This window comes from Oryctolagus cuniculus, chromosome 18 (assembly GCF_051225735.1).
Source record: "Oryctolagus cuniculus isolate XC-2025 breed Fujian yellow rabbit chromosome 18, ASM5122573v1, whole genome shotgun sequence".
Classification (NCBI taxonomy): domain Eukaryota; kingdom Metazoa; phylum Chordata; class Mammalia; order Lagomorpha; family Leporidae; genus Oryctolagus; species Oryctolagus cuniculus.
In genome coordinates this window covers 77,354,377-77,414,499 of record NC_142884.1, presented here as the reverse complement: position 1 = coordinate 77,414,499, position 60,123 = coordinate 77,354,377, and the positions used below count along the sequence as shown (strand labels likewise).

Sequence of the window (60,123 nt, the reverse complement as noted above, 5' to 3'; positions counted from 1 at the left end):
GGTTTGGAGCAGCGCCGTGCACTCCCCCGGGGCGGGCGGGAACCGCGTTTCCCACCCTCGCTCTCACCTGCTAGGATGCTTTGGGCCGGGGGTTGCTCGTTCCCGCCTGACTGCCCCTCCTCGGCCCCCACTCCCCAGCCCTTGTCGTCGGGAGCCCCGGGGGTCCCCGGTACCACCAGCGAGCCAGCCCAGGTGCTCCCCGCGCGCTCGCTCCGCGGGCAGTCACACCTGGAGGCGGCGCGCCACCTGCAGGTCGGTGCGGGAACCGCTGGCCGGCCGGAGCGCGCCCGGCAGCCGGGGAGGTGCTGCCATCTCGCGGCCGCGCCTCGGCATCGCACCGCAGGGACTCCGCCTCCAAACCCCAGGTGTGAGACAGCAACCCGGGTGCCCCGGGTCGCCTCCGGAAACACGGCGCTCTCCAGAGCTCTGCGGTGACCTCGGGGGCGCAGAAAGGTCTTCGAAGCTGCGGGGGGGACAAGTGCCGCCCACCCCGGGAAACTCGCCCCGGCCGTCAGCCGCTCAGGTGCGCCCGCTGCACCTGCCTTTCCGCGGGCGTGGGGGGCAGGGGTCCAGGACCTGTCCAGAGAGCGGCTGGGCAGCACCTGTGCCTGCGGGGCGGCTGGAACGAGACAGAGACTTCAACTCGCCTCTGCTCTCGCTGTCCGAGCTCCCTCGCCCCCCGCGTCCCCCTGCAGGACTCGCGGCTGCCCCTCGGGGTCGGGGAGCCCCTGCGCGCGCGGTCCGAGCACCGGCCTGGCCGCCGCCCCCACGCTGGGCGGAGGGGTCCTCAGCCTGGAGACGCTCACAGCCGGCTGAGCGCCGAGCGCTGGGCCAGGGAAGCCGCGAACACTGCAGGTCACGGTGGAGACGCCGGGCCACGCGGTCAGCCGCTCCACTCTGTCCAAAGCGTTCTAGCACAGGGGCGGGGCGCAGCCCAGGGTCCAGGGCGGGAAGAAAAAAGCCATCTCCATCACTCTGAACATCGAAAACGGGCCGGGGACACACCAGCCCCGGGAAGTGTCCGAGCCCCGGGAGGGTCCCACCTCCGCTGCCAGCCCGCACCTGGGAGGCAGCAGGTGGCTGGCCCAGCCGCCCACGTGGGACACTTGGGGAGTGCACCCGTCCATACCGCGGTTTCAGCGGGCCACCGCCTCTCCGCCGCTGCTTTGCTCCGCAGCGACTCCACGCTGCGTGGCTGGCTCGCGCGCGTCCTGGCTTTAGGCTGAGGCCTGCTGCGGCAACAGCGGCCTGCGCTGGTCCCCCGTCCCCAGCACTCCCGGGAGACTCGGTCTCCGCCGGGCCCAGGCAGAGGGGCAGGCGGGGGCCCACGTGTGCTGCCCGAGAGGAAGGGTGGGGGCCCCTGAAGTCGAGAACACAGCTGGAATATTCTGATTTATCAGAGAGGGAGGGAGGGAGCAGTGGGGACCTCCCACCAGGTGGTCCACCGCCCCAGCGCGGGCCAGGAGCCCGGAGCTGACCGTGCGTCTCCGCGTGGGGCGCAGAGACCCCCGCCCCGAGCGCGCACTAGCACGGAACTGGATGGAAGCGGCGCAGCCGGGGCTGGACCCACGCACTCCCGCGGAGCCGGGCATCCCGAGCGGCGCCGAACGTGCGCCCCCAGACTTGCGACTGCGCCCCGACTGACGCGTCACCAGGGCCGGTCGGCACCAGCGGGCTGCGACTCCATCTCCCCCCGGAGCTGGCGGCTCGTGCGGGGCCCCGGGGGATAACCCAGCGCCGTGCCCGCCGGGGCGCGGCTGCGTCCTCCCCGCAGCCCGGCGGCAGCGGTCGGTGCGGGGGGACCCGCAAGGCAGCGCCAAGGGAGAGCGACGGGCGCGGGGCGCGGGCTCCCCCTCCGCCGGGTCCGCCGCCTCCCGGGCACCCGCAGGCTCTGGTCCCGGAGGGGCGGCCTCCAAGGCCTGGGAGGGGGACGGGCGCGTCTGCACCGGCAGGAGCCCCGAGACGCCAAGACGCCGCTCGGCGGGGTGAAGCCCGGGGCGCGCTCGGCGCACAAGGGCAGGCGAGCGGCGCGCCGCGGCCCAGCGTCAGCGCATGCGCGCGCGGGCCTCTCCCGGAAGTCTCCACGGCGACGCCGCTGCTTTCCCGCCCCCCCCCGAATCCGGCCACCGCGCAGGCGCGGGAACAGCGCGTGCCGATGACGCGAGACGACGTCGCGTGCCGATGACGACCGGGCGACGTCGCGCAGAGATCGCGTAGCAATGGAGCCGAGGGCGGGTGAGGGGCGCGGCGGGCCGGCCTGCGGCGGGGTCTGCGCCGCGATCGGGCTGGGTCCGCGGCGGCCCCGGACGCGCGGGAGGCTGGGGACGGCGCGGGGTGTGTGCCGGCCGTTGCGACCACCCCGCGTGGTCGGGGGACGCCGAGGCGCGCGGCGGTGACGCGGGCGGGGTCGGCGGAGACCCTGCCCCACGCCGCTCCCGTGGCGCGCCCATGCCACGCGGGAGCGCGGCGGGGAGGAGCGGCGTCCACGGCCCGGCCGGGGGTCGTCAGCTGCCTCGGAACAGGGCCCAGGCGTCGCCTGGTCGCGCCCCGGGCTCTCGTGACTTTCCCGGGGCAGCGACCTGCCCTTGGCCCTCGGCCCCGCGCCCCGGGAGCGGGGGTCGCCCGCCTGCTCGCGCGGAGTCGGCCGTGCCGCAGGGCCGTCGCGGTTGCTGGTGAAGGCGACGCACGGACCAGGGAGGGCCCCCAGGTCTGCCCAGCAGCCGAGCGCTCAGGGAGTGCGCCCGGGGGAGATGCCACGGCCCCGGTGGAGAGGGGGCGCAGGCGCGCCGGCACTGGACCTGAGGGCGCTGCCAAGCGCAGCGGGGGCGCGGTCCCCGGCCAGGGGGAGCCTGACCCCTGCTGAGCCCAGGCCCGGGGAGGAGACTGCGCCAGGCACACAGTGGGAGCCGCCGCAGCGCCCCGCAGCCGAACCTGCGGTGGTCTCCTGCCCCCAGGGGTTCCGACGCCCGGCCGGGCCGCAGCCGCGCTGTGCCTGCAGCGGACGCTGACCTGGCCGTGCGCCGGTGAGCGGCGAGACTTTGCCTTCGGTTACAGACGGCACCGCTCAGGGGAAGGGAAGGTCTGTGTGCAGCCCGAGATGCGGGGAGGAGACCGGGCACCTGGCAGGCCTGGGCAGGAAGCCGTTACAGACTTCGCCAGGCTGCAGGTGCTGACTTAGTCCTCGGAGGCCGCTGGCTCGGGCTCCGCCGGGCTCTGGGCCACTCCCTCCCGCCATGGGCTGAGGGTGGGCGCGCAGCCGCGTGCCGGGCAGTTCTGTAGTCCTGGCCCCGATCTCCCATACCGGAGGTCGACTCGGCCCCAGCTGCAAAGCCTCCCACGTCCCCTGCGGGCCGTGTGTCCCCGTGGAGACCCCGCGATGGCCCTGGCGAAGCCGAGCCCCGCCCGGCCGACGTTGCCTTTGGGCATGAAGTCTGCCTTGAGATGGGTGCCGGGAGCCGCTGGCCGGGTGACAGGTCACTGGCGCGCCCCTGGCCGAGAGAAACATCCAGCAAGTACTTTAAAACGGGCTCGTCCGAACGCTGGCTTTGGCTTGACTTCACTGGAAAGTGACTCTTAGGTTTCCGCGAGAGGAACCCCCGGGCAGTGCGGACTTTATCAGCCCTGCCCGGTCGTGTGTGAGGCGCACCGTGGCCCGCGGGCGGGATTCCCGGGCCTCCCACAGCGACCTGGGCCGGCCAGCAGGGGACCCAGAGCCACGGCTGACACACAGCCGTCCCCGTGTGGGGATGACCGCACAGTCCATCCCCGCAGTGGCCCAGGGGAGCCCGGGCTCGGCGAGGGGGTCCTGGCGTGCGTTTCGTACACTGCGTCTGGGCCCTTAGCCACTTGGGCCTGAAGGGGAGAGGTCTCCTGGGCCTGGTTTCTCAGGGCGGAGCTCAGCGGGCACAGCGTGGCGCCGAGTGCACGGGTGGTGTGCTAGTGAATCGCGCCCGTTGTCGCCGTAGGGGTCTCCAAGCAGGACATCCGTGAGCGCATCTGGGACCACATGGAGTCACAGAACCTGGCTGACTTCCCGCGGCCTGTGCACCACAGGATCCCCAACTTCAAGGTACAGAAGCCGCGGGGGGCGTTCCAGGGCCAGGTGCGTCACAGGGTCCCCGCCTACCCACGCTGCCCCAAGGTGGCCCAGGCTTTGCTGGCCAAGGAGCCGTGTGAAACGGGAGCCGCTTGGCGGGCGCTGTGCCGTGAGGCACGGCCCTCAGCTGCCGCCCCTGGGGGCCACCAAGCGCGTGTTTATCCTGGCTAGAGGACGCCTGTCACCAAGTTTGCCTCCCTGAGGGCCTAAGCAGTGACGGTGCGGTGAGAGGCCCAGCCTCCGGCACCCCTGTGCGGGAATGAGCGCCTGGCCCGTCCCTGCGACACGGGGCCGCAGTGTCCAGGGTGTCCGGGTGGTGGAGAGAGGTGGCCTGCAGGTGCAGGTCCCAGGAGAGCCCACGTGACAGCAGCGGGTGGATCCCGGCCAGGCAGGCCTGAGGGCCGGACGAGACCCCCCCATGGGACCGTCTGTCCCCCAGCACCCAGGCCAGCTGAGCCGCTCCCAGAACGCCCTGTCCCATGCTTGTCTCTCCAGGGAGAGAAGCAGGAGGGGTACAGGGGAGCCGACGGAGGCAGACCCCTGGCGGGGGTGGGAGCCCTCCGCTCTGGTGGGGTGCACGGCTGTGGCCATTCTGTGGAAGCTAACGGGCGCTCGGGCCTGGTACTCTGCCTGCCTCGTCTGACACGAGCCAGGGCCCCCGGCGGGCCGCGGAGCCTCCGGCGCTCACTGACAGCCAGTGACCTTCACTACAGGGCGCGCCCCACGCGGCTGAGCTCCTCCCACGCCTGCAGGCGTTCCGGACGGCCAGGACCGTCAAAGTCAACCCCGATGCACCCCAGCGAAGTGCCCGCTTCCTGGTCCTCGACGTAAGTGCGCTCTGTCTGGTTGCCCAACTAGGGGTCTTACGTGGCTTGCCAAAACCTGCAAGACATGGACGTTTTCGCCAGAGCGCAGGAAGTGAAAGTGGACCCCGATAAACCGCTGGAAGGTGCCCGGCTGCTGGCACTGCAGGTAACCCCACCCCGCGACGGGCCTGCCCAGAGAGATGGCGCCCCTCCCGGCAGCAGGGTGCCCTGCGCGCTGTCGGCTGGCAGCGGCCCCGAGGCTTTCGGGCCCCGTGCGCTTCCTCGGGTGTTCGTTTCCTGCTGCTGCAGCTGACTGATCCTGGCGAGAGCCGAGGCAGGACCGACAGGACGCCCGGCTGCGTCCCCGGAGGCCTGCAGGGCGGCTCCTTCTCGGGGAAGGGCCCAGGTCAGGTTAAGCTGATTGAGCGTAATGTAACGTGCATGGACATAAAACCCGGTGTCAGTTTTAATGCTCATATCTGTTAGGCACCCGTTTGAAAACAAAATAAACTGCACTTGTATCGGTTCTTGTTTAACCTGCACAGACTGACACAGGTGCAACGGGTAAACCCTCTTCTGCAACCCAGAACGCATCGACCACCATGAGTTTTGATACAAACAAGCAGGAATAGGGTAAAAAAATTTTTTAAATCAAAATAAGCTCCTAAATCAAATACAGGCAAAGACGTAGAGGCCCAGACGCTGCCGGCGCGGATGCAGTGGCCGCTGACCGGAAAGGGGCGCCAGGGCCACAGCACGAGGCCCTGGGAGCTCTCCAGTGGGGACCCGGTGCCCCCACAGCTGCCGTCACACTGCGGGGAGGGGGATACCGGGGAGCACAGGAAGAAAGCGGCGGCACGCGGGGTCTGAGCGCATTCCCCCGCAGCTGGCTGCTCCCCTGTGCCACCTGAAGAGACCGGACGTGGGCTGAGTGGCAAGCCACACACCACTCGGGGGAGGGAGGCGCGGGGCAGGCAGGACCCTGGCTGCACACGGCGCTGCATGCTGCCCACCAGCTTCCGGGCCGGCCCTGCAGTGAGCGCCGCGCCAGGCTGGTGTGGCCGGGGCTGAGACGGCTGACCTGGGGAGGTGGGGCTTGCAGAAGAGGGCGCGCTGAACCCCAGCCTCTGCTCATCCCACCTCTCCCATGGAAGCACCCCTTCCTCACGGTCAAACCATGGCTCAAGCCGGCCAACTGTGGCTCAGTGGGGCTGCCTTTGGCCCGGGGTTGCCTTCTGCCCCGACATGAGGGCAGCCGCTCCATCCTTAGCTGCAAGATTTTCTAAACATGCTGCGTGGCTGCCCTGCATACAGAGAGAGGTGTCCCTGCCCTGGGTCCCTGCATAAGAGAGAGGTGTCCCTGCCCTGGGCCCCTGCATAAGAGAGAGGTGTCCCTGCCCTGGGTCCCTGCATAAGAGAGAGGTATCCCTGCCCTGGGTCCCTGCATAACAGAGAGGTGTCCCTGCCCTGGGTCCCTGCATAAGAGAGAGGTGGCCCTGCCCTGGGCCCCTGCATACAGAGAGAGGTGGCCCTGCCCTGGGTCCCTGCATACAGAGAGAGGTGTCTGTGCCCTGGGCCCCTGCATACAGAGAGAGGTGTCCGTGCCCTGGGCCCCTGCATACAGAGAGAGGTGTCTGTGTCCTGGGTCCCTGCATACAGAGAGGTGGCCCTGCCCTGGGCCCTTGCATACAGAGAGAGGTGTCTGTGTCCTGGGCCCCTGCATACAGAGAGAGGTGGCCCTGCCCTGGGCCCCTGCATACAGAGAGAGGTGTCTGTGCCCTGGGCCCCTGCATACAGAGAGAGGTGTCCGTGCCCTGGGCCCCTGCATACAGAGAGAGGTGTCTGTGTCCTGGGTCCCTGCATACAGAGAGGTGGCCCTGCCCTGGGCCCTTGCATACAGAGAGAGGTGTCTGTGTCCTGGGCCCCTGCATACAGAGAGAGGTGGCCCTGCCCTGGGCCCCTGCACAAGAGAGAGGTGTCCGTGCCCTGGGCCCCTGCATACAGAGAGAGGTGGCCCTGCCCTGGGTCCCTGCATAAGAGAGAGAGGTGTCTGTGTCCTGGGTCCCTGCATACAGAGAGGTGGCCCTGCCCTGGGCCCTTGCATACAGAGAGAGGTGTCTGTGTCCTGGGTCCCTGCACAAGAGAGAGAGGTGGCCCTTCCCTGGGCCCCTGCATAAGAGAGAGGTGTCTGTGTCCTGGGTCCCTGCACAAGAGAGAGAGGTGGCCCTGCCCTGGGCCCCTGCATACAGAGAGAGGTGGCCCTGCCCTGGGTCCCTGCACAAGAGAGAGGTGTCTGTCCTGGGTCCCTGCATAAGAGAGAGGTTGCGCTGGGTCCCTGCATACAGAGCCTCCCTGAGCTGCCCCGCCCTCAGACGAGTGACTGGCTCATGACAGGCCCTGGGACTGGCCCGGGGCACCTGACAGCCGAACAGAGCCTGTGACATCGGCGGTGAGGTACCGAGCAGGGTGCCAGCTCTCGGACCGTGGCTCAGGGGACAGCAGACTCCATGCGAAGCTTGGGTGAAGTGGTGTTTTCAGTGTCGCTACGCTGTCCTGTCTCCACCTGTTCTGGCGGTGGAGCGCTGAGTTCCGAGAGGCGGAGGCGCAGCGCACTGAGGGCCTGATGGGGTTTCACGGGAGCCGCCCTCGGGCGGGATTTCTGTGCTGTCTTGCCCCGGCACCGGAGAGGGAGGTTGGTGACCGCCGCGCCTCGTCGCGGGAAGGCCACACTGGGAACAGAGTCCGGCTGCGCCCCACACGCGGAGTCTGCCAAGGAGTAACCTCCTTGGCGGACACCAGCCGATGCCGACTGGCGGTTTGCCCTCCCTCCTGAAGCGAGAATGCCCTTTGTGCAACAGAACCCACACTGACTGTCTGCCCTACAGAGCAAGAAAACGCTGCTGGTCCCGACGCCGCGGCTGAGGACGGGCCTGTTCAACAAGATCACGCCTCCCCCCGGAGCCTCGAAGGCCGACCTCAGGCGGTGCGCCACCTCCCAGGTAAGCGCCGGGAGCGGTGCCACCCGCCAGGGAGACACCTGCGCCCTGCCAGCCTTCCGCCCAAAGCAGCGCCATGAGGCAGACGGTGCCATAGCAGAGCCGAACGCGCCGAGACGTTAGTGTGCGGCACTGTCTCCCATGGAGGAGCCGCGTGCGAGGACTCCGGGGCCGCTGGGCTTCCGTGCCGAGCTCCCGTTTTGCACCAGGCTGGCAAGTTACCGGTTCCTGGTGGAAAGCCAAGGCGCCGCAGGTCCGGGGGCGCTGGCGCCCTCTAGTGTTGGCATGGCTGCACAGAGCCGCGGGCGTTGGGGTGGGATTTCCAAAACGGGCCTAACTGGAGGCTGTGGCAGGACAGTTGGGTGCTAGAGGTCTCCAGAGCGTTCGTGGGAACTGTGTTACTGATCAGCGAGGCGTGGCCTCAGAAGGGTTAGCACTGTGGCGGGCTTCGTGGTGCAGTGGGCTCAGCCACGCGTGGGGCGCCCGCACGCCGTGTCAGAGCTGGTTCCAGTCCCGGTACTCCAGGCTCCTGATGCGGCTGCTGACAAGCTGTGAGGCAGCAGGGGACGGCCGCGCCCAGTACCCGAGCGCCCGCCACCTGCACGGAGGCCAGGATGCAGCTCCCGCCCCCGCTCCCGCCTGTCCCTTAGCCCAGCCTGGCTGCGGCAGGCATGTGGGGAGTGGCCCGGTGGTGGAAGCTCTGTTTCTCTGCCCTCTCTGTGTGTTGCTCTGCCTTTCAGATAAGTAGATAAGTCTTTAAAGAAAATGGCTACAGCGGGGAGCTTACTTTTGATCCCAGGCTCCTGCAGACTTGCTGAACTGCCTAGAGCAGGATTCTGTGGGCTGCGTGCCGCCTGGCGGAAGCCGCGTTCAGGGTCACCCCCGGTGTCTGGAGCGGAGCTCGTCTTGCGAGTCACGGTTAGGAAACAGCTCCCGGTGGCCTTTCAAACAGTCCTAACGCAAACCCTGTGTTGTTGGCTTCCTAACCCAGGAGAACAAGAAATAGTGAATCCGACATATCCCCGCTAAGGGCCTGCCATGTAAGTCCGCTGTGAAAATTGAGTGCTTTGCTCTGTTTATTGATAGCCCATCTTATTCCCAAAATGGAGTCTGTTAGGGCCCCACAAAACTATGTATGACGTAGGGAAGCCACCCCGCGAGCGCGCCCAGCCGCTGCAGTCGCCTCCGCGGCCGCTGGGGAGCGCACGCACACGCTCCCGCGGCGGGACTCCTCTCCCAGCTGGCGGGGGGGCGGCGCAGGGCAGGGGCTGTGCTGGGCGGCCCCCAGGCTTCGCTGAGGGCCAGGCAGACCGGCAGCCGCTTGTCCCTCACCTGCGGCGGCTCCGTGCAGGCGCAGGCACTCTGGCTGGGTAGCAGTGTTGTTTTGTTTTGTTTCAAAGATTGTATTTATTTATTTGAGAGGTAGAGTTACAGTGAGAAGGAGAGACAGAGAGACAGGTCTTCCTTCCGATGGTTCACTTCCTAAACGCGGCAACAGCCGGAGCTGCGCCAACCCAAAGCCAGGAGCTTCCTCCAGGTCTCCCACGTGGGTGCAGGGGCCCAAGGACTTGGGCCATCTTCCACTGCTTTCCCAGGCCACAGCAGAGAGCTGGATCAGAAGTGGAGCAGCCGGGACTCGAACCAGCGCCCATATGGGATGCCGGCACTGCAGGCCAGGACTTCTACCCGCTGCACCACAGCGCCGGCCCCTGCGAGAGTTTTAGGAGAGTGCTCGTGCAAGGCTTGTGCGTGCCGGCCGTGCCTCGGGCGCTCAGTGTGGGGCCCAGCCGCGGTGCCTCTGTGCTCGGTCCTGGGGACTCCCCACCCAGCCGGAGTGCTAACCACTGGGCTCTGTGCCTCATGGGAGAACACGCGCTAGACTTTAAGAAATGACCTGGCGCCAGCAGCTCTTTCTGCCTCCTTCCTGGGAGGGATGTGGGGGTGCACCTTTGCTGGGTGCTGACTCTCCACAGCCGGATGCCGGCGTGCGCTTGGGCAGAGCCTGCGCTGGCTGGTCCCGGGGGCTGGCTGGAATCCGCTGCTCTCCGACCACGGGCCTGAGGCCGGGCTGCCTGGCGCACATCTCCACCTGCAGGGCGTCAGGAGCCACAGCGTGCCCGTGGGCCTGGACTCCAAGGTCCTCGTGGATTTGGTTGTGGTGGGATCCGTCGCTGTTTCTGAGAAAGGTGAGGTTTGCCCACAGGACGTCTCGGGGTGACAGGTTCCTGGGTGGCCGCTGTGCAAGTTCCCTCCGGCCGTTAGGAGCCGCTCAGCGCTGCCGCTTCCCGCCGTGACTGGCGCCGCAGGATTGGCTGCCCCCCCACCCCACACCTGTAGGGCGCTCACTGCTTTCTGCCCCGAGGCCGAGCGCCCGGAGCAGCGCGTGCTCGCCGGGACTCCGGCCTGTCCCCAGGCCTCTGGCGGCGCCCGCAGCGCGCGTCCGCCCTCCCGAGCCCTGGCCGGCAGTGGCCCTCGTCCCAGCTCGGTCGTGGCTGTTCTGTGCTTGGGAAGCATGGCCCCTCCCGCCCCCGTGGGCGAGGCAGGAACGGTGTGCTGGGTGCTGGCAACGAGTCTGGCCCCCTGGGCTGGGGTCCTGCGGAGACGGGGGGGGCACAGCATCAGCGCGGGCCCCTGGGGGCCAGGTGAGGGGGGCAGGGCCCGGCAGGAGGAATCTGTCCCTGCTCTTGGTGGGAACTCCTTTATGACTTGGAAGGCGCGGGCTCTGTCTCCCTTGGTGACGGGGACCTGGTCCCTGCCTGGTGTCCCAGCCGCCGTCCATTTCCGGTGGCGCTGGGCGTCCATTTTTGGTGGGCTCCATGCGGTTGCCTCCGGGTGACCTGGGGGAGGTGCACCCCCCGGCGGCACCCTGGACCCAGGGAGGTGCTGTTCCCTCTGCCCGCAGGCTGGAGGATCGGGAAGGGAGAAGGTTACGCAGACCTGGAGTACGCCATGATGGTGTCGATGGGCGCCGTGCACGAGGGGACGCCGGTGGTCACCATCGTCCACGACTGCCAGGTGCTTCCTGCGACGGCGCCCGCTGGGGGAGGGGCTGCTCTGGCCTGGCACCGGAGCCGGGGTGGACTGCCGGGCGCAGCCGCCTCCCCTACGGAGGACTCAGGTGCTGTGTGACTCACGTCCGCTGGGCGTCTCCCCGGCGGCCCTTTACCTGCCTCTGCCTGACCAGGTCGTGGACATCCCGGAAGCCCTCCTGGAGGACCACGACATCATGGTCGACTACATCCTCACTCCCACCCGGCTCATCGCCACCGGCCGGGAGCGCCCGCAGCCAGCCGGCATCGCGTGGTCCAAGGTGGGTGGTGGCCGGGCCAGGCGTCGCCTGGCGTGCAGCTGTCTGCGGCGCTGGCCTGGTGCTTGAGGGTCGCCGTGGGGTCTCTTGGGTCGCGTTTCCAGGCTCCAGGGCTGCTTACAAACCTCTGGGCCCTGATGTGCGGCTGGGGCCGAGTTCTGCCAGTCCACTCCTAGGAGGCAGCGGTTTGCAGCCCTGTGCGTTCGTTCCCTCTCTAAGTGCTAAGATTTGTTTATCTGAGAGGCAGAGGCAGAGAGAGAAAGAGATTGGTCTCCTGTCCTCTGGTTCACCCCCCAGATGGCCACAAGGGCCGGAGCTGGGCTGATCCGAAGCCAGGAGCTTCTTCCAGGTCTCCCACACGGGTGCAGGGGCCCAAGGACTTGGGCCATCCTCCACTGCTTTCCCAGGCCATAGCAGGGAGCTGGATCAGAAGTGGAGCAGCCGGGACTGGAACTGGCACCCATATGGGATGCCGGCACTGCAGGTGGTGGCTTTACCCGCTACGCCACAGCGCTGGCCCTGTGAATCCAGATTTGTCCACTGCAGGTGTGGACCTCCAAGCAGAATGGGAGAGGCTTGGAGGCCAGGCCGGGCCCTTTGGAGGGTGCCACTTTGTGACCCTAACCTGCGGATCTTAGCTGTCACCTGGGATTCAGGTGGTGGTCATGCCGGCAGAGACCGGAATGAGGGAGAAATCATAGGGGGATGAAAACGGGCAGATGAGGGACCGTCCGGGTGCAGCAGATGCGGCCTGGCTGTGCCGGAGCCTCCTGACCCGCGCTCTGCTGGCCGTAAGCCGCGACCTCGGCCGCTGGCCAGGCCGTTCCTCCTCTGTGGCCCTGAGGTCGCCCCCGCGTGGGGCTCTGAAGGACGCAGCGGCTGCCCCTCCTGCCCCGCTCTCCTGCAGCAGGGCGAGCTCTCGTGGACATTTGTTGGGGCGGGGGTGGGACCCCACGCTGCCGCAGGGACTGGGGTGGAGGAGGGGCACGGACACTGTGGCCAATGCCTGAGCCCCTTCCCGGACGACCTGTGGAAGTGGGGCCCGAGATGCCCCTCTTCCTGAGTGTCTCCCGTCTGTGCCGCAGGCCGGCTGGGGGCGGGCACAGAAGGCGCGCTGAGCCGCTTCCACCGCCGGCCTCCTGCCCCTCTGTCCGCGCCCTCGCTGGGTCCGGGCTCCATGCTGGGAACACTGGGAATGCCGGGAACACTCCCGCCCATCCCGGTGCCGGCTCAGGTCCCTGCTGCTCCGCTTCCGTTTCCTGTGACTGCCTGGGGGACGCGCTGCCGCCGGGCCCTGCACTAGCTGCTGTGCCGGCTGGGGAGTCAGCCAGCAGGTGGACGCCCTCTCTTCTGGGTCTTTCCCTCTCGTCATTCTGCCTTACAAAAAAATAAACTAAGAATTTTTTTTTTTTTTTTTCAAAAAGAAAAAAAGTGATTCCCTCCCGAGCTACAGACCAGCCCAATACAGAGCGAGATTATCTGATTGTAGTCACTTTAATTTTTACTTTTTCCCCGTTTATCTGAAAGGCAGCGCACCAGAGACGGGGTGGGGGTCTTCTCCTCTCCCCTCCCCGCCCGGCCCCGGGGGCTGCTCTGTCCTCCCGGCTCTGGGCCTCCCCGTGAGGTCAGCAGGTTCTTGGGGGCGCTGCCGCCCCCTGGGTCTCGCCTGCGGTGTCTGGAGGTGCCGGCTCACCGACAGCCAGAGACAGCCAGACACGTCCGTGCTGGGAGGCCCCCGGTGACCCAGTCCCTTCTGTGCACCCTCAGAGCAGCGGAACCGCTTGGCTTTTTCAGATCAGCCCTGAGATGATGGAGAAAATCCCCATACTGCGGAGCCTCCGGCGCCGGGAGGAGCAGGCTGGGAAAGACGTCGCCCTCCGGGACGTGGCGGACAGCCAGCGGGCAGCTCCCCCAGGGAGCGTCAGGAGGCCCCAGGACCCTCAGGGAGTGGCCCGCGGTTCCCCGCTGCTGGCTGCCACCGTTTCCGTGGGGAACCTCCCCCACGATGCCCGCGTGAGCGATCTCAAGAGAGCCCTCCGGGAGCTCGGGCTGATGCCCCCGCGGCTCACCTGGCAGGGGCCACGGCGCCCCGCCCTGCTCCACTACCAAGACCCAGCCTCGGCCCAGCAGGCGGTCTCCTGCTTGCAGGGCCTGAGCCTCGGCGCCAGCACCGTGAGGGTGGCACTGGCCGAACAGCAGAGGGACAGATGACCCACGGGCGGCCACGGCGGCAGAGGCGAGCGTGACGGCCTGCTGCTGGCCTGAGTCTCGGAGGGGGCGCCCTGTGCCCCTGCTCCTGGCCGGGCTGGGCTAGGGGAGCCGCAGGCAGATGACAACGGCGCGGCAGTGCAGTGCCTCAGCGAAAACCGCTCCTGGGCTCACCCTGGTTGGACGCAGGGGAGCCCACGCCCAGAACTGCACTGGGGGCCGCCTCCCGCTCCACCAGCCAGCCTTGCCTGGCCCGGGCAGGCGGCCTGGACTCATGGCAACCGCAGGCCCCCGGCACACGGGTGCCCACATGCTCGGCTTGGCCCAGAGCCTCCGGGTCCCTGGGTCCCCCAGGTGCTTCCGGCTGTACTGCCCTCTCCAGACGCGCGCTTACAGTGGTTGCAGGCAGACGCGCGCTTACAGTGGTCGCAGGCAGACGCGCGTGTGTCGCACGCTCGGGGGTTTCAGCAGCGTGCGTCTGCAGCGTCCCGGGCCTCAGCAGAGGGAGGCGCGTGCTGCCACACCTGCCCCCGGGCTCCACGCTGGCGCTGCTCCTCGGCCCGCACATCCGCCGTGGTTCCGGGCCAGTGGCCGGTCCGTCCTCCCCCTCCTCGCCACAGTGCCCGTCCTGCGGCTGGCAGACCCCCACGCAGCTTTTGCTCGCTCGCTCTCGTGGGTTTGCAGTGAAACTTGTAGCAGATCCACCGCCCTGAGCCGGCGCCAACGCAAAACGTCCACCAAGGCTGCGATGCACCCCGCCGTGGCCTGCGCCCACGGCCATCAGGAGTTACCAGGGCTGACGCCCCACTCCCGTCGGGCAGTCTCCAAATCCCTGGGAGCCTCCGCCCAGCCCCCCCCCCCCCAGCCCCAGATCCACGCAGGTGGGCTGCAGCTCTCCCAGCGCCGGGACCCCAGGCTGCGCCCGAGTGTGGCCCTTCCCTCGGCTGATAGATCTCGCTGTGCTCAGACTGGGAGCAGCCTGGAACCAGCGCCCAGGACACCCCCTAAGGGGAAAGACCCAGAGCCTGCACCAGGGCTGAGAACTGCGACAGGAAGCGAAGGGAGAGCACAGCCCCACAAACCGCGGGAGAGGCACCTCGTAGCAGGTACTGGGGGAGATAAACACACAGCGGCCAAAGCACAGCCGGGGGCACCCTGGAGATGCGGGTGCGGCCCGAGTCCTTGGGCCCCTGCCACCCACGTGGAGACCTGGGTTCAAGTCCCAGGCTTCCAGCTCTAGTCTGGCCCAGTCCCGGCTGTTGTAGGCATTTGGGGCGCGAACCAGTGGATGATCTCTCTCCTCCCACCTACCTTTCAAATAAAATGGAAAATGCATGTTTACAAAAGCAGAAACGGCAGCCAGGCTTCAGCCCTGGTCCCGGCGTGGTCACTCCAGGGTCGCTGCACCCGTGTGCAGACATCAGCAGTCGATCCCAGCACTCGCTGCCCGGCCAGGCCTGTGGTCCTGCGGTCCTGCTGGCACAGAGGAGCTGCTTCCCGCCCTCATCCACGGGCAGAGGCGAGGATTTCGCCCCTTCCCTGTCTGCCCAGCCCCGCACGGGCCTGGGAGCTGCCTGGCTTGCAGCTGCTCCGTTATCCCCGCCCACGGCAGGAATCTCACTCCCTCTTCCTGGTCTCCTGTATTTGGGTTCAGTCTAACCAGAGTTCCGAATGGCACAAGACCCTCAAACGTGCGGACTGTGGACTCCAGCCTGTTCTTTTTAAAAAGTATTTGAGAGACAGAGGAAGGGAGACGGAGCATCTGTCTGCGGGTCACTCCCCAAATGCCCGCAGTGCCCAGTGCTGGGCTGGAGTCAGAACGCGGTCCAGGGGCCGGCACTGAAGTGCAGCAGGTAAAGCCACCGCCCGGAGCACCAGCGGCCTAGATGGACACCAGTTCAAGTCCCAGCTGCTCCTCTTCCGATCCCGCTCTGCTGTGGCCTGGGAAAGCAGTGGAAGACGGCCCAGGTCTTTGGGCCCCTGCATGGGAGACCCAGGAGAAGCTTCTGGCTTCAGATCAGCTCAGTTCTGGCCATTGCAGCCCTTTGGGGAGTGACCCAGCAGAGGGACGACCTCTCTGTCTCTCCCTTTCTCTAGCTCTGCCTCTCAAATGAAGTCTACAAGAGGGGAGAGAACTCAGCGCCGTCTCCCTGTGAGTGGCAGGGACGCAGTCACCAAGCCCTCGCTGCTGTCTCCCGGGGCTGCACAAGCAGGAAGCTGGGGTCGGGAGCCAAGGCCTGAACTCGAACCCAGGCCCCGTGCGGGGGACACAGGTGCCTCAGCTGGTGTCCTCCCTGCTGGGCCGGACCCTGCTCCCCACATCCTTCCACACGTCTCGTCTCGGGGCTTCGCAGAAGCCTTCACAGTGCGTCTCCCAGCAGGAGGAGACGGCCGGGGTGCAGGTGCGCTGCCCCACTCCCCCAGCAGCTGAGGGATGGGGCGGGTACCGTGGACTGCCTGAGCTGTGGCAATGCTGTGGGCGCTGTGAAACTCCAGAGCGCCCCGCATGACAGCCGGGCCTCGGGCCACAGAGACCACCACGCGGGCAGCCCCTGAGACTGCGGGCTCCACGTGGTGTGCCAGGTGCTGGCTGTGAGGGGGCCCTGGCTGCCCCGGGGAGGGGTCCGCGCAGGAGGCGCCAGCCAGCACCCCGCACAGGGCACCCAAGCCCGGGTCCCCCAGCCGAGCTGCCCGGCTGATGCCGGCTGCGGAGAAGCGAGCTCTTCTCCGAGACCTGCCCGGGCTGTGGAGTGGGAGGAGGAAGGAAGGAAGGGAGCCCAGAGTCCGGGGGAGTGGTTTGTCCTCAAGCAGCTGTGTGATTCTGGGCTGACAGTCACACACACTACAGCATCCAGGTGTGCCTATAAACCTCCGCGTGTCAGCACGGACGCCACGATCCATACCCCACGCGCGCCGAACCCCCCACCCCGAATGCCCGCCGTCCCCCTCGAGCAGGGAGCAAAGCCGAGACCGAGCCGATCACAGACCGCGCCACGCCGGCCCCGCGTGCCACACAAACCGGAGAGAGAGAGGCAATGCCGGTGGTGTTGGCAGGAGCAGGAAGCACCCGGGGAGGGGGCGGAGGGGCTGCTGACTCCCACCAGGGCTCAGGGCACGCAGGGCACAGGTGGACTCACGGCCCGCGCCTGCAGGGGTCTCGTGGCCACGCCACCAAGCAGCTACACCTGGTGCCAGCCCGCCCCCCTCGCCCCGGCTCACCTGGCCCTGCTGCTCGGGACGGCTCCATGTCTGCCTGCCTCTGCCGACCAGGGCGCCGGGCACGCTTGTCCCCCGCTGCAGGGGCGTCCTAGGCCCACACGGTCCGCAGCCCCGCCCCCGCGGAGCCCCAGCCGCTGTGCGGGGCTCAGCTCCGTCCTGGGCTTTCCCAGGAACCGCCCGGGCCACCTTCCCACCAAGCAGCCCCTCCCACGGGGCGGGGCGTCTCCCGTCAATGGAGCCCTTTATTGCCGCCGGCCATAAATCATAGGGGCGAAATGGGAGCTGACACCGGGCCGTGTAATGTGGATATTTTGCACTTTGGATGGTTCGGAAGCCAGCAGCTCAGTCCCCGAGGTGCTGAGTTGTGAGCAAATGAAGTCTCTCTCTCTCCTTGGAGGGCGACCCGGCTCAGTGGACGCCCAGAGAAGCCCCGCGCGGCGGGCACCGGCACCTCCCCGTTGTCCGGATGGGAAAGGTGTGGCTGGGAGGGGTTTTGCAGCTCCCCGAGGTCTCGCAGGGAACCATGGACACAAGCCCGGCACGGCGGCTGGCTGCAGTGTGGCCCCCAGGGAGCGCGTCCTCTCCCGTGAGAAGGTTTCCCTCCACCCTGCGACCGCGCTGGACAGCCGGGGCGGGGGGCGGGGGGGGGGGGGCAGAGGAGCAGCTCCGGCCCCGCCCACGAGGTCAGGACCCAGTGGCCGCCGCCAGGGCGCTCGCCTCGGCCACCCCTCCCCCCGCCCCTGCATTATCTGCTGCTCCTGGGGCCAGCGCAACTGTGGAAGCAATGTTTACTTTCTTCTCATTTTTCTGGAGTTTATTTTAAATACGCCCCATCATTTGTGCAATTAGGCAAAGACGGAATTCGTCGTGCCCCTTTCTAGGAATCGCCGGCTGCTCCTCAGCCGAGGTCACAGGCCCCAGACCCCAGCGTGGGGTGCGCGCCTCTGCCCAGCCCCGGGGGACCCAGCGCCCTCGCCGGCTGCACGCTCGGCCCCAGCGCGCACCGCGCGGCGCCGACAGCAGGTGGCGCTGCCTCCCCGCGGAGGAACAGCCAGGGCCCACTCCCTGGGCAGTGACGCTTCCCTGCCAGACCCCAGAGCCCTGGGCTGCTCCTCCCTGGGGAGGGGGTCTCCTGACCTTGAGCTCCGCCCAGGAGCAGGCATCACAGTAAAAGGTCCCAGAACCGGACAGGGACCCGCTGCCCCCGAGCCTCAGCTGCCCCGCCTCCCCCACCGTCTTGCCCCCCGGCCCTCCCTGCTCCTGGGAGCTGGTGACCACGCCCAGGATGGCAGCCTCCCAGAGACCGAGAGCACCGGGCCTCGTCTGTCACTCGCTCTGGGGCTGCGCCCCCAGGCACACCTGCCCGCTCCTTTCCCGGGTCCGCTGAGGTCCTGGTGCACCCAGGTGCTGGCCGCGGGGGACCCAGCGCCCGCTCTGAAAGAGGCCTGGAAGCGCCCCCCCCCGCCGCGCTTTGCAAGCAGAGCCCCCCTCCCCCGTGCCCCTCCCCCATCTGGCTGCCGTGGGTGTCACCTGCTCGCCTGTTCCAGTGTGGCCTGGAGGGAGATGGCAGCAGGTTCCCGGTGTCCATCAAGTGTGGGAGTCCATAACAGCTCTATCTCTGGTCTTGTGGTCCAGGAAAACAATTATTTTACACCTGCAAACGTCAGCCATCTCTCTTCTTCCACCCATCCCCGAAGCACACAGAGAAACACAGTGTGCAAGGCCCGGATCCGTCTCTGCCCTACAAGGAGCCGTTTCTCCGGCAGCCCGGTCTGGCCGGTCACCTGCTCGCACATGGAGGTGCAGTCCCTGTGGGAGACACCAGGGGGCTCCCTCCTCCACACGCTGGGGATAGGGCACTGCCCAGCCCAGCTCTCTGATTTGGTTTAAGCTTTTTCTGTGCAGCCCCAGAAGCATCTCGGGGTCCGCCGTGGAAACCCGGGGAATGGGTGTCGGTGGCCCTGAGAGCTGGGCCAGGCTCCCCATCCCGCCCGGGGCCACTTCCCAGCTCCGTTCCCAGCGACCGGCCACGCGTGGGTCCCAGTGCGCTGCCGCCGCCCGGTGGGGCTGCATCACAGCTTGCTCAGCTCTCCCCCTCCTCCTCCCTCAGGCCGGGGGCTGGCGGGACGTGGCCTGTTGGTCAGCGACACAGCCTTGGGGCTGGAAGTCCTGGGGCTCAGTGCCAGGTCTGCCTCTGACCAGCTCCCCGGAGCCAGGCCAACTCGGGGAGCACAGGTCAGCCCGGAGGGGGAGCAGCAACCCGACACACCTAGGCAGATGCCCAGGGCCTGGCCCCCGCCGGCCTGGCTCCCGGGCCCCAGTTCTCTCCAGCGCTGTTCTGGGAGCCGGAGCCAGAGCCTGTGGGCGGGCGGGAGGGGGCAGCAGAGGCCAGCCAAGCCGCCTTCAGCAGGGTTTCCCGGGGCCTGAGACTCAGTGGACAGGGACCTTGGCAGTCGTGAGGACCCCCACGGAAAGGTGCGAGGGCTGTGGGGTTCTGAACGCCATCGCCGGAGACTGACCAGTGGCTCTCGGGGGTCCCCGAATCTGCAGTTCCGGCCGCCGCCACCCCAGGATTTCTGGTCCCGCTCGCAGCCGGCTGGCCTGCGACTCCTCTGACCGCCCGGTCCCCGCTGGCCGCAGGGTGGGCCTAGGAGATCCCAGCGTTGGGTCTGCGTTGGAGCACCAGCGCGCCAGCCCCAAACTCACTGAGAAAACGCCGTCTCAAGCCCTGCGGGGTCTTCCTTCTACCCGGAAGGGTGGGAGCGCCCGATGCTCCCAGGGGCACATGGCGGCGCGCGCTCTTGCCCCTCCACACGTCCAAGGTGCACCGTGCGGGGTTCCCTTGGCTCGCTAACCGCCCTGGGTGCCTCAGGACAGTGGGCCGGGCGTGGGGGAACCCGGGCAGCCCAGGGGCTCCAGCCCTGTCACCCAGCAGGAAAACCGCGCAGGGAGCCCCGCGTCTCAGCGCCGCGACCCCTCCCCGCCTGTACCCTGCAGCCCCGGGGTAAAGAAAACAGTAGGAAGAAGCGCACCTCTGCGGGGCAGGCGCCCTCACCCCAGAGCCCACACCCGGGTGCCTTCCGCCTTCCGGCCGCCTTGCGCTGAGAGTCCGGCGCGGGCGCAGGGGCGCGGCCTGGCCTGCAGTCCCTGCCGCCCGGGGTGGGGTGCCGCACAGAGACGCTTCTGGGGGGTGGTGATCGGCGCCCCCCACCCGCCGCCCCTCCCGGAGCGTCATAGATGCTCAGCGTCTGACTGCTAGCTCCACCGCGCGCCCCGCGGGCTGTGCGGGGAGATGCGGGGTTCCCAGGCCGCCGGCCTAGTGCCCGTGGAGCGCAAGGGGCACCACGCGGCTTTGCGTTTGGAGCTGGAGACTTGCACTCAGGATCCTGCTCCCGCCGCAGCGCGCGTCCCACAGCCTGTGTGCCGCCGAGGCCTGGGTGGGCCCCGGGAGAGGAGGCCACCGGCGCGCGGCCTGAGCGCGCGGCCTGAGGTCCCAGACGTGGCGGCGGCGGCGATCTGCCTGCGGGGCCGTCCTCCCGGGCCTGCCTGCGCTCTCCCTCACACCGCAGACAGCGGCTCCGGCCCAGAGGCAGAGGCCCGGTCCTGTCTCCCGGGAACCGGACGGTTTTCCTACAGAAGCCCCGCCGGGTGCCTCCCACCCAGCCGGGCCGGGGCTGGAGCGCGCTGAGGAGCCGGTGGAAACGAAGGCGCCGCGCAGGAGAAGAGCCTGGAGCCGGGGTGTCCACGCCAAAGCCACGCACCGCCCGGGGAGACGAGGGACTGCTGGAGGAGGCCCGGGAGCGCGCCGGCAGCCGCCAAATTGGGTTTTTCCTAATCGGCCCCTACTTGGGGCGCAGTCTCCAAAGAAGAGGGGCGCTGCCCTCTCCCCAGCGCGAGCGCCTATCCTCGCTGGACTGGTTTGCCGCTCCGGCGGCGGGCGGCTGAGGCTGCGGCGAGGCGGCCTCCGCCGCGCGGAGCAGCCCCTTCTGGGCCTGGCTGCGGGAGCGCAGGGGCCCGCGGGGCGCGCGTGCGGCCCGGGCCTGAGCCTCAGGCCGCTCGGGCCGGAGGGCTGGAGTCGCGGCCTTTTCCGCCCGGCTTATCTCGGTTTACAGACCGCCGTTGGTTAGGGATGTGAATTGCCCTGGCGCGTTTATTGATAATTTGGATGTGCCGAGCTCGGGAGAAATTACCCCCACGTCCCAAATGTCAAATCTGAGAAGCAACAGGAGCCGAGACCCGCGACCCCAGGACGCGGAGCCGCTGCGGTGGGTCTGAAGGCGCCCAGCGCCCAGCCCGGCGGCCTCGGGTGCACTGTCCCGGGGAAGGAGCTGTGGGATCCGACTCGGCCCCACTGCAAACGCCCCTGGCACCTTGCTTTGCCACCTGCGCCCCGCCCAGGCTCCAACCTTACCAGGTTCATCGGGGAAAATCAAACATAGGACACCAGGCACACACACGCATGTACACGCACACACATACACACATCAGACATGCACTACACGCATACACACACCAAACACATGTGCCACACGAGCACACACATACAGGCACACACACCACACACACACACACACACGCATGCCCACAAACCCAGAATACGCACGTGCACACCCACAAACAAGAACCAAACCAAAACCGATCTTCTTTGTGATTTCTAACAGCTGGAATATGATGACAAAAATTTTGCTACATCTATCTACATATATGTACATGGCTGTCTACATATCTGTCTACATACATGTACAGCACCCTGCCCGGGTCTCCAGAGAGTGAACAGAAAACGCCCATTACAGAGAAATACAAAAGAAGCCTGTCTCCGGATTCCATTTTCCACAAACTTTTCCAAGAACCCTGGCATCAGCTACAGACGCAGGGACACGGTGCACACACACATACACACACACACACAGCCTGCGCCATCTCCCCCGGGAGAGACCACTGTTCTGCTGTGAACGTTTGACGATTTCTTTTAAAACGAGATGACGTTCAGAGGGCCAGAGGGCTCTTCCTAAAAACCAGGAGCCGAGAGGAGCGGCGACGGCAGAGCCAGGCTGGCCCGGAGGGAGCGGAAGCCCAGCGATCTACCACACGGTGTATGGTTTTGTGTTTCCGAATTTGGGGATTTGGGAGATATTTTGCAACCTTAATGCCAATAAAATACCCATGCGCTCTGATTTCTAGCTGATACGATGTTAAAGGCCACGTACAAACGTTATACATTTTTATTTTTGTTCTTTTTTTAGGAAAAAAATACACAAAAGGCAAAACATCGTCAAATTGTAACTTTATACAGTGCAGAAGGAAATTTAAAATACGTGTGGCAAACGCTGCTCGCCAGCAGCCAGGTACTAGAAAAGGGGGCAGTCCTTCATATTACATATATATATTTATATAAAACATATGGAAATTTGTTTTTACACAGATGGGTCTTTGTTTCAAATTTACAATGGGTCTCTAAAAAAATTCTACACGGCAAATATTGCCAACAAAGTACACCATTAACACTGATCAACGGAGGGGCGTCTGCGGGCTGGCGGTGCTGGGCCGAGGACGGAGAATAAATAAGAGGACGCGCCTCGCTGCGGTCGCCCTAGCGCGGCGCCCCCCGCGCCGACGCCGGCCGCCCGCAGAGCCGCGCCGAGGGGAGCCCGGCGGGGGCGCAGGCCCGGCAGCCGCGACAGCGCGCGGCTTCGGACACGCAGGCTGTGGGCCGCGGGGTCCACCTGCGGCGGGCCGAGGAGGTCTCCTCCGTGGCGCGCGCCCCGGGGCCGCGCGCTCCTCCCCGCACGAGAAGACGCTGCGGGCCGCCTGGCGCGCTCCCAGGCATCCTCTCCAAACGGTAAAAAATGAAAAGATAAATACGCGGCCCAGGGCGCGAGTTCTTGGAAGCCGCGGGTGTCACTTGTCCGGAGCGGCCTCGGCGGAAGCGGCCGTCGGCGTCGCCGGAGCTGCACGGCGGGCGCTGGGGCGAGGGGAGCCGGCGCCGAGCCCTCCCCTCCTGCCGTCGGTTATACCTCGAGAGTGGAGCCGTGCCTGGCGCTGCCGCGCGCCGCGGCCTCACATCACGCACGGCTTGATGTCTTGGTAGGTGACTTGCTGGTGGTAGTAGGAGCCCCCGCCCGCCGAGTGCATGGACGAGGACGCCATGGCGTTGAAGGAGAACACGAACTCCTTGCGGTCGCACATGCTGGGCGACTGCGAGTGATACCGCGGGATGCCTGTGGGGCGAGGCGACAGGAGGGAGCGGGGAGCCCGGCGTGAGCCTCGAGGCCGCAGACGCAGGGGAGAAGCCGGGCCCACGCCGCAGTCAGCCCGGCTCCAGCGCACGCCCGCCCGCCCGCCCGCTCGGCCCTGCCGGCTGCATCCAGACTCCCTCGTCCTGGGCGGCGGGGGGCACCCCAGACCCGGGGGAGCAGCCTTGCTCCTGCAGCTCCCGCCACCCGGATCCCGCACCGGCCCCACTCCCCCTGCGGAAGCCAGCAAGGGCGCCGCAGAATCCAAACTGCAGAGGTTGGGGCGGCCAGGGAGAGCGAGAGCTCTGACCTGAGCAGGAGCAGCCCCCCTCCCAGAACCGGCCCCGGGCGCAGCGTGGGCCTTTGGCGTTTGAAACAGCCCAAGCCGGCGACCACCGGGCTCCCGCAGGCCACTGACAGCTGACCCCTGAGCGCCCCTGCTGAGCTCGCTGGGCACCAGGTCCAGAGCCAGGCCGAGGCCGCTGTGGGCTCTGGGGTGGGGAGCTGGGGGTGGCTGCAACTTTCTCCGAGGGATTGGGGTTGGGGGTGGCCCGGAGGCCTGGACACTGGGGACCTGAGAAACCAGCAGCCGCAGCACTGGGCCTGGGGACCTGCACAAAATGTCCCCGGACCTCAGCGCCGCCCCACCAGGCCTGCTTCCCCTGGAGGCCGCGGGCCGAGCCTCAGAGGTGGCCGGGGAGGCATGGGGCCTAACTCTCCGCTCTGCCCAGGGCCTGGGGCAGAGGCAGCTCTGGGGCAGCCCCGGCGGGCTGGGGGCAGGCAGGGTGGGCCGCCTGGCTGGTGCCGAGACCACCACTTCCACACTGGCACCCTTCTGAGGTTGACAGGGCCCCAAAGGACTTAGGATTCCGGGATCTGAGACTTGGAGGAGCATGGGGCCTACCTGGTCTGGCGTGGGAGCTGGATGAGGAAGGAGGGCTAATCAGCCTGCAGTGGGGACCGAAAGCGGCGGGCCCCTCCGAGGGGCAGCGCCAGGGCCCAGAGGCCCCCTGGGAAGCCGCGTGCCGGGGTCCCACTCACCTTGCAGTTCGGCCGGCGCGTTGTGGCTGTTCTGGTGCAGGTACGGCTGGTCCAGGGAGTGCGTGGAGAGGCTGCCGGACAGGGGGTTGGCCGCGGGGTTGCAGGGGGACAGGGGCTGCTGCTTGATGTAAGAGGCGCCACTGTTGAGCGCCGCGGAGGCCGAGGGCGGCCAGGCGGCCGCGGAGCCCGAGTAGACGGCGTGGGGCTCCATGACCCCGCTGGCGGCGGCGGCTGCGGCCGGCAGCAGCGGCGAGGCCGGCACGGAGCCATCGTGGTGCGGGTACTCGCCGGCCGCCGTGCCGCCACAGCTGCCCATGTACGAGTGGCCGCCGTTGGCCGGCAAGTGGGGCACCGAGTGGCTGGGCAGGGCCATGCCGTCCACGTTGCCCGGCAAGTGGCCATTCATCACGCCCAGACCGCCCTCCAGCGCCAGGCTGTTGGGCGCGCAGGAGAGGCCGCCGGCCGAGCCCTGGAAGCCGTAGGTGTCCGGGAGGTGGTTGAAGCTCAGCCCGTTCACCATGCTGTACATGGGCTTGAGCGCCTGGCACTTCCTTCGGAAGCCCCGCGGCCGCCGCCGAAAGGAGCCCTCCTCGAACATGAACTCGCTGGCCGGGTCGATGGTCCAGTAGTGGCCCTTGCCGGGCCGCCCGAGGCCCTTGGGCAGCTTGATGAAGCACTCGTTGAGCGAGAGGTTGTGGCGCACCGAGTTCTTCCAGCCCTGGTAGGCTCCGCGGAAGAAGGGGAAGCGCGCCTGCAGGAACTGGTAGATCTCGCTGAGCGTCAGGCGCTTGGTGGGCGAGCTCTGGATGGCCATGACGATGAGCGCGATGTACGAGTAGGGCGGCTTCTCCGGCCGCCGGATGCCCGCGTTCGTCTTCTTGGCCTTGGACGCGCCGGAGGACGCGGGGTCCATGGCCGCGCCGCCGCCGCCGCCGCCGCCGCCGCCGCCGTGCGGTGGCTGCTGCTTCTCGGGCGCCGAAGACATCGGGTGCCTGCTGCCGCCGCCGCCGCTGCCGCCGCTGCTCTGCGCCGCCGAGGAGCCGGGAGGAGGAGGAGGAGGAGGAAGGGGAGGAGGAGGAGGAGGAGGGGGAGGAGGGCGCGGGGGAGGGGGCTGCGTGCGCGGGGCTGGCTGCACCTCTGCCGTCATCGGCGGCCACTTCTCCCGAGCGAGCCTCGGCGCGCCCTCCCCCGCTCGCCCGCCCTCCCCGAGGAGCCGCGGGATCCGCCGGCGGTTGGCTCGGCGCCCCCCCTCGCTTTCCAACTCCCTCCTCCCCCACCCCTCCCTCCCTCCCTCCCTCTCTCCCTCCCACAAGGGAAGGAGCGGAGAGGAGGCCGAGGGCGGCCGGGGCGGAGGCCGGAGGAAGTTCCCCCCAGACCTTTTACGGGGGGAGGCACCACCTCCAGGGCCTGCGGCCGTGCGCGCCTACCGGGAGTGGCGCTCGGCTCCACCACTCGGGCCGAGGCCGCCTTCCCTGCATCTGCGCTCCGCGGCCCCTCGCCGGCCGGCGCAAGACCCTCCAGGAGTTCCCTCCCCGCCCTGCCCCCCGCTGGCCCCCGCGTCGGTGGGCGCTTAAAGAGCCCCCACCCCTGCCGACCCGCGGCTGCCGGCAGAGCCTGCCCCGCCTCCACCAACCTGGCGAGCAAGTGTTAACGCGCCCTCCGCCCGCGGCTCAGCCCCGGTGCGCGCAGGCCCCCAGCCTTGCAGGCCCGCGGGGCGCGCAGAGAGGAAAGCGCCCTCGGCTTCGGGCCTTGCCCGACGCGCACAGCCCTTCGGCAAATCGCCACTCTCACGGCGGCGGTGGCCGCCAGGTCGCGACCATCGCGGGCACGGCCGGCTCCGCTCCGGGTTCCCGCGGCCAGCGGGCGTGAGTTCCCGCGAGGGACCGCCTACCCACTCTCCCCGCCCCGGGCAGGACTGCGCCGCGCCCGGGATCTTTCGGACTCGCCCAGCGGCGCGGGCGGGCGGAAAACGAAAGCTCCGGGCGAGTCCCGGTCGCTTTGTCTTCGGCGCCGCGGGCTGGATGGGGGAGACTGGGGATCGCTGGCCGGGTTGGGACCAAAACCGCACAGACTTCCAGAACAAACTCACCGGTGCGCGATGTGCGCACCCAATACACAGCACAAGCTTGCACGCGTTGATGCACACGCACACCCAGCGCGTTATGCCCGCAGGCGTGCAAAAACCCATGGGTGCCTGCGCACACGGCACCCAACGCTCGCGCTCACGCACACGGGGTGCACGCGTACACACGCCAGGCTTGGTCTGAACTCGCACGCACTGCCTGTCCCCCAACACACACACAGACACTGAAAATCCTCCTGTTTGGCCCCTCGGCCCCGGAGTTCCCAATTTCCCCGAGAGATGGCAAGGCCCTGGCAGGAAGTTTACACGGCTGAACGTAAACACCTTCTGGGGGATTCTTTAATAATAATAATAGAGAATTCCGCGGCGCGGGGGGAGTTGGCCTCGTGCCCCGGTGGGCTCGGCCTGCCGCCGCCGCGGGGGCCTCTGACACTGCGCGCCAGGCCAGGTTCCGGAAAGCAGACGGCGCGGGCGGGGAGCTCGGGCCGGGGCGGCCGTCGCGCGCCTGGCTGCCAGCCCGAGGGGCTCGCACGCACGCCCTCCTTCGCCAACCTCCTAGCGCCGGGGAGCGAGCTAGGGCGGTGGGCGTGGGAGGCAGGCGCTGAGGAGCGCAGGACCGCGCAGGAGCCCCGCGGCACAGCACGGCGCGCACTGGACCAGGTGAGTGCCCTTGCCGACCAGAGGGCGAGACGCGCAGCACAGCCCGGCCCTTCTCTCTCTTTCTTTTTCTTTCTCTTTCCCCCTTTGCAAGGTTCCGGGGCCGAGGAAGGGGCAGGGAGCGAGGAGGGAAGCCGACGCGTCCAGGTGCTCCGTGTGCGGGGTTGTGAACCCCGCCCGCGGCTCTTTCAAAGCCCACCGGGCCTCTGGGTTGCTCGGGACGCCTTGGGCTTCGGCAGAGAGACGCCCGGTCGCCTCGGAGGGCGCCTGGCGAGTCCCTGCGAGGAGGGGGTGGAGTGGGGGTGGGGTGGAGAGAGCCTTGCCCGCGTGGCCTGCGAGCCTGTGGCTGCCTGCGCTGGCAGAGCCGGGCTTGCGGGAGAAGAGAGTAGCCTGCCCCTCTCGGCGCTTCCGCGGGGGAAGCTGAGCGTGGGACGCGGCCGCGGCGCCCGTGGTTGTGTGCCTGCCCAGAGAGAGACGCGCCCTGGCAAACCCACTCCCCTTCCCACAGCCCACTCGCTGCCTGCCCACGGCCTCGGCGGGCCTTCCCCGCGACCCCGGCACGCAGGCACAGGCATTCCCGCGCACTGCCATCACACAGGCTCGCGCGGCCGTGCCACTTGTGCGCTAACGAGCGTGCACCCGCGCGGGTCCTTAGCCTCTCCCTCCTCCATCTCGGTCCCCGCCCCCCCCCTTTGCCGGAGGCCGCGCCGCGCCGGGAAGGAGCCGCTGCCGCCTGGCCTGTAGCAGAGAGAGGAGTGGGGGAGGCTGCCCAAGCTGCCGAGGGTGCAGCCGCGCCCGGCTGTGTCCTCCTCATGCCCACTCAGGGGCAGCCTCCAGAGTGAGCCCAAACTTGGGGGGCCCTTCCCTCTCAGGCCCTCTCCAGGTGGGAGGGGCTGTCAGTTTAGGGCCACCCCAAGGTCAGTTTTGCCTCTCTTCCTGGCCTCTCCGTGGGGGTGAGGGGGCGGCCATCTTTCTGAGGGTTGGGGTCTCCCCTGGCCTCCGCTAACAGCGGCCCTGACAGCGAACCTGACCTCCTAGGGAGGTCTGTGCCCAGGGAGCCTCAGAAACCCAGAAGAAGGGAGCTCCCCAAGCCCTCGCCTCTGCTGAGCGGGAAGTCAGCCTGGAGCTGCCAGGGCGGGCAGGCAGGCCCTCAGCTCCCTGTTGGGAACACTCTCATTCTGGAGCAGCTGGAGCCGAAGCCAGGAGGGCTCCCCCACACCCAGGGACTACTCTCTCTGCTCCTAAGATGCCCCCAGAGGCCTCCCTTGAGCCCACATTTTGGGGGTGGGGAAACTGAGGCCCGGCCAGGCTCTGGAGAGTGGGGCCCCTCTCCATGAAATCTCAGAGCCCCTCAGGCTCCCAGTGCCCCCTCCTGGGCCGGGAGTGCGGGGGGTGGGGTGGGGGTGGGGTTAGGGGGGTTTCTGTCCCTCGCACAGCCCCCAGCTCTCCAGGCCCAAGGCGATAGAGGGGCTCAGGGGAGAGCTGCTGTGAGACCCCGGCCAGCTGTAGACGCAGCCACCAGCCGCAGGGGACCTGCCGATGGCTGCCTGCGCGCCAAGCCTTTCGCAGGCTGTGCACTCTGCAGTTACGATCCTGCCTCCCCGCCCGGTGCACACCTGTGATCCTGGTAGAGTGATTTTCTTCCAGGTCTCACCAAAGGCTGGTGGTCCACCCGCAAACCCAGGTATCACCCTGGTGAGTGCCCCCTGGACGCCTTCAGTCTCACAGAGGCCCAGGCCAGCTGGGTGCTGTCACCCTCCGCTCGCACAGAAGGGTTCCCGTCTGCCCCAGGTCCCCCTGCAGAGCCGGGCGCCAAGGCTAGTCGGGGTGCAGGACCAGGAAGCTGGGCCTCTGGTCTCCCTGCCGTGCACCGGCCACCGCGGGTGCTGTACCCGCTGTCTCTGCGCAATGGAGCCCATACTGGTGGTCGGAGCCGTCGGAGGGTGGGCTGTCCCAGCGGACCCCAGGAGAGCGTGCTGCAAACAGGGACCGTGTAGACTATGCAGAGAACCCCCTCTCACCCCAAATCCAGTGTGCGCCCAGCGCTGGCCCCAGGAATCCCAAAGTGGCCCGGTGTGTGTTGGGGGGGGGGTAGGTAAAAACAGACACGCCTGCGATGGCTCCCACTCGCCGGGTACAAGGTATTTTTACTGGCTAATTGCTTAAGTGAAGCCGCCGGGCCAGAGAGCCCGCCGTAACCCGAGCGGGCAACCAGATCCAGCTCGGATTGTGCCGGGCCGGCCTCATGGAGGGGGCGGGGCGGACGCCGACCACCCACCGCGAGGGCAGCCGCCCCTGCTCTGCATTAACGCCAGGCCCCGCGCCCCCTCGCCCTGCTCCCGCCAACACCCTGCAAAGTCCAGAGGTGCCCCCAGGTAGGGCGGGCGGCCCCCAGACCCGAAGCCAGCCACAGCGGTAGGAAGTGGCCCGTCCTGGGGGTGTCGGTGGGGAGGGATGCCGGACACCACCGTCGTCGGGGACATTTGTGACCGGAGATGCAGCCCTGGGGGACGGGACTGCCAGGGAAACGCCAGGGTCAGGAGCGAGGCCGACCCCATGCCTGGATTACAAAATAATCCATGTACAAAATGACAGGGGCTGCTCCCATGCGAGCTCCAGATGTGAGCACACCGGGCTGCTGCGAGCCTGGGTGTGAGTCAGGCCGGCCACGCCGTGCTGTCAGTCAACCGTGGCAGGTGGGCGTCCAGCGTTTCGGGAGCATGTGGGCACCGTGTGGCGGTTTCACGTGTCATGAATATTTGCAGCGTTCTGTGTGTGCACGGGGTGAGCACGTTCAGAGGCGTAACAGTGTGCGTGCAGCCGCGCTGCACACACAGCACCCCTCGGAGGTGTGCCTCGTGCCTCCCGCACCCACGCGGGATGGCCTGGGCCGTGGGACGTCCTGTGGGTCCTGCAGGCCGTGCACTGTTGGAGGTCAGGCACCGACATGAGGGCCATCATGGGAAGCACACACAATGCACTGCTGTGTGTGAGGCGTGCGGTGCCCCTGGGCACACGGCGTGGCACCCGGGCCCAGTGTGCTGCAGGCAGTGCCGGGGGCGCGCGTTCTGTGGCTGTGTGGACGGAGGGCCGGCAGGACCCTGCGCTGAGCGGGTTTCTGAGGCCCGTGCCCTTGCTGTGCTCTCAAGGTCACTGCCAGCTGGGCACGGGTGGTCCTCGGAGGCAGATTGATTTCTGGGAAGCACAGTGTACTCCTTTATTTCCCCTGCTCCCCGCCCCGGGCGGGGTGTGTGAGCCCCCCCCAGGGATGGCGGCCGTGTTTGCTGTGGCAGGAAGCTGTGGGGAGGGGCCCGTTCTGTCCCGAGTGGGTCTGCGAGGGGCTGTGAGCTTGGAGACCGTGAAGCCCCCTGTCTGCGGCCACCAGAGCGAGGCGGTGGGGATCGGCCAGGGGGTCGGCCAGGGGCCCGGTGCCTGGGAGGACAGAGCCGCTAGGGAAGCTCCCGGTCTGGGGTGCACACCCCCACTTGCATCCATCGCCACCCACTCAAACTCAGCCAAGAGCCAGCAGCAGTCAGAATCGGGGGCCCCTGGGCCCCAGCCAGCCCTGCCCCACCCCTTTGGCACAGAAGCCCCAGGCCCACCTGCGGGGACCGCCGGGGTCAAGTTTGGGGAGCAGCTGTGTGCGGGCTCTCCCTGGACGCAGGCCCGGGCCGTTAATCTGCCTGTCAGCCGCACATTAGGGAGAGGGTCGTCGTTTGGTCAGGGAGGAAGAGGCCGGGCTGCGGCCCCGCGCTCGCCCCTCCACTTGGCCCTTTTACCCGAAAGCGCGCATTTTCCATGACGTTCTTCAGTGAAATATTTGACAACATCGCAGCCCAGGAATTTACAGCTCTGCCCCGCGAGGCATCGGGAGTCTCCTGGCGTTAGCGCGCGCTGCTCTAAGAAACAAAGTGCGGGGTGGGGTGGGGGGGCACCGAGCCTCCCGGCCGTCCTGTGTGGGGTGCTGGCCCCCGCGCAGCCCCCGTAGCACTCGCCGCGTTTTGGGGGTCCTTCCCGCGGGGGGTGGGCGGCACGGCTCTCTGGGCGCAGGCGGTGATGGCGTACAAAGGGACTTCCGATCCTACCCTCCGGTGGGCTCCCAGCAGAGAGCGACAGCAAATGAGTTTCCACAGACACAAACCCAAAGGAAAACCACACTGAATTCCAAGGGCCAAGTAGTTCATATTTTTCAGATGAGAGTGAGAGATGCCCCACCGCCCCCCACCCACGCGCCCCCCTCAGGAGCGAGGAGGGTGAATGCCGCGAGGTGAGGGCTGGCGTCTTTTCCGGAAGCGCTGCGCGGTCTGGCGTGCCCGGTGCCCCGAGGGCGCGAGCCTCCGGGGCTGCAGCTCCAGCCCGTGCTAGGCGTCCTATTCCCGTTTGGGGGGCGTCGGGAGTGGCAGCAAACGGGTGACTTTAGGGAGGAAACAAACTGTGCTCAGCCCTGGCACGGCTTGGGAAGCGAGGCCGGCTTCCCACGAACGGGGGCTCTTGGAGAGAGCGGCCGCGACGCCCTCTCCGCTTTTGTCCCAGCCGGGTTGTAGCTCTGCTGCTCCGGGAGCCGCGAAGGGCTTGCCCTGGGCGCGTGGGGGCTCAGCCGCCTCTCCCGGTCTGTTTCTGTTCTGAGGGTTTTTTTTTTTTTGGGTGTGGGGGTGTTGATCGGTGGAAGCGAATGGCGTGCATGTAAACAGAGGGGCAGAGAGACACAGAGACCCCACCCCAGCCCCAGCCAGAGACCTGGGTCGTCAGACACGGGCCGCAGAGTTGAGAGAGAGCTTCATGGACACAGCTGTGTCAGAGCAGGCTCGGACACACACCCAGAGGACAGTCAGGACGGACAGATTCCCCGTCTCCTGCAGGAATGACCCCAGACCCCGGCAGAGGACCCCGCCCTCTGTCCTGAGTGTAGCCCCTCGCACAAGCAGGGGGAGCCCTGCAGGTGGCTAAGAGTCCAGTCCTGCCCCAGGCACCAGCTCTGAGCCGTGGGCAAGTGATTTAACCTCTGGGGACTGGAGTGGCAACCATGAACTCCAGCCAGGGCAGTGTGGCGGAAGCAGCAGATACGACCAGGAGCAGTTAGGTACCCGGCCTTGCCTGCCGGCTAAGACTGCACTCCGTTGCTGTGCGACTGGCGCCGGCGGCCTCACCTCTCTGTGCCGCCCTCCTGGAGAGCCGAGGGGCCTGGATCCGTTAGGAATTATTAGCTGTGGCTGTGATTCTTGGTTGGGGGGGGACTGGGTATTTGGGGGACAGCTGGTGGGTGAGATCACTCCACTTGCCGGGCTGTCTGGCTGTCCCCGGAGGCCAGGGCTCCACTGGGGACCTGGCCTGGCAGGACCAAGGATTTGGTGGACTGACAGCAAGTAGGAGGTCTATGTCTCAATACACGGCAAGGACCATGCAGGCTCAGGGAGTGGCCGGAGTCCACAGAGCCTCTCAGGGGCTCCCCGTGATAGAGCAGAGGCCTGGACAGGCGCTGTGTGTGGGTTCCTGGCACCTGCACCTTAGCCCGGGGACAGCACTCTCCTGAGATCCCAGGAGCGCGCCCAGGAGGGACCGGGGTTCCCGCAGTTGCAGTTAGGATGTCCATTTCACGGACAGAAAACCGAGGCGCAGCACCAGCACACAGGAACGGCCCAACAAATGCGGCTCCGTCTGGGGACGCTTCCCACCCGCCCTCCAGGGCAGAGGCGCAGCCCCAGCTCCAGGCGCCACCGCCCCAGGGTCGGGGAGGAAGAGGGGACCTGGGCTCCCAGCTCTGCCTCGAAGCTGGGGCAGGCTGCAGAGCGCTCCTGCCCCCGCCGGCCCGCCGGCCTCCACTGGGCGGAATAACAAAATGACAGGCTGCAGCCTGCGGTCCGCCCGGTCTCCTCCTCCCTCCCGGCCAGGGGGGCGCAGGATCCCAGGCCTCTCCGCGGCTCCAGCAGCTCCCACCCCCGCTTCCCGGCACCGCTCCCCTAAGGTTCAGTTTCTGAGAAACTCGGGGGAGGGAGCGGGAGGGAGGGAGCGGGCATCCGCTGCGGCTGCCACTGCTTTGCGGAGGAGGCGCCCCCTTCCCGGGTGCCCAGTATGGAGCTGCAGAACTTGGAGTAAACGGACCCGGAGGGGGCCCGCGTCCCCCCCACCCAGCCCACCTGTAGGGAGGAAGTCCTGGGAGCGCAGGTCCGGGAGACTCCACTCTGCCCGGGGCCGGCGTGGGGCCCCTGGGGCGACTCCCCAGCCCTTCCACCCCGCGCAGGTGGACCTCAATGGAGCAGCCGCTGGGCCTCTGCGCTCCCTCGTTCGCAATGCCGCGACTCTGCAGAGCCGGCCGCGGGTGCCCACTCGAAAGCGACTGCCTAGGCTGGCTCGGTTCGCGCACATTCTGCCGCAGCGCCGGCGACTTCTCAGGCCTGAACAGCGATTAACGACCCGCAACAAACAAAAAAACCATCAACCAAAAACAAACCCGTGTCCCCGACGCGGGCAGCTGCTGCGGGCGCGGCAGGTAGTCGCCGCCCGGGGCTCCCCTGCGCGCTCCCTGCGCGCGTTGGAGTCTGCGCCACCAGGCCGCTGCCCGCCGCCGCCGCGCGCTCGGCTTCCGCCCCGCCGGGGTCACTGTTTTTCCCCCAAATTGGGCTGAGACCCATTTAATGCACCATGAAAACAACTTAATTAGGAGTCAATCCGCTCTCTGTGAGGAGCCAACAGCGCCCCGGCGCGCGCCTCGCCGCCGCCCCCACGTTTTCCTCCGCGTGTTTGCATAGCGGAGCGGCGCGCTTCGGGGAAGCGGCCCTGGACTGCCGCCTACCTGTGCCCCCACCCCCCCACCCCGTCACTCTCTTTCCCTCTCTCTCCTTTGTACGCAGCAGAGACCCTGGTTTGGCCACTCTGAGCATTCTTGGAACTGCGGCCGGCGGGCGTTCGGCCGAGGCGGTGCATCCCACGCCGGCGCGCGGCCCGGCCCGCGTCGCTCTGCGAGAGCTCATGGCGCGCCCCTGCGGGGCGGCTCCTCCCGGGCTCCGCGTGCGCCGAGGCGGTGGCGGCGGGAGGGTCCCGGCCGACCCTGCTGGGGCTTTTAACCGCGGGCTGGGTTAATGATGGGTCCTCCGAGCAAGCACGCCGTGTTTATGTTACCGCCACCGGCTCGAGGGAGGGGGTGCGACCCCGGGCGCGCAGCCGTGGAGCTGCAACTCCGAAGACGTCGCGTGCTGGGGAAGGGACCTAGGGCTCCCTCGGGCCGCGCCGTTTGCTCCCCGGCTTGTCCTAGACTCGGTGGTGGCCGAGGGCGGACCCAGCTGCCTGTGCGGCGCCCTGGGGTGCTGGCAGGCTGCGGGGCCTTGGGGTGCCCGGACACAGCGGGAGCCCGCTCCCGTGGGGAGGCACCTTCTGGAAGCTGAGCCCGAGTCCCCCGGCGCCCCCTTTACATGTGCAGGGGTGCCCAGACCTGGGACGGAGGCCGCCTCCACCCTGAGGCCCGGAGCAGAGAGGGGGCCGCTGCGCGGGACTCTGAAGGCTACCTGGGCTGCCCCCGGAGGGTGGAGCTCAGCCGGGACCAGGTCCGTGAAGCGGGGGCGCCTCGACCTGGGGACTCCCCCCCCCCGAATCTAAGCCGAGAATTGCTGTTAAAGTGCTCTCGCGTGGGACATGTCTACGCAGGTGACAAGCCGCGGATACTGGAGTCGGTGCGCGCAGGTAAAGGGGGAGGTGCGCCCGGGATCCACAGCGTGGCTCGGGACTTGAATTATCCGGGAAGCATGTTCTGGACGCCACCTGCCTGTGCCACCGGACGTGGCGCGCTCACGCACCCTCCTGAGCCGTCTGGGCCGAAGTGAGGGTGCAGTGGAAGGCAGAGGGGGAGTGGAAAGCGGGAGCAAGCCTCGCGGGGGCTGCGGGAGGCGCCGAGGGAGGCAGTGCGCGAGTGCGGGTGGGAACCACGCGACGCAGACAGCGGAGACGCGCGGGGAACTTGGGGTCTGGACGGGCCGCTCCCCGACGGTAGCTTGCGTCCACTCGGGGCGGCGCGGGACCCCCCCTCCCCTAATTGCTCTTCCTCCTCCAAAAGCCGAACCCCGCAAGCGGAGGCCGCCACCCCCAGGCCGGTCCCACCGCCCACCCTGCCCCCATTCCCGCCGGGCGTCCAGCTGAACGGAGACCGCGCGGGTCCCAGCTCAATTAGCTCGCTGCGGAGGCCGCCGCCGGCGAGCAGCTCCTGCAATTAGGGCCGCGCCGGCGGGGGCTGGGGCGGGCGCGGGCAGGTAAAGGGGACCCGATTGGCCCCGGGATTTATCAACAAGTGGCTTAACGAGGAATGCGCGCTGACAACTCAGCACCTCGTCGCGGCTCGGACGGCGGCGGGCCGGGTGACAGCGTGAGCGGCGGGCGCCGGGGGCCAGGAGTTCCCGCGCTTCACGGCCACCCAAAGTGGGGCTCGCGCGCGGCGTGGACGGCGTGGGGAGGGCGCCCGGGGCGGCGGCGAGCGCTGGACCGTTTCTCCTGGCGAAGTAGGTGGCCGTGTGTGTATTTTTGTTCAAGTGGTGTTTATGTTAATGAAAAAAGGATGGAATTACAAACAGCCCGGCCGAGCGCGCCGCCGCCGCGTCCCAGGCCCAATCAAAGGGCGCGCGCCGGGCCGGCCCGGGGACCTTCAGCCGGGCGCCGCGGTCCTGCCTCCTCTCTCGCCGGCCCCCACCCCCACGCACAAAATCGGGAACTCTGTTTGCAATCATGGGCCCGTCTCGCCCCTCCCAGCCCGCGGGAGCGCAATCAGGTTTGTGGATAAAGAAAAACCCTCATTTAAGTCCTGCAGCGCCTTTTAAAAAAGGCGCCCTGATAACTCTTCGGGGGGCAGAATCCAGCTCCCCGCCTTCCCCTGTCTTTTTTTCTTCCTTTTCCTATTTTTCTACTACGGGGTTAGCCCCGGCTTTTACGTCCCGGCTAACGCTTCCCCTTTCCAACAGAATGGTTCCTTTTCTCCCTCTGCTGTTTGCAGCGCCCGCAGAGTCCAGTGCGGAGAGAAGCTGGGAGTCCCAGCGCCGCTGGCTGCAGGGAGATCCCGAGCCCACCTGAGCAGGCTGGTGCTGGCCCTGGCTTTGCCTTGGGTGGGCCGGGCTTGGTGCTGCCCATTCCAGCACAGCTGGGCAGTTGGGCACGACGCGACCCCAGCCCTGCGCTTCCTCATGGAGGTGCACTCCTCCTGCCCTGGGCCCTTTGCAGACAAAGCGAAACGGACACTCGGGCGCCAGCGCAGTGGACTACGCAGGGCCTTGTCTGACCTGCTCCTGGGTAGACCTGGGCACCTGACACTTTCCCACATGCTGTCTGTGTAGAGGCGGCTGCCGCACTTTCTCACCGGATGGCCCCCAGCTCCCCGCGCAGGGTGCCGGCTGCCTGTGGAGGACATCCCGGCCATCCGGGCCTCCCAGCAGCTTGGAGGCCACGGCCTGCTTCTGAGTTCCCCGCTGTGGTCTGCATTACTTTGAAACACTTTGAGGGCCGACTCTGCTCTCCTGGAAACCCCACTCAGCACCCAGGCGTGGAGGAGCAGATGGGGGGAGGCTGCTGTGAGCTGCCCCCAGCAAGGGAGCTGCTCCTTCCGCCGCCCAGCTGCAGGCTGCCAAGGTGCTGCCCTGTGAGTCGGGGGACAGGTGCTGATGGGAGCCCTGGCAGGTGTGCTGGGGGAGGGGCGGTTCTGAATCGGAGTTCTCATCATGAGGGACCAGGTGCAGAAGCAGGCATGTGGCTGACGTGGGGGAACGGCTTTCTCTGGGGCCTCCATGCACCGGACAAACCCCTGTCCCAAGGAAGAGGGCCGCCCGTCATGGCTGCCGTGTGTGAGACGGGGCACCGCCAAGGGCTGCGCAGCAGGAGGAGAACCGGAGCAGAGCACCCGGCCGGCCTCTCCTCCTCCAGGCCGCGCTGGGCCACGCTGCTGCTTTTCCTGCAGACCCAGGGGCGGGAGAGTGGGCGCCACTGCTGGGCAGAGCCCTCCCGGCCAGCCCCCTCTGCTCGGAGCCACAACGTGGCTGCCAGCGAGTCGCACGCTCTAGATAACCTCAGCAGGTGCCGGGCTCTTCTCAACCAGGGCTGCCCGGGCAGGTTGAGGTTCGCGGTGGGAACACCTTGCAGCCGGTTCAGGCTCTGGAGTCTGCAGCCAGCGCTGTGCCTGCCGCTACAGCGCGGGGTGGCTTTCTCACGAACCTCTTTGGAGTCCCGTGAGCCCCGATCCCCAGGGCCAGGGGTCGCCCGGCCCGGGCAGCGGGGGCGGGCTCCCGGGTCTTCCCAGGCCCAAGTCCGCACTGGGCGCCGCTTTCTCTGCCCGCACCACTTTCTCCGAGGCCGGAGGATGCCAGATGCGAGCCGGCGGGGCCCCTTGTGCGCATCCCAGCCATTTATCCCATCCTGCAATTAAACCCAAGGTCAAATATCTCCTTAACGACGCTATCAGGCCAGCGGCTCATTACGGAGTATATTTAGCTATAAAATACTGGTTGTAGCGAGGAGGAGATGAAAATTATTGTGTTCTGGGAATGAATCCTTTTAGCAGAAACCAGAGCTGTTATTTACCACGGAGAACTAAGTACAGACTGGGGCTCCCAGGCGACCCCGGCAGGAGCGGCCTCGCTTCCAGGCCCCTTCCGGCTCCGTCCGCGCCCCCGCCGCAGGCCTGGCATCGGGCGCGCGCGCCCTCCGCGACGCCCCCCAGCCCTGGAAGGCGCGGCCTGGGGGCGCTCCGGCTGCGAACGCGCGGCTCGGCTCCCAGGGCCCCGGCCCTGCAGGGGGACAGCCTTCCGCGGGGCTGGGCGGCAGCGGCTCTCCAGCCAGGGCGCGCGGTGCGCCGCCTCCCGCCCCAGGAGCCGCCACTAGAAAACGAAACGCTTGGGGGAACTGCCCTGCATTAAACCGCGGCTGTAGCCAGTGCTGCTGCGGGGTGGGGGTTGGAGGGTGGGATTCTGGAGAGGAAAGGAGGCGCAGGAGGGCGCTGATAAAGACGAGGGGCCCAGACCACCCACGGTGGAGCCGGGGGGCAGGGCAGGTTCCCGCTCCCGCGCTCAGCACCGGCTCAGCGAGATCGTCCTCCCCGGGCTCCGTGGGGGCCCGGGCGGTGCCAGAAATGGCCAGACACAGGTGATGCTCATGTGGACTCAGGTGAGGGGGATGGGATGCTGTGGGCCGGAACACCCCCACGTGGAGCCTCTCAGGGAGGGGCCCAGTGACCCACACGCTACACATATTTGGACAAAGCAAAGGGAGTCCCCAGTCTAAATGCTTGCCCAGGGTCTGCAAGGGGGCGGATTCATCACCAGGCTAAGGGGTCCCCCGTGCAGGACCAGTGTGTCCTACAGCAAAGTGGCAGTGCCCCCCCCCCAGCTCCTCGCTGGCGAAGGCCAGCCGTCCGTCCTTAATCTCATGGACGTCCTGCTCAGAGATTCTGGAAGCTTCTGTCCGATCGATTCGGGCTGTGCTAGGCCACAGCATGTACTCAGTACCTCTTCCTGCTGAAACCGCTCACAGACACCGGCATACACAGGCGCCACACCCCGCCAGCCACCAGGTCCCCAGTGCTGGCTTCCTGGGGAAGCGTCCTGGACGTCTCCCGGCTGGACACGGAGGGAGCCCCAGGCTCCTGCGTCCAGCCCTGATCCTGGTCTTTCCCACACCGCGGTCACTTCTAGAATGTGTGTAGCTCTGAGGATGCGCTGGGCGGCAGCTCCACTTGGTCTCTGGGTCCCTGGGGACTCTGTTCACTGGGCACAGACCGGGCCCCCGCCTCACCCTCCTTCCTCCCCATGGTTTGCTCTGACCTACGCGTCCTCTTCATCGCTGCCACTGTCACCTTTGGCAAACACACACCAGGTCCTGCACAGGGGGTTCAGAGAATTTAAATAACCAGCACTAGGGCACAGGGCTGTGGAGTGATGTCACCGTGGTGACCTCTCTGCCTCCAGGAGAGGGGCTGTGCCAGGCCGGTGACTGGGGATCTGAGAGGCACAGGAGAAGCCCAGTGCGTCTGCGTTTCTGCACCCACATCAGAGTCCTGTTCAGCGACGTTGCAGGACGTGAACCGCGTGGATGAACCTAACGAGTGTGCAGAGGGCTTGGGTTCCCGGAGGCCGCCCCGGGGCTGGAAAGAATGACCCAGGCGGCCCAGGTGCGTGCCAGCGTGGGCGGGGCGGGAACCCCTCGCAGGCTAGCCAGGAGGGTTCTGAGCTGGGCGCACATGCGCCCTTGGAAGCACAGCGCCTGCTGCCGGGGGATCTGAGAAGTCGCTGGCTGCTGACCGACGGCGGCCGGCTGCCCCGGGCAGGCCGCAGCACAATGCCCCGATTGTGTCTCCCAGGGCCTCCCAGTTGCGGTTCTTACACAAGCTGAGCTCCCTCTTGCCTCCTGTCCATCGGGGAGGGGCTGAATGTGCCCAAGCGGCCGAGCAAACAGTGGGAGCTGCGAAGGCCTGGGGGGGCGGAGACACCCTCTCCCCTCGGGAGCCGACCCAGCCCTGGTCTCCTGGGGGGACCGACAGGGAGGACGGCCAGTGTGTGCGCCAGGGTCCCTGGGTCTGTGGCACACATCCCAGTGTTCCTGCTTGTGTCTCTGCGTCCTGGTCAGTGTTGGGTGGCGACTCGTCGGTCACCCCCACGGGGTCCTCCACGGTGTCGGCCCCAGAACCGGGGGTCTTTGGGGCACCCGGCTGTGCGCTCGTTGCCATCACGGACCCTGACGATGAGATGCAGGGAGCAGGTGCCAGGCAGAGGGGCGTGGGGCGCAGGGGCCTCATGCAGCGAGTGCAGAGTGTGGGTGCTCTAGCCGCCACCCTGCAGAGGGAGGGGCTGCTCGGTGGTGGTCAGCTGCCGGAGCCGGAGCCGTGGGCAGCACCGTCCCCCGCGAGGGCGCTTTCACAGCAGCGCTGGCCACGCGGTGAGCAGTGGTGCGGCACACTGCATCTGAGCCGCCTGCATCACCATCAGGGCCAGCCCTGGGCTTCTAAAGACACCAAGGGAAACGCGTCCCGGGGGAGGGGAGTGGGCGGGCCAAGAGGAGACAAGAAGGGCCGGGGGTGGCGGGAGTTGAGGCTGAGTGGCAGCTGGGGGCCCCTTACGCGTTTTGCTTCACTTGTGTGCATTGCGTTTTTCTTCCTACGCCTAAAACAAAATACAGCCACCTTCTGCAGCCCCTCGTCACGGCCGCGGCGGGCAGCGTGGTGGGGGTGAGACAGGAAGATGTGCCGAGTTTGCCGGCCAAAAGGATGCATTTAAAACAAGCAGAACAATGACCAAAGAGCAGAAAGGAATCCCAGGCATTTAAAGCGAAAGGAAACGTGTGTGTGTGTGTGTGTGTCTGTGAGGTGTGTGTGTCTGATGTGTGTGTGTGTGTGTGGTGTGTGTGCGTGTCTGTACGGTGTGTGTGCGGTGTGTGTGTGCATGTCTCTGTGTGCGTGTCTGTGTGGTTTGTGTGTGTGGTATGTGTGTGTGGTGTGTGTGTGTGGTGTGTGTGCGTGTCTGTACGGTGTGTGTGGTGTGTGTGTGCATGTCTCTGTGTGCGTGTCTGTGTGGTGTGTGTGTGGTATGTGTGTGTGGTGTGTGTGTGTGGTGTGTGTGCATGTCTCTGTGTGCGTGTCTGTGTGGCATGTGTGTGTGTGTCTGTGTGGTGTGTGTGTGTGGTGTGTGTGCGTGTCTGTGGTGTGTGGTGTGTATGTGTGGTGTGTGTGCGTGTCTGGTGTGTGTGTGTGCGTGTCTGTGTGGTATGTGTGCGTGTCTGTGTGGTGTGTGTGTGTGGTGTGTGTGTGGGGGGGTGTTGATGGCAGCAACATGGGGGGACCAGAGAGGGCGAGTGGCCGTCCGGTCTGGCACAGCAGCAGGGCTGATCCCATGGCTGTGCCACGTCACAGGAGAAGTAACGCTGTCGGCTGGGGCTGCGGTGACAGCACATGGCAGGCTGGGAAGCTCACGGTGGGTCAGTGGTGCCCATTTTCTCATGGTCATAGAGGCCAAAACTCAGGCAGGGGCCAGCACGGCCGGGTCCAGAATGCCGATGGCGTCCATGCATGGTGGGGGGCAAGGGCACAAGTCCCATCCCGGGGCTGCATCCTTGGGACCTCAGCTCCGCCCAAGCCTGCGCCTCCTGCCCTCATCCCTGGTCAGGGCTGAGAATTCAAGGCAGGCATTTGAGGGGACCCACGGCACACTTCTGTGAAGTCACTTCAGGCAGGTGGTCCAAGCGACGCCTGGAGGGAAGGGTGAGCTATGTGGCAAACTGCCCAGACGGTCCCCTATCTGGGTGCTGCGGGAGTCTTTATAAACATTTATTTCTTGGGGCCAGCGCTGTGGCGTAGCAGGTAAAGCTGCCATCTGCAGTGCTGGCATCCTATATGGGCGCTGGTTCTAGTCCCAGCTGCTCCACTTCCAATCCAGCTCTCTGCTGTGGCCTGGGAAAGCAGTGGAAGATGCCCAAGTCCTTGGGCCCCTGCACCCGCGTGGGAGACCGGGAAGAAGCTCCTGGCTCCTGGCTCCGGATTGGAGCAGCTCCAGCTGTTGCGACCAACTGGGGAGTGAACCAGCGGATGGAAGACCTCTCTCTCTCTCTCTCTCTCTCTCTCTCTCTCTCTCTCTCTTTCTCTCTGTGTAACTCGGACTTTAAAATAAATAAATAGATCTTTTAAAAAAAGAAAATAAAAAAGTAAAAACATTATTTCTTTGAAAGGAGAGAGAGAGAGAAGTCTTCCATTTGCTGGCTCCCAAATGGCCGTAAGAGCCAGGGCTGGGCCAGGGTGAAGCCAGGAGCCAGGAGCTCCATCTGTGTCTCCCATGGGTGCAGGGCCCAAGCACTCGAGTCGCCCTCTGCTGCCTTCCCAGGCACATTCGAGGAAGCCGGGCTGGACGCAGAGCAGCCGAGACTCAGACGTCACCTGGGACCGCCCGGCCCGGCCCCCAGTGTCTCGGCCACAGCTTGTAGGTAGTGGGTTGGGGTCACGTTTCCCGGGGTGGTGAGGGTCTGCCGAGACAGCACCTGTGTCAGCTGAGCAGGGAGGACGGCACCGGAGCTGCCCCGGAACGCGGAGTTCCGCGTCACTCAGGGGTCACCGTGCCTGCACCCCAGCTCAGCAAGGCCCCCCGGCCTCTTGATGCCCGCAGTGGCCCCCGGACGCTGGGACTCCTCTGCAGAAGCCCCCGGTGCCCGCGACGTGGGCTCTGCCCTGGGCCGCTCACCCCACCTCCACCACCGTTTTGTGTGAATGCATCTCATCCCCCGCCGCCACCCACAGCCCTGTGGCTGCAAGGGAGCCTGGGAAACGTGCTTCCTTCACTCGGCAAAGCAGGGAGACTCATCAGAGAAGGGGGGAGACACGGGAACCCGCTGACCACACCCAGCACCAGGTGACCCAGGCCGTGTCTAGAGAGGGCGCTTCCTGGCTCTTCCGTAACCGTGAGCAGCTGCAGGGGTGCCCCCCCGCCCGCCATCTCACATCCCAGCACCCAACTCCACAGCAAGCACAGCCGAGGGGAGGCCAGCGCGAGGGGCCGTCGTCCGTCTCGCTCCCACCACACCAGGGAGCACCAGCCTGGGGGGCAGAGCCCAGGGAGGATGGCTGCCCGTCGGTCAAGGTGACGACGAACGGGCACCCAGCCCGGCGGGCAGAGAGGGAGAGAGAGGAGTTGCAGCAGCAGGGGTGCCCCCAGGAGCAGGTGGGCGCAGCCCAGCCCAGGTGGGGGGGGAGGGAGAGAGAGAGGTGCTATAGCAGGGGTGCCCCCCAGGAGCAGGCAGGCCAAGCCCAGCCCAGGTGGGGGGGGAGGGAGGGAGAGAGGTAGGTGCTGCAGCAGGGGTGCCTCCCAGGAGCAGGTGGGCGCAGCCCAGCCCAGGTGGGGGGAGAGAGAGGGAGGGAGGTGCTAGAGCAGGGGTGCCCCCAGGAGCAGGCAGGCCGAGCCCAGCCCAGGTGGGGGGAGAGAGAGGGAGGGAGGTGCTAGAGCAGGGGTGCCCCCAGGAGCAGGCAGGCCGAGCCCAGCCCAGGTGGGGGGAGAGAGAGGGAGGGAGGTGCTATAGCAGGGGTGCCCCCAGGAGCAGGCAGGCCGAGCCCAGCCCAGGTAGGGGGAGAGAGAGGGAGGGAGGTGCTATAGCAGGGGTGCCCCCAGGAGCAGGCAGGCCGAGCCCAGCCCAGGTAGGGGGAGAGAGAGGGAGGGAGGTGCTATAGCAGGGGTGCCCCCAGGAGCAGGCAGGGTGCTCTGGGGAGAGGGAGCCCCGGTCCACAGGCCCCAAGTTCCCGCTTGGGGAGGGGAGGAGCGTGGCTGGGGAAGAGGAAGGGAGGCGGGGACCGGGGTGAACCTGCTGGTCTGGGGGCAGGGAAGGGGAGAGAGGCCCCGGGTGGGAGAGGCCACGGAAGATCAGAGACCTGGAGCCCCTGCTGTGCGAGTCGTCCCCGCCTGGTGCCAAGCAGGGCCGGGCAGAAGCCTGCCCGTGACCCCGGCCCCCCACTCAATGGCTGACCGCGAGCGCCTCGGAGCCAGAGCCCACCCCCGCCCGCTCCGCTCGAGCCGCAGAAGCTGTGAGAAATAACAGGAGACGGCTGCCCGAAGCCGCGGCACTCTGGCACGCTGCGGCAGGCGGCCGGAGATAACCAGAAAAAATCTGATTTACATTTTTAAAGTAAACTTTTTAGCGAAATGTAACAGAGCTGCAGAGGAGTCCAAGTGAGGCCGGGGGCACGGCGCTCTTCCGGTGGCTCCGTCTCGGGCACCGCGCGCCTCCTCCCAGGAGCCCCGGAAGCCCCTGTGTGCCCCGGCCGGCCGTGGACCCGTGTGGCTGTCCGTGCCTGGGCCTGCTTCCTCTGCCACATGATGGCCACACGGAGCCACTGCGCACTCACGTCCACGGCCGTGTGGCAGCCCACTGCACGGTGGCCACGGCCGCCGCCTCCTGCTCTGGGGACCCCTGGCGCTGCTGGGAATGTTCTAGAACACGCCCTTCAGTGAACCTGCACACGTTTCTGGTGGACCTCAAACCAACCCCTGCCCCCCAATCCAGCGCCTAAATCAGCAACCGTTTTCTCTCTCAGGCTCAGCCAGGTGTCTTCGCGAGGGTGGCGGGCGCCACTGCCCCCTGCCCGCGCGGCTGACGGCTGGGGGTTCGGCTGGGACTTGTGACCAGAGCTCCTCGGTTCCCCTGTCCCGGCGCTGTGTGGCCCCGGCTTGCAGCAAGAAGCTGGATCCCGAGGGAGACGCAGACGGCGCCAGCCGTGCTGAGATGGAGGTTGGCGTTCTGTGGGCGAAGCAGGTATGAGCCCAGCCAGGGCTCAAGGGAAGGGAAGCGACTACCGTTTGTGGACAGGAGGGGGAGAGCCTGGGGCGGCACAGCGGGCAGCGAGGGCCAGGGGTGCGGTGCAGAGTGCGGGGAGCGCACCAGCTCTGCCGGGACTTGAGACTCCAGACCTCGGCCCCCACCTTGCAGCGGCCGGGCACGCGCCCCCCTGGTGCTCCTGGTCCTCTGCCCCTGCTTCTGTGTGTCTCCTCGGGGCCCCCCAGCAGCAGGCAGCCCCCAAGACACAGCCTGCCACAGGAGGCTCCCGTGTCCAGCGAGAAGCTGCCTGCGATTAACCCCGTGTGTGCCATCTCGGCAGCCAGCCACACAGCGGAGAGCACCGTGGACAGCCTCGGGACAGGCCAGACACACGTGTTCATTACGTGAACGCCCACGGAGCGCCTGCCCAGGGCTCCCGTGCGTGAGGACGTCCATCAGCACGGGGCTCCGGGGGCCTTGGTGCTCCTCTTGGAGGGAATGGACAGGAACCCTGCAGGGTGTGCACACGATGGAGTACTACGCAGCAGTGAAAAGTGACAGCCGAGGGCTGCTCAGCGCAACACAGACAGATCCGAAGCACAGGGCATTGGGAACCAGAGTGGAGGGGCAGCCGCTTCGTGGCCGTGTGCTGACGTTGGAGCTGAGGGTCGGTCAGCCTCCCGCTGGCTGAGCCTGAGCACGCGACACCTCCCTGTGTGCATGTCCAGGACGCACAGGCAGGAAGGCGGCTCAGAGGGCCCGGCAGGCGGGGTGGCACGGTGAGCGCGCCGAGGGCCTCGCTGTAGGGCTTTGACTGGTGTTCGTCCCAGCTAGAAGATGCCCAGCTTTGACTCTGCCTAGAGGCGTCGGGGTCAGGGGCAGCGGCACAGCCGGCCAGAGCTGCACTTGGTCGGCCTTGGGCAGGCTCTGCTCCGTGCACCTTGTAGGCAGGTGGGCTTTGCTTCAGCCATGGCTGGTCCCGGGGGCCGGGTGAGAGCCCTGGGCTCACAGGCCCGCCTTGGGGTTTTCGAGACCTTTTGATGGCACCAGCCGCCCGACTTGGGGCCCCCACATGGCGCTAACTCCAAGACTTCGTCCTTCCGTGTTTCCCACGGCCAGCGCGGACGCACCGGATAGCCGCATCCCTCAGCCCTGGAACCAGCATCGGAGACAGCCGCGGATCTGCGTGGGCCATGGCCACGTAGCAGGCTCTGCGTGCCAAGTGCTTCCTGTGCCACTGGTCATCGGCTCACGCTCATCTGGTCGCACAGCTCGGAAGCAGCAGGGCTGGATGTGGCCACCCCTCGCCTGCTCCCCTCCTGCGGTGGGAATGGGGTGGGGGCACACGGGCCCCTGGGGCTTCCACTGCTGCAGGCGGCGGGGGCCTGTCTGGGGGCCTGCCCTGTGCAGGGATTGGTGCTGTTCTCACCGGACCCTGAGCCACAAGAGCCGGCTGGGCCGGGGCCCTCGCTGCCCCAGCTCGCTGCCCCGCCGACCCCCCAGCGGCACCCGCCGGAGCCAGCCTCCCAGCTGCCCTGAATAAAACCTCTTTTCCTGCTGAGTTCCCAGCCTCAGGTGTTTTGTTCTAGTGAGGAACACGGACCGAAACGCCCCCCCCCCCCCGGCCCTGTGGACGGCCATGCCGTGCTGTGCCGTCTGTGTCTGTGCTGGCGCGGGAGCCCCAGCTGCTCTGGGAGCTGCATCCCGGGGCGCACGGGTGTCCGCCAGCGGCACAGCGGGGGCAGGGCAGTGGGGGCGCCCAAGCCGGAGCCTCCGGCCTGTGGGGCGACGCCCATGCGTGGCCTGGTCAGGCCTCCCCCGCAGCCCTCGGGGCTTCGGAAGGGGCTCTGTTTCCTGCAGTGGCTCAGATCTGCGTGGGGATTAGGGTGTTATGGTCGGAATGCGAGCAGCAGCTCGCGGCTTCCAAAACAGGCTCCATCTCACAGGCCCAGGCCTGAGGACAGCCCTGCCCTGCCCCTGCCCCTGCCCCCAGCCCCCTGCCCCCTCTGCCTCAAGGGGCCAGACCCCCACAGCAGGCCAAGGAGCTTCCAGAAGCCACAAGCGGGGGCTCCCTGCTGGCCCCACGTGGCTCTGGCTCAGCAGCCAGGCCGAGGCGTGCGGTGGGGGCAGCGGGAGGCGGGCGGGCGCGCAGGGTGGGCCCCGGATGGGGCGGGGGCTCGGGCAGCTTCCCGGCCTGCTCAGCCCTGCAGCCACACTCCCAGCAGGAGGGAGACCGGGTTCCAAGGAGACAGAAAAAGAACAACGCCAGGTGTGGGCGTCCCGGACAGCCGAGAACGGACGACCTCCAACAACCGAAAGCCGTCTCCTCGGCGGCTGCGGCAGGTGAAGCCAGGCTGTGGGCTGCGCCCCCTCCTGCTCGGCCGGCAGCCCCAGGCGGCCCCTCCGCACACGGTGCCCTGGGCACCTCTTAGAAGCGCTGTCCTGGGACGCGGGGCCGGGAGACCTCATCTTGCCGTCGCAGGCAGAATGCCACAGACTGGGCCGTTCATTAAGAGAAGGAGCTGACTGGGCTCACGGCAGGTGGGCTGGGAACCCCAGGAGCATGGCGTCCCCCTTGGCGAGGGCCTTCCCGGCGTGCCGTGCCGTGGCAGCAGGCACACAGGTGCACACACGTGCGCGGCGCGTGCAGCCCCAGCCACCATGCAGCAACGCCCTCCTGGCCCATCCGCCCCCGGAGGCCCCGCCTCCTCGCACGGTTACCATGGCAATGCGAAAGACGCCCCCTTTCCAGCGAGGGCCGCACTCTCCAGGACCACCGCACGCAGCAGTAATGGCCGCAGCGGGACCCGTCTCAGCAGAACCGGAGCGAGCGCGAGGGGGAGGGCGGAGTTGGGTTTTAGGCCTGGGTCTGCCTGCCCCACCGCAGGAGATGAACTGAGCCGGCGGCCTGTGGCTGCCACAGCAACCTCTCGTCTCCTCGTTCGTCTGCGAGACTTACCCCAAGTCCATCTGGAGGCGGACGTGGGTAAGTGCCCAGGGCCGAGGGCCTCGTCGTGGTCAGCGCCTGGGCTGTGTTGGTCATTGGCTGTTGAAGCCGTGACCCCCAGGGCGTCCCTTGAGGCCTGACCTGAGAATGGCGCATCACGCCTCTGCCCACACCCCATTGGCCAGTGCTGGTCACGTGACCGCAGCTACCTGCAGGGAGCCTGGGAAATGTAGTCTCGAGTGGAGGTGGCCGTCTGCCCTGCGGAGAGTTCCAGCACCATGAGAGACAGGGAAAGGGGCTGGGCGGCCGCGAGCTGGGAGCAGGCCCAGCTGCTCCGACTCCCCCGCTGGCCGGGGGACGCCCGAGGGAGCCCCAGGCCTGGGGTCCTGGCTCCGTGCAGCAGCGGGCGCTGTCCCTGGCTCCGCACCGGCTGCCTGCGCGTGGGCGGGAGCCCTCCCCGGGGTGGGCCCGAGCTGGTGGAGCACTCAGGAGCCAGACCCTGGTGTGGGCACCACCACCGTCAGCGCCCGGCTCAGGCTCCCAGCACGGGTCGGCTCAGGGCACGGCGTGGCGGCTGGCTCTGTGACGTTGCCGCCCACGTGAGTCCGGGCCACCTTCTTTCCTGGGCAGTGGCCCACCTGAGCCTCTTGCCTGGCCCCACACCTCACACGGCTGCTATCCTGCTGTCCCGGTGGCTCGGTGGCAGTGGAACGAGGTTTCCTGTCCCAGCCGAAGCCCACCCGTCCCTCCCCTGTGCAGCAGCACTGGTTTAGCAGATACATAGTCATGTGTGCTGAGTACCGTGTGGGGGCTGGGTGTCCTCTCCGCGGCCAGCACCGGGCGGTACGGTGGCTAGGCAGGTGCCACGAGGCCGGGCACCACGGCTAGGATGAGAGCCATGGGCGTGGCTAAGCAGGATAGGAAGAGAGAAACGGGAAAATGTCCATGACGGCTCTGTGCGCGGGGCCTGACCCCCGGAGCGGCCCTGTGCGCGCATGGCGTGGGGCCTGACCCCTGGAGCGGCCCTGTGTGCGGTGTGGAGCCGCACGGCGTCCTGACCCCTGCTGCCACACCGATGCGCCTGGGGACATCGTGCCAGGGAGATGAGCCGATGGGTGGCTCCCCCTGGGCGAGGTGTCCGCCCACCACACACAGCAGCGGGAGTCAGGATGCCGGCGGTGGCCAGTGGCCCCGGGGATGCGGCCCTCTCTCTCCAGCCTGCTTTGTCCTGAGGAACTGGGTCTCTGCGACTCGGCGGCTCTGGGGGCCCGTGCGTGGTTCTGAGGTTGACCACACCTGTACAGGTGAGTGTTTGCCTGGAAGACTGGGCACCACAGCCTGGCCACGGTGCCACAGAAGCTGGCTGTGGCAGGTGTCGTGGTCAGACCACGCTGCGCCTGGCTGTGTCTCCGGGGGCCAGGGCGGGGGCCATGCAGCCGTGTCTCCTGCCAGGTCCAGCTCGGCCACTCAGAACTCTGCCAAGGGCCTGACTGGCACAGGGTGCCTTCTGCCCATTGCTCCCCACTTACTGTGACCAAAACGTCGGAGCCTCGCCCCAGCTGGCCTTTCTGTCACCCAGCAAGTCCACACGTGGCCAGTGTTCTCACAGCCGGACTCTGCCCACGGGCTGGCTCAGGGGGCCGCTGCACTCACACAGGAAGGGAAGGCCATGGCGGTGCTTACGGGGCGTGCGTTAGGCCCCGGGAGCCTCTAACTCCTGAGTGGCACAGGCGGGAGCAGTTAGGACACACGGCCGTGAGGTCGCCTGGCTGGTACCCGGAGCAGCCCCAGAGCCTGCGCTGCCGTCTGCCGAGGGTCTGCCCCAGAGAGGGCAGCAGGACCTGGCTGGAGTCCCCACCTGCGCGTGGAGGCCGGGTCCCACTCCGCCCGCACCATCGTGGTTCCTTTCTCTGGAATGTGTTCAGTTTGTGCTTTGGTTAAACAGGAACAGAACTTTTTCAATGCCGGGTCTTTTTGTTAATCCGTGATAGGCCAGCCCTCAGGGTGGCCCCGAAACAGCACGGGGCAGACTCGGGTCCCGCCAGGACCAGCAGGAATCACCATGGCAGGTTTGCGGAGAGCTCAGAGCGAGCCCCGGGAGGGAACGTGGAGACGGTGGTCCCGCCGCCTCCCGCCAAGAAATTAACCCCGGCCTCGGCCCCATGTGCCCGCGTGCTGAGCGCGTGGGACCGCCTGGAACGGGGCCCTGGCCTCGGCTGCCCGCCTGCGCGCCCAGCGCCGTGCCTGGCCCCCGGGAAACGTGAGTCGGCACCGACTGCACCGCGCCAGGAAAACCGCCGGAAAATTGCTCCCTTCCTCCCTGGGGCGCCCGCCCGCTGCCCGGGGCCCCGACAGGAGGGCACTGTGGCGGCACCGGCGCGCCCCCACAAAGGGGCCTTTCAGGGCGTGGGCAGGGTCTCCGGGCTGTGGCCGCGGCTGCGGGAGCCCCTGCCCGCGCGAGGGGCGTGGTGCGCAGGCGCCGAGCGAGGGCGCACGGACCACTCTGCCTGGACCCAGGTGCGGGAGCGTTGTGGTGCGGGCCCAGCTCAGTGGCGGGAGCTGACACGTGCACCAGGGGCAGCAGGAGGCTCCACGCCCCGCTGTGGCCGACTCCGGAACGCTGGACCCACGTCCACTCAGGAACACCGCCGTCCCGTGCAGCCCAGCTCAGAGAGGCAGGCGTGAGGGCTGTGTGTGTGACTGTGTACACGTGTGTCTCTGTGTGTGTGTGTGACTGTGTGTGCGCCTCTGTCAGTGGTGTGAGTGCGTGTGCTGGGGAAGACCTAAAACTCACTGCTTCAAGGCTCACTTCGTGATGAGCTGTGACTCCTGGAGTGTCGGTGACTTCCTGGTGCCCGTGCCGAGCCCTGCTCTGCTTCACCTGGGAAGTTGTCCCCAGGCCAGGACGAGGGAGGGGCGCACTCCCAGGCCATCCTGGGCGTGGGGCTCGCTGGGGCTGGCGGTCCTGGGAGGCCTGAGCTTCTGGTGCGTGCTGGGGGCTGGGGTCAGAGAACGGAGCCCCTGCCGCGTGCCCGCTGCGTGTGTATCTGCTCTGGCGGACAGAGCCGGTGTGCCGTGCTGGGGACACAAGTGCCCTGCCCGGGGAGCCGCCTCTGCCGTGTCCTGGGCCCTCACACACTCGCGGGGGCGTGGGGACGCTGGGCAGGAGGCGGGGCAGCCAGCTCCAGGGCGCGGGGACGCTGGCAGCAGGATTCTTCGTAGCACTAAAAGAAGGTCCCAGAAATTTCCGAGCCTCTCAGAGTGTTTAAAAACTATTTTATTTTGCTCACTCTGGAGATGTCAAGGCCACCCCGACCCAGCCCCTCTGCGAGGACGGCGCCTGTCAGTGCAGGGACGGCCCTGGCCGCCCGCGGGGGTCTCAGCTGCCCGTAGGAGACGTGGCTCACTGCAGGAAGCCCTCTGTGGCCAGCATGCTGGTCCCGGTGCAGCACGTCTCTGGGCCTCCGAGCTGCTGTCGGCCCTCCCGGGGGGTGGTGGGACGTGGTGGGGGACCCTCTCCCGGCACATCCATGCTCTCGCCAGGCCAGCCCGTGGGAGACCCGTGCCGGGAGAGGAAGGAGGCCTCGCAGGCCTGTGGCTGGAGTGGGTGCTGAGGTCCGGCCGTCCCGCTCGGAGGCCGACGACACTGACTCGCTGGGAGACCCTCGAAGCTGCTTTCGCTCTCTGCCCCAGATTCCCTGCTCTGCCAAGGGAGGCAAACGCCGTGGCACCGACCACATGGAGCTGTGGTAAGGACAAAGACGTCGGGTATCAGTGGCGCCAAACACCTGAAGTCAGGCTGGGGACACGCGATTATTACTTTCCTAAGGTGATGATTTGTTAATCCGAAATGCGGAGTGACAGATTTTCCATCTGCTGGTTCACTCCCCAAATGGCCACCATGGCCAGGGTTGGGCCAGGCTGGAGCCAGGACCACGGAACTCCATCCCGGTCTCCCATGTGCGCGCCAGGGAACCAGGCGCTTGGGCCATCCTCGGTTGCTTTCCCAGGCCACCAGCAGGGAGCCAACTCAGAAGTGGAGCATCCGGGACTCGAATCGGCATCCGTACAGGATGCCGGCGTCGCATAGAGATGCTTTACCTACTGCGCCGCAGCGCCGGCCCCACCATTTTTATTCTCCCAGAGTTCCTTCATGCACATACCAGGAAGTGCAAATATCAGCGCTCCCTTCCCAGATGGGTGCTGTACGCAGATTCTTTGGCAGTTAGAGCTCCCGGCGCCCCTTTCCTGTCGGGTGGGTGCAGTGCCCGTGTCCTCTGTGGCGCTGCGTCGTCTGCCACCGCGGCTGACACAGCCACGCCCCCCGGCCTCTCCCTGTCCCCGCCTCCCACAGCCCCGGCGCTGCAGGCCCAGTGAGGGCCCTTTCTCTGCAGCGGGCAGGGGTGCGACGGGAAGTGCTGGTCATCAGGGTTGTCCTCCCTGCCATACGCATGCCCGGACACGGGCTTCGCCCTCCGCGAGCTCCGTGTGTGCTCTGCTGCCGGCTGCGGAGGAAAGCTGTGTGCACAGCCCTTCCACCCAGCGACCCTGAAGACCTGCCCGGCAGCCGCTGCTTCAATACCAGGCCCGGGAGTCCAGCCCGAGGCCCAGCTCGGTCACTGACCTACGCTGCCCCGCGGCTGTCCCTCTGCTGCAGGACGCCGGGACAGCGCTGGCCAGCAGGGAGTGAGCACGTGCAACTCCGGCTCCTGAGAGCACTGGACAGCTAACCCCTCGTCCAGTCGGTCACTTGGTCTTTCTGAGGCACAGAGACGTCCAGCAACACGCGCACGGTCCCAGAGCTGGGCAGAGCTGGGATCTGATCCCAGCCGCCTGGCTCCAGGTTCACAAAGCATCTGGCCAAGGCCCGGCCTGTAGCAGGTGCGCGATAGGCATCAGCCCTCCCGTCATGACTGGTGGGGGAACCGGAACACCGCTAGCTCCGCCCGGATGGAGAGGAGGGGGACGCTCAGAAAAACCAAAGTTTCGAATTCTCACTCCCACAGAGCTCTGGGGCCGTGGGAGAGGTGGGGCTGGAAGTGCAGGTGGAGGGGGCCCGGGAGCCCTGCTGTTGAAGCCGGGCGGGGGCCTGGCTTCCCCTCGCTCGCCAGCAGGACCGTGCAAACGACGTGGAGTCCCCGGCTCAGCAGACGCAGAAGAGTTAGCAAGCTTGTTTTGGCAAAGGAAAAAACACCAGACTCCCAACCACAGAATTCTCGACAACATGGCTAAGCGCTGATGTTGCTCCCACGTCAGACAGGCCCCGGGTCTGGGCGGCCTCACTCCTTGGCTGGGGAGGTTTCCTGACAGCCACGTGATCCCAACCCACCCTGGGCGTGCGGGGATGGCGAGAAAACCGAGGGGAGCCTGCCCCGGGCCTCAGCCGGGCCCCGAGGATAACCAACCGGACCAAACCCAGCGCCAAGCCAAACCCAGCCCCTGCCGCGCTCCCGCTCGCTCAGGGCCGGCATCTCGATGGAAACGGTCTAGATAATGAGGCGAATAGGATATCTTCGCTGTTAAGAAGGTAATGCGTCACAAATGCTATTTCAATGGTTTCCTTTGAAAGGAATACACACAAGCAAACCAATTTTAATTAAAGATCTTGTCTTTGTAATCAGGCAGCCACAAATGAAGGCAAAACTGCTTTCATGTGGCGTAATATACACAGAGCCCGACTCGTTTTCCCATAAAAGGGCAGGGTTTTCTTTTTTCTTTTTCTTTTTTTCAAATAAGAAGATAGTTTGTTCCTACAACATGGGGGATGCAGCACGAAGCCGCGAATCGCCCGTGGAAGCCGCTTGTTGATCTTAACCCAATTCCAGCGTTTGCCAAATTCGCATGCCGGCCGGGACCATCCTACCCGTGGAGATTAGACATGTGATCCTGATTTTTCAGCGAAAAACGCGGCCGAAAACCAAGTAAACATACCTACAAGTACCTCTGAAGCTCCACACAGCGCGTGTGTGCGTGCAGGAAAATCAACACGAGCACTAAAAACTATGTTCCCATTCTTAGTTTCAAAAACTACAACAGCCCTGAAACGCGCCCGACGCCAGCGCAGACTTGCCGTCCCCGCTCAGTGCGTGTGCTCTGGCGACGCTCGCACAGGTACCTGCGGGGGGGGGGGGCTGCCCTGCGAGCGGCCAGCAGGCACGGGGCGCTGACCACGTCTCGGGCGCCCAGCAGGCTCCCCGGCATTGGCTGACTGCACCCGATGGGCCTCAGGTGGCAGCCGCGGGCGGCGTTGTTGAAGCACCTGTAGGTGGGCCAGCCGCCGGCAGTCAGCTCGCAGGCACGAACATAACCGCACGCGTGATGCGGCCGTCGGAGGCCCCAGCCGGGTTCCAGGTACAGGGTTGGCTGCTGATGCCGGCACACGGCGTTGTGCTCTGTCCGTGCCGGGGACTATGATCCAGCCACAAAAACAAGGCTGGGACGCGCACGGCGTGAGGCCACGGCCCGGAGGCACGGGGGCGGCCAGAGGAGACACAAGGCCGGGGGAGAAGGGAACGGGGGTCAGTGTGTAGGGGGTGCAGGGTTCTGCCTGGGGAGATGGAAAGTTCTAGAATTCGATGGTGCTGTTGGGCACACAGCTCTGTGGGTGTAATGAATGCCCCTAACTGTAGATTCAAAAAATCATTGAAATGTCAAACTTCACATTCAATAAAATTTTTTCACGGACTTTGTGAGATGCCGTGAACTGGATTTCTTTCTGTCCTCTGTGGCCAGTGCTGGCTTCTGCCCTCATTCCTGGCCTGAGGCGCCCCCTCTTCTGTGCGGCCAGCACGCCGTGCAGTGACCCCAACAGAGCCGGACACAAGCGGGGCGCAGAGCCCAGGCTGCTTTTGCTCTGTGGCATGAGCCTTCCCCATGGGCCGAGCCCGTGTCACAGGGCCCGGCCGTCACTTTCCAGAGAGCTTGTGCTGTTCCTGGTACGTTTTTTTAAAATTTCTTATTTTATTTAAAAAAGGTTTATTGATTTTTTTCCATCTGCTTTAAGGACGGGTTGGGGGAGGTAAACACACACACGCGCACACACACACACACACACACACAGCTTCCACCGTGGGTTCACTCTCCAGATGCCGGGAGCAGCAGGGCTGGGCCAGGCCAAAGCTCTGAGCCAGGAGCTCCATCCAGTCTCCCACATGGGTGGCAGGGGCCCAGCTCTTGAGCGCATCAGCAGGGAGAGGGCTCGGAGGTAGCGTCGCTGTGTGGGACGCCGGCCTCCCGAGCAGCGGCGTAGCCCAGTGCGGCACAGAGGTGCACTGCACCCCGACTCCGGTTTCTCCAAGGTTTCAGGGCGGGGGACGGAGGCGGGGGGAGCTCCCACGCAGCCCCTCACCTCGCCCTCCGGCCCAGAATCTGGCTGCCACAATCGAGCCAGTGTCAGCGCACTGCTGCCGACGGATGCCCGTGGCTGGCCTCAGGGCTCCCCGGCGGGCTGGACGGATGGACGATGCCTTGTGCCCGGGGCTCCTTGGGAGCCGCTCCTGGACACGTGCACACTGCAGACCCTGGACGCAGGAAGAAAGCAAATGTGCCGATTCAGCATGAAAACAACCGACCCGCAGCACTCGGTCATCCGTCCATCACAGCCGTGCAGACCATCGGTCCTCACAGCCGGGGTCAAGATTATGCTGGGGTGGCTGCCCTGCCCACAGTTCTGCCTCACCCTGTGCCCACCAGCGTCCGGGGCTTGCTGGCCGGCAGCGGGCAGCAGCACAGGAGGGGGCTTGGCTCTCAGGCAGGTGGTCCAGGCCCGAGCTGGGCGGAGGAGCCTCTCCGTGCCCGTGATCACCACGAATCTGCTGGTGCAGGTTCACGCGCAGCCCTGCCAGGCTCTCGAAGCCAGAGCGGTGTGTCCCTGGCCTCTCCCCTCGGCTCTCTGAAGGGCCAGAGCATTTCTGGACGCACAGCAGGAGGTCCCGCGCCAGAGCCCAGCGCCGCTCCTCCCCCGGGCACCTGCCCTTCCTCACGTCTGAAACAACCCCCACGGCTTCCCAGCATCTGACCCGGCGGCCATGGCGCCGGCCGAGGCACCTGCACTCCGTACGGGCTGGCCTGGGTCCGGACTCCAGCTTCCCACACATGCAGATCCCGGCTGTGCCGGATTAGCAGGGAGCCCCCAGTCGGCGGAGAGCTTCCCACCACGAGGCCCTGGCCGCCGGCGCGAAGCTTCTCAGAACCGGGGAGAGGGAGCAGCTCCCGAGCCGGCGCACACACTTCCCCCACGTGGCTCTGCAGTGGCAGCTCCCCGAACGTATGCTCGGGCCTCTGCACACTAAGGACCCATGCTCCATCTCCTGGCCAGAAGCCCCTTCCCCACCCCCAGCCTCTGCTGAGGTTGGAGGGGGCGTCTCTAGGAGCGGGAAGGGGCTCTGTGGCTCCCTTGTCCAACCACAGGAAACTGGCTCAGAGCAGGGCAGCAGTGGCCCATGGCCCCCGGAGGGCCGGGTCAGCGCCAGGACCCCTGACTTCTCGGGGTAGCCCAGAGGTGGGCCTGTTTTGCACGCGTGGCCATCTTGGCTCCGCACGCTCGGAGCAGAGCCGCCCGCAGCCCCGGGGTCAGGAATGACCTCATCTCCACTTCTCATCTCCCGGGGGTCCCCCATCCGTGCTGAGGAGCTGACGAGGGGCCACCTGCGAAGGACGCCCTGGGCCCGGGGGCTGCCCTGCGCAGCCCTGTCGCTGCAGGCGGGGCTCCAGCCAGCGTCTGCACCCCGGAGGCTCCTACTTGGCTCCCTGCAGGCTGCAGCCGCCAAGAGGACGTCCAGGAACAGCCTCGAGTCTCAGGACACCCAGTGACTGCCCTCGCCCCCCGGACGTGGAGAGAGGGGCGCACCGAGGAATTAATGGGCCCAGGCAGGGGTGGGTGGGCTTCGCGTTTGAAGCGGAGGGTGGGGTTATACGCCGTCCACCTCCCAGCTGTGGCAGCCCGATATTTATGTATGAGAGACAGACTCGACTCACTGACTGCGGACACATCACAACGGCCAGGCCTGGGCTGGGCCGAACCCAGGAGCAGGGAACTCCCTCCAGGTCTCCCACGGGGGTGGCGGGAACCCAGCTACCTGAGCCGTCCCGGCTGCCGCCTGGGGTCTGCGTGTGTGGGAGGCTGGAGTCCAGCCCGTACGGAGTGCAGGTGCCTCGGCCGGCACCATGGCCGCCGGGTCAAACGCGGGCCTCACCCCCCACATTAGTATTTTGGAAATTCACGTGCAAAACCTGCCTCCTCATCAAGACCCCCACCCCGCGCCTTTGCCCGCCCTCCCCGGCAGGCAGCCTCCCGATCTGGGTGGGGGGCAGAGCCACGAGCTTGCATTCTTGCTAATTCCCCCTCCCGCTGGCGGGCCTGATAGCTGTTGCATTGGAAGTGAAGGGCACACTTTGCCTACATCTGCTCCGGATTTGCATGTCAGAAACGAGAGAGCCGGGCGACCCGGCCGGGCCCCGGAGCAGAGGGCGGATTGGATATTCGGCCCCAATACGAGGGGCTTCAAGCTCTCTGCGGGAAATTGAGTGGAACACCCCGACTGACATCCAATATTCAACGTTCTATTGTGTAGCTGTCCTGCGGCGTTCCCTGGCATCCGACATCTGGGAGCGAAATTTCTAAGTGGGGAAACTGGATCCCTGGCTAGAACGGTGCTCATCAGAGCCGAGAAATTAAAATATCGCTGCGTGCACTCCAGGCCCGCGCGCTTGTAAAGGTAGGGCCATTAAAATATGATTAGCCGAGCCGTATTTTGTCTCAGAAAATGTCATACACCATTAGCGTCGAAAGGCTTTGATGCAAAGGCCTTGGCTCCGGCTCTGCGCTGTCAGCAGCAACGGAGCCGAGCGCCTTCCTGCAAGTGCCGTCTCACCCGGGAGGGGCCGGCGGCCAGCGGGACCCCGGGCCGGGGCAGGACCCAGACAGAGGCCCCAAACTCTCCGTCCTCGGGACAAATGATATTTTAGTAAAATATTGAAAAAAATTAAATTGCCAAACTACTGCCTGCTGCCGCCAGCCAGCCTGTGTTTATAAATAAAGTTGTGTCGGAGCTGGGGCCAGGATGAGGGAGTGGCCGGCAAGGCCGAATCCTATTCATTACTATTCATTTTTCCCCCCAGAGATCTATTTTTTTTGGACAGGCAGAGTTAGACAGTGAGAGAGAGAGAGAGAGAGAGAGAGACAGAGAGAGACAGAGACAGAGAGAGACAGAGACAGAGAGAAAGGTCTTCCTTCCGTTGGTTCACCCTCCAAATGGCTGCTACAGCCGGCACTGTGCTGATCCGAAGCCGGGAGCCAGGTGCTTCTCCTGGTCTCCCATGGGGTGCAGGGCCCAAGCACTTGGGCCGTCTTCCTCCGCTCTCCCAGCCATCAGCAGGGAGAAGGACTGGAAATGGAGCAGCGGGGAGTTGAACCTGTGCCCATGTGAGATGCTGGCGCGGTAGGCGGTGGCTTTACCCACTATGTCAAAACGCTGGCCCCAGATCCTGTTATTTAAAATTTTGATGTTTTGGGGGCCAGCGCTGTGGCACAGTGGGTTAAAGCCCTGGCCTGAGGCACCAGCATCCCATATGGGTGCCGGTTCTAGTCCCAGCTGCTCCTCTTCCGATCCAGCTCTCTGCTGTGGCCTGGGAAAGCAGTGGAGGATGGCCCAAGTGCTTGGCCCCTGCACCCATGTGGGAGACCCGGAAGAAGCTCCTGGCTCCTGGCTTCGGATCGGCCCAGCTCCGGCTGTTGCGGCCACCTGGGGAGTGAACCAGCAGATGGAAGATCTCTCTCTCTGTCTCTACCTCTCTCTGTAATTTTGTCTTTCAAATAAATAAAATAAATCTTTAAAAATTTTTTTGATGTTTTGTTCTTCAAGGATTGTTTAAAATTTAATTTTGATTTTAAAAACTGATCCCATGAAGACGTTATCCCAATACTTTCTCACGTCCATTTACATTTTATACTAGAGACAAACGCCCCCTGCCCCCTCCTTGGTCCCAGTCTGGCCCAGAGAGGGTGCTGGGTAATACACACCCCCACCCCAGATGGTCGCCATGAAGGTCTGGACTTGTCAAGGGCGGGGACTAAACCTCCATGTCTCTGTCCATCCATCCACCTGTTTACTCACACATCCACCATCCATCCACCCACCCCCCCGCCTGTCCACCCACCCGCTGTGCCACAAAGCGTTTGCCCACTGTGCTCGCTGTAGAAGGCACCAGGCAGCCCCCGATCAACCCCCGCGGCCCTCCCAGGCGGGTACGGGCTTGCCCGTCTAGGCAGGTGTGGGAAGCTGAGGCAGAGCGCTTTGCTCGAAGCCACCCAGCTGCAGCCGGCAGCGCTAGGCTCAGGGACCTCCCGCATCAGGGCCCGGGCTGGCCCCTCCCTCCACCCCATAGCAAACTGGCACTTCCGAAGGGTTAAGGAGGGAAGTGACTCCCCCATTTGTGTGCTGGGACCACAGAGTGATGTAAGGGCACTCCCAGGAGTGTGCGAGAGCCCCCGCCCCACCAAGCCCGAGAGTGTCCCCCTGGGGCCGCAGTTTGGACCTGCGACGGCTCCAGGGGCCCTCTGCACACAGAGCCACCAAGGTCAGCTCTGCGAGTGGACGCGGGCCTTTTCCTGGAAGGCGCACATCCCATGCACTGCAGCCTCACACAGTTGTGTCTGGGAACAAAACCACACTTCCTGTGTTTACTGAAGCCCTGTGCAAGATGAGCAGAGACCAGGTCACCCCGGCCACGCATTCCAAGGGACTGGCAGTCACAGGAAGGAAGTGCAGCGTGGGGGCGGAGGGGGGGCAGTGCTGGGGCGGGGGCCAGGTGGGAGGGACCCCCAGGACTCCGTGTGACTGGTCACCTGACACCACACGGCCAGCGGAGGGGGCTGCCATCCTCCCTCAGCAAGGCACACCCTGACAAGACGGAGGCCAGGGCCGGAGTCCAGCGCCTGTAGGGTCTGCACACTGTGGAATGGAGTGAGGCCCACAACCACCACAATCACTATTACCATCACTGTCATCATCACAATCTTCATCACCATCACCACCACCACCACCACCACCCTCATCACATCTTCATCACCATCACCACCCTCATCATCACCGTCACCACCCTCATCACATCTTCATCACCATCACTGCCACCATCACCATCATCATCACCACCACCATCACATCTTCATCACCATCACCACCCTCATCACATCTTCATCACCATCACCGCCACCAGCACCGTCATCATCACCACCATCATCACCATCATCACCATCACCACCATCATCGTCACCTTCAGTCATCACCACCACCACCATCACTGTCACCATCACCACCCTCATCATCACCATCACCACCATCATCACATCTTCATCACCATCACTGTCACCATCACCATCAACACCGTCACCATCATCATCACCATCATCATCACCATCACCACGCTCATCACCTTCAGTCATCACCACTGTCACCTTCAGCCACCATCACCACCATCATCACAATCAGCAACATCATCATTGTCATCACCACCATCATCATCACCATTACTACCATCATCTTCACCATCATCACCACCACTATCACCATCACCTTCACCATCAACCACCACCACCATCATCACCATCATCACATCTTCATCACCACCATCATCACTGTCATCACCACCATCATCATCACATCTTCATCACCATCACCACCACCATCCCCATCACCATCATCACTTCTTCATCACCACCATCACCATCACTGACACAGCGGCAGCTGCTGGTGTTGCAGTAACCCAGGCCTTCTCTGCTTTGTTTTAAAAAGATGCGTGCGTTTGCGAGCAGAGCGATAGGAAGAGGGAGGGGGACGCAGAGCTTCCTCTGCTGGTCCACCCCCCAGATGGCCGCAGCAGCGAGGTATGGGCCAGGACGAAGCCAGGGGCCAGCAACTTCCTCTGGGTCTCCCTCACGCGTGGCAGGGGTCCAAGTATCCGGGCTATATCCTGCTGCCTTACCAGGCACCAGGCGCGTTAGCAGGGAGTTGGATGGGAAGCAGAGTAATGGCGCTCGAACCTGCACTCTGATACGGGGCGTGGGCATCGCAAGCAAAGGCTTAACTCGCGGCACGTCCACACCAGCCCAGCCGGGGCAGTTTTCAAGGGCCGCGTCCATGGCACCGTCCGTGCTGTCCTGGGGACAGGGCGCTATCTTCCCTATGACATGGACAAGGAAGTGGAGGCTTGCAAAGCCCAGTGACCACGCCTCACAGTGGGTGAGAGGTGGAGCCTGAATCCAAACACATCAGGCAGGCTGGTGGGGA

At 66.2% G+C, this 60,123-nt stretch overlaps 2 protein-coding genes, 1 long non-coding RNA gene and 1 pseudogene across 19 annotated transcripts; 3 read left to right on the top strand and 1 right to left on the bottom strand.

Moving 5' to 3' along the window:
* Positions 1–2,079: 2,079 nt before the first annotated feature.
* On the top strand, positions 2,080–14,766 carry MTHFSD (methenyltetrahydrofolate synthetase domain containing). 12 transcript variants are annotated; one of them, XM_070061862.2, is made up of 8 exons: positions 2,080–2,235; positions 3,966–4,069; positions 4,810–4,923; positions 7,788–7,901; positions 9,994–10,084; positions 10,801–10,913; positions 11,083–11,208; positions 13,000–14,766. In XM_070061862.2, the coding sequence occupies exons 1-8, from the start codon at positions 2,220–2,222 to the stop codon at positions 13,414–13,416; spliced, it is 1,095 nt and encodes a 364-aa protein (XP_069917963.1). In that variant the 5' UTR covers positions 2,080–2,219; the 3' UTR covers positions 13,417–14,766. The 12 variants fall into 12 exon arrangements, with proteins under 12 accessions (XP_069917963.1, XP_069917962.1, XP_089175700.1 ...); XM_070061861.2 differs by lacking the exon at positions 4,810–4,923 and adding an exon at positions 4,955–5,068 and having other exon boundaries at positions 2,081–2,235; XM_089319574.1 differs by having other exon boundaries at positions 2,211–2,235; positions 4,810–5,068.
* On the top strand, positions 5,414–5,535 carry LOC138846830 (small nucleolar RNA SNORA40; annotated as a pseudogene).
* Positions 14,767–21,841: 7,075 nt separating the features above from the next.
* On the bottom strand, positions 21,842–25,174 carry FOXF1 (forkhead box F1). The gene is made up of 2 exons (XM_002723921.6): positions 23,907–25,174; positions 21,842–22,850 (listed from the first exon to the last, which is right to left on the bottom strand). The coding sequence occupies exons 1-2, from the start codon at positions 25,051–25,053 to the stop codon at positions 22,690–22,692; spliced, it is 1,308 nt and encodes a 435-aa protein (XP_002723967.5). The 5' UTR covers positions 25,054–25,174; the 3' UTR covers positions 21,842–22,689.
* A 139-nt stretch (positions 25,175–25,313) lies between these two features.
* On the top strand, positions 25,314–45,451 carry LOC103346573 (uncharacterized). Of its 6 annotated transcripts, XR_016225028.1 has the most exons (4): positions 25,314–26,649; positions 34,061–34,184; positions 34,285–34,320; positions 43,670–45,451. It is a non-coding gene; the product is annotated as an uncharacterized LOC103346573 (long non-coding RNA). The 6 variants fall into 6 exon arrangements; XR_016225029.1 differs by lacking the exons at positions 34,061–34,184; positions 34,285–34,320 and adding an exon at positions 38,574–38,776; XR_011383855.2 differs by having other exon boundaries at positions 34,061–34,320.
* The last annotated feature ends 14,672 nt before the right edge of the window (positions 45,452–60,123 follow it).

What these genes read in the sequence shown, in the direction of transcription:
- MTHFSD (XM_070061862.2), top strand. An exon ending in ACAGGATCCCCAACTTCAAG is followed by an intron (nt 4,070 to 4,809) that starts GTACAGAAGCCG and finishes CCTTCACTACAG; the next exon opens with GGCGCGCCCCACGCGGCTGA. An exon ending in CCATCGTCCACGACTGCCAG is followed by an intron (nt 10,914 to 11,082) that starts GTGCTTCCTGCG and finishes CTGCCTGACCAG; the next exon opens with GTCGTGGACATCCCGGAAGC.
- FOXF1 (XM_002723921.6), bottom strand. Translation starts at nt 25,053, where the DNA reads ATGACGGCAGAGGTGCAGCCAGCCCCGCGCACGCAGCCCCCTCCCCCG. An exon ending in CGCGCCGGCCGAACTGCAAG is followed by an intron (nt 22,851 to 23,906) that starts GTGAGTGGGACC and finishes CTCGCCCCACAG; the next exon opens with GCATCCCGCGGTATCACTCG.